The 72,089-nt window shown below is 43.9% G+C and overlaps 1 protein-coding gene across 1 annotated transcript; it reads left to right on the top strand.

Annotated features, from left to right (window-relative positions):
• Window positions 1-44,313: 44,313 nt before the first annotated feature.
• Window positions 44,314-67,302, top strand: POU2AF1 (POU class 2 homeobox associating factor 1). The gene is made up of 5 exons (XM_037504252.2): window positions 44,314-44,421; window positions 62,860-62,990; window positions 63,456-63,498; window positions 63,582-63,847; window positions 66,462-67,302. The coding sequence occupies exons 1-5, from the start codon at window positions 44,406-44,408 to the stop codon at window positions 66,774-66,776; spliced, it is 771 nt and encodes a 256-aa protein (XP_037360149.1). The 5' UTR covers window positions 44,314-44,405; the 3' UTR covers window positions 66,777-67,302.
• Window positions 67,303-72,089: the final 4,787 nt, after the last annotated feature.

Below are 72,089 nucleotides of genomic sequence, written 5' to 3'. Positions count from 1 at the left end.
ATCTCCCAGATAAAGCTGCTCTGATTTGGGAGAAGTAGATTGAGGGGAGCTGGAATGCATTTTGGGAACAGAGGGCAAGAGGTATCCCACAAGTTCTCCCGGTTGTGTTGCCACAGCGAGCTGTCAGCAGGGGGAGCTCTGTCACTGTGGTGCCCCCTCTTGCTGCATCTGTGGTGAGGGTCTCTCCAGGGGCCTGAGGCATGGCCTCTCTTCTGTAGGCCTGTGCTGAAGAATAGTCAGGTCAAGTGTCACAAACTATAGGATCTTCAGTGGGAAAAGCCATGGGAATCTACAATGCCTGGTGCCCAAGTTAGAAGGATGCTCAGCTTAAGCATACAAAGAAAACTTGTCAATATTTTGACCTGGGGTGTCTTAAGGGAGATAGGAGGGAGGGGTGTGGCCCAGTACCTACTGAAATTGTCTTCCCTTACTCCCTCATGCAGAGCTGCCCATGGGGACTGGCAGCAGCCACAGCCCAGCACGGATCCTGGCGTTGCTGTGTGTCCGGTGTGGCAGCCTCGCATCCATGGTCAGTGTTCACTGAGAGGCCCACAGGAAGGTGTCCTGCCCTATCCCTGACCTATCAGCTATACCCAAAGGCAGAAAGTTTCTAGGAGAGAGGGCTTCTGAGTGGTGACAGGTCCTTCTTGCTTGTTGTCCCATGCACCTGCCCCAAGTCTCAGACTGGGAAGAGATGAGTTTCGGATAAAGGGAGGCATCCTTCTGTGCATGTGAGCGTGTAGGGGCACAGGTGCGTGTGTGCACGAGTCTCCTGGCCTCTCCAGGTGGTGGGGTGGGGTGAGCAGAAGGAGCATTCATTTCCTGCCCAAGTTCTTAGGTTCAGATGGGACTTGCCATCTGAGTCAGAATCACTTCCCCTCTATCTCTGTTTCACAGAAGATGAGCCCATTGGGAAGCCTGAGGACAAGGCATTAGATTTGTAGTTGGTGAATATGTGCGAGACCAGACCATGTTGTAAGATCAGGCTTTGGAGCTGGAGGGGCCTGGTTCAGGGGCCATTTCTCCTAGGCAGTTGGGGCAGGGCCAGCAGAAGTGGGCGGCACAGCATGTTTAGGACCACGTTCCCTTGGCTGGTGACTTCTGAGACAAAACTTTGTGCACATTAAGAATGATATTGACATTGGGGTACTGGGGAGAGCGGGTGGCTCAGAGGTTGGGGAGGGATTTGCTGGAGTCTTTTCTGAACATCTCTGCCTCTAGAAGGACCATCCCTGCTCCCTTATTCCTTAGGGTTGGAGACGACCCTGTTTGGTATGGAGTGGTTTCGGGGAAGTCTCCCGTCTGGGGGGTTTAGAGATTGCCTTTGGGTGAATGGAGACGGGACTGCCTGTTTGTTTTGTGATGAAATTTACGGTCAGCCACATAGTTTCAGAGGCTGACTCCCCGCTCCCTCTCCCCACCTCAGTTCTTTGTAAAACCCACAGGCTTAGTCTCAGTGGTCCCCTGAGACATTGCTGTAGCCAGTTACTCCTCTCTGTAGGCTGCAGTGTGTGGTGTTGCTGGTGACACCATCCTCTGTTCCGCAAGCCGATGGCTGTGTCTTCTGCGGTTTTGACTCCATTTACTGTATGGCGCCCACGGGGATGGCCTGTCCTAGCCCTTTTGCACACACACTGCAAACCTAAACTTCATCGTTGCACATTGGTTGGCTAACTTTGCTCACTAGAAGCAATGCAACCCTCCTGAATCATCCATTTTAGGGATTTCAGTGCAGACACAGGTCAAGTCTCCTTTGTGCATCTGGGCAACATTTGGTAAGCGGGAAGGCCTGAGAGCTCCACCACCAACTTCCTTCTCCTCTGAGCCTGTCTGACTCTCACTGCCCCGTAGGTCAGAACATGTCAGAAAGTCCACGGGCCCAGTGTCATGTGCCCTCCTGGAGAAGGATGCTTTTCAGGTACATCTCACATCACTCTCTGGATTCTGGCTCATCAGATCTCTTTCAATTTCTTTATTCTGTTGTGCTCTTTATAACCACAAGGTCTTTGCCTATGTTGCTCTTTTATCCTGGAATGCTCCCCTTTAACCCTGCCCCTCACCATTTTATTTAGTAATTTCTACTCATCCTTCAAAGTCTAGCCTAGATGTCACTTCAAGGAAGCCTTCTTAGCCCTCCCAGGCTGGGTCCTATCATACACTCAAAGTCCTGGTAGCATCTGCCACAGAACACTTGGAGTTATGTAATTGATTGTTTTCTCTTCCCTCTGCTAGAATGTACACTTTACAAGGGGGAGGGCCCATGAGTTTATCTTGTTTACCACCCAGCATGGTGCCTGGCACAAATTAGAATTAAAAACTGAGGAATGATGAATGAATAGGGTTACCAGGTCATCAGTGGACTTCCACCCCTTCTACTAGGCAGCCTCCTGTCCAGGATTGTGTGGGTGCTATTTTATGTTCTTATCCACTGAAGGGGGATCCACAGGTATATATCATTCTGCATGTAGCGCCTGTGATTTTGGAGACTTAGCTCTTTGCCATGGCCTTGAGTCTTGTCTTCTGCTTTATCTCCCTCGGAGAGTCTTTGCTAAGGTCAGGTCAGGTCCATTCCCCGACCATGGCCTCTGCCTTCTTTCTTCCGGTCCTCAGCCTTCTGATCTTGTGTGAAAAATGTGACTTACTTGAGGTGAAGCATAGAATGCTACCTGGTCCAGGGAAGTGTGTTGATTGTCATCTCCTGAGTTACAGCTCCAGAGTTAGGTTTCTGAGCTTGGTCTGCCCTGCCGTATATGCAGATCGGGATGAGATGAGGTCATCGGAAGAAGGTTTCATATCTCCTGGAGAAGTTGGCAGCTGGTTTCTGCAAGTTCTCCAGGACACTACACCTCAGACCTGGCTCAAGGTCAGCTGAGACACTTGCCTGTGACCTTCCCTTGTTCTACAGAGCTGGACTGCAGCTTGCTGGCTGGGCTTTTGCCATTTCTAGGCCTCTCCTGTTGTCTGTAGTGGGCATGCTCCACCCCTGGTCACACCCTCACATGCCTGTCCTTGGGCTCCCTGTGATGAGTCAGCAGTATTCCCCCCTGCTGTCCTGGCATTGTACAGCCATGCTAAGCCAAGTCTACTTACAATGAGTTGGTTTATCTGGAAGCTCACATCCTGTGCTCTTTCTTAATATGACGTTTAGCCAACTGGCACCCAACAGTGAGGAACAATGCTGGGAACTGGGCTGCTGGGAACTCATGACTCTGCACAAGCCAGCGGCCAGGGCCATGTCAAGGGCAAGGCTGTCCTGCTGCCAGTACTCTCTGCTCCATCTTGGTGGCTGTCTGGAGGCGCATGGCTCTGGCTGGCAGTCAGCAATCCACTGCTGGTGCTTGTTGGTGGCTTGGCTCTCCTCCATCTAGCCAGGGCATTTGGACCTTTTTTCTATGTTCTGCTTATGAGCTTGGGAAGCAAGCCAGTAGTTGTCCTTGGAAATTGCCTCCATCAATGTCATTTTCCGTCCTGGTCCCAAGGGAGACATGTTTCTTAATTTCTTCTCTGTTGACACCTTCTCTTGCCCTTGACTTAAATACAAAAACCTCTGTAGTATTGACAGTGTGGGGAGCAGAAGGCATAAGGGGGCACACACAGGAGAATGGGGGTGGCAAAATAGAGGGTGTGTTTGGTCACGAGCATTTGATGAAGCTTTGAATCTGCACTGTTGTATGTTGGCCAAGAAGGGAGGTAGTCTCAAACCTTTTTCTTGGTTCCTGGATTGATTGGCTGTGGCTTTTACCAGGAGCTCCTTGGTGCTTCACTTTGTTTTTTTTCTTTTGAAGAGATAATAGCAAGTTTTAAATTATACTTAACACATGCTTCGAAACTTGTAACTTCAAGAAACCATGGAAATAATCTTCACTCTCTCTCCCCACACCACAATCTTTATCTCAGATAAAGAAACTTAGGCAGAGATGTTGAATAATCCACATAAACTGACCATACCGGTCAACCAAAGCTCAAATTCCTAGACCTCGCCCTTGACCTCATGTTAGTGATTTTTAAAATTTTTATTTACTTACTTTTTTTTTTTTTTTTTTTTTTTTACCAAGGGGATTTAAAAACAAAACCAAACCCGTTATGGGCTAAGCTATCTCAGGCCCTCTGGGATTTGCATTTTCCCCCTTCCAACACCCCCTTCCTTTGTATCCCGTTGTCCTTTTTCCTCCTCCCTCTTCACCTCAGAGCCCTCAGGTTTTTGAAAGTGTTTTACATTATTAGGTTGTCTGCCATGTAAATGCCCAGCATTTGTTGTTACCTTTCTGTCTGGTGCTTCTTTGAACACCATGTTGACCTCTGTTATGGGCTTATTTCCCTCCACATCTCCAGTTCATTTGTTGAAGTCCTAACCTGCAATATCTCAGGCTATGACTGTATTTGGAGGGAGAGTCTTCAAAATGGTCACCAAGGTGAGGTCGGATAGGTGGATCCTAATCCAGTATGACCAGTGTCCACGCATACATGAAGAGGAGTTAGAACATGGACAGGCATGGAGAAAAGACCACGTGAAGACACAGGGGAGAGAGGCCATCTGCCAGCCAGGGACAGAGGCCCTACTGACACCTTGGTCCTAGACTTCTAGCCTCCAGAATATAAGAGAATAAATGTCTGCCCTTTAAACCACCCAATCTGTGGTACTTGGTTATGGCAGCCCCAGAAAATGAATACAACCTCTCCTGAATGAGAAGATTTGCAGAAGGACCCACGAGATCAGCAGAATAGATGACCCTAGTTGATCAGCTTCTTGTGTTCTCAACATCAGTGATATCCCTCTGACTTCTCTAGTTCTTTCTTCTTCACCAAATTCATCCTGCTTGAGTGTTTACCCAACAAACCATCGCTATTGGTTGCTAATAAATACAACATTTCTCCTTTTATCGTATTTCCCCTTTTCAAAAGCCTTATAATAAAAGCTGAAGAATCTCAGTGTTGCTCAGCTTGGCTCTGGAAGTTCACATTCTATGGGGAAGAAAGATATGAATATCCATTCACTGCTGCATGATTGGCGCCACATGATGTCAGTGATGGGAGATAGACCACAAGGAGGACAGCCTGAGACTGCCTGAGGAGGTCATGGAAGCCTCCATGGAGGTGATGGTAGAACCAGAAGTTTGTTGCGTCTACAAAGGCAGGAACTCGGTGTTGCTCACTTTCCTTCACCCATGAATCATCCTAAGTGCTCATCTATTTGCTGAGTGAATGGCTCTTGAAATTCCTCCCTGCTTTATGAGTCCTTGAGTCTGTGACCTGGAGGCCCCCAGCAGTCAGATGGTAGAAGGTGCTACTGGCAGGTGGCGTGGAGAACAGATATGGGGCTTTGTAGTATGCAAAGTCATTTGTGAGCAATCAATCTCCAAGTGAGGGAGGAGACATAATGAGCTGCCTTTGCGTTTCTGGGAGAATCCTCAGGCATAACAACAGGAACCCAGCCAGTGCACCTGCCTCACGTGCATGATCAGAGGCGACGTCTCACTCTCCACACAGCATAGGTTGGTCAAGCTCCTCACAGCTGTTTCCCGCAGAGAGGAAAGCCCCTAAGTTCCCAGGCAGTGTAAACTGACCGTGTGTTTATAAAATACGCCCCGCAGCTCAAGAACACGAAAAGGCTTCAGATGCAAGGACTGGCAGCAGGTGCAGCAGGGCTTCAAGATGCTTGGGAGCAGGGAGGGGTGCGTGGGAGAGGAAATGCTTGAATGCCAAATCAGCGTGGCTCTCCTCTGGAGAACACCCAAACGGATCTAAAACTGAAGTTCAAAAAATAACAAACATGCAGATGTCTTTGAGAGTTGAGTGGTCAACCGCCAGACGGTGCTATCAGGGAGTGGGCACAGACCACCCAGCACCCAAAGAATTTGGGGCAGCTTATGCTCCAAGAGCATAAATTCAAACCTTCTTGCCAGGCTTTTGCAAGGTGGAATTGAAAGAGCCGGCTTATGAGAAGACAGGAGGCTAAGGAGGGCTTCAGATGAGCTGTTTTGTTTCACGCTGAGCTGAGCTCACCTGGGCAATGAACTTGTGACAAGAATACCAAGCAGAGTCCAGATCAGCAAAGAGAGGACAGGAAGGGGAAGAGGAAGAGAAGCAGAGGCAGCCATGTGAAGCAGTGACTGGCAGAAACCTAGTCAGAATGGCTGGTTAATGATCATTTTTAAACCTTCAATCTGAGTCAATACTCTAACAAGGGCAAGCCCTTGTAGTTAATCCTCAGTCTATAGAAGAACTTGATTCAGACCCAGGGGCCTGAGGCAGAGTTGTCTGAGTCACCAGGCTCTGTCCAAAATATAGGCCCGCCCTTGGGCCACTGTGGGATCTGAGCCCCTCCAGGCCCCAGTAACTTGGCAGGTGGACTGTGTACTGCCCACTGAAAGTGCCACCTGGGACTTGGGAAATGTGGGGCTGGCTGCTCAAAATTCTACTCTGAGATTCCACTGCAGCCCAGTGAGGCTGCCCATTTGGGAGAAAACAATGGTAACAGTAATGAAAAAAATAAGAGGACTATTATTTACTGATCTACTTAAGTGCCATGGTAGACACAGACATGATCTCATTTTGTCCTTTCAAGGACAATTATTAGCCTGTTTCTGCATAGGAGAAAATGAGGTTCAGAGAAATGTCAAATGGCTTTCTCCAGGTCACAAGGTACATGGTGGAGTCAGGATATAAACACAGGGACTCTGCTCCCCAAGCCTGTGCTCTTGATGGTCATGCTGCCACCCTGGACAGATACCTTCTCTGCCTGCTGGGGCTTGTATGCCACAAGGAAGGAGGCATGGCCATTGAACTGGGACTGAGGCATGCTCTGGATCTACTTGAAGTACCCCAGATCCGTTAGGTGACTCATGGCTTCTCAAATTTGTTCTTCTGCCCTGACCTCAGGAAGCCAGAGTCCCATGAGGTCTGGGGTCTGCCTGCCTGGGGAATGCAAGGGATATATTGAATGTAGTAATATGACCAAGGAGAAGTCAGAGAAAGAGATTCAATTGTTTATATCGAGGGCCTAGGAGAAGAACTGATGTAGTATCTATAGATTGTCCCCCAGGTCCAGGCTGTATCATTAGCAGTACCCCAGCTTTCACTTCCCCATGGCCTCTAAGCCTGTCTCTAAGCCTGACTAATAGCTAGATACCCTAGCTTGTTTAAAGTAGAAACAATATCTGGGCCTCTGTCTCCTATGGCCCCCCAGCACTGTCACATCCCCCTCTTGTATCTCTGTTACCAGGTGGACTTCCAATCTGGGGCCAGATGTTCTGACTTGATTAATGTCTTGGGGGGCTGTAGGGCTAATTGTACATAGACATGACATGGGGCCACAGACTATATTTGTGCACCTTCCACCATTTTTCATAATAGTACACACATTAGGCATCTCACTCCCCGCTTCTCTCATGTGTTTGCCTACACTCAGTCACCCCCACCTCACTGCCTGCCTGATTTCTGGGACCCAAAGTTAGGAAGCCTTGACCCTTTTTCAATAGAAGGAGAAATCCTTCATTCTTTAACCATCTCTTCTCTTAAGCCCTCTATACAACCTTCCTATACTTACTCTCTGGCTTTTCAGTAAATGTCAGCATCAGTGTGATTGGTATTACCAGATGCCAGTTTATAAAACAAGGGATTCAAAAGAAGAGTGAAGAGAAACCTTGGAGGAAGAAGGAGTGGTCAAAATTAGGTTTCTTTTTCTCATACTGGCAGACCGTGCTGGTAAACCTGCACACCAGTGCTCATTCTGCACAGAATAGGCAGGTGTTGACCACCGATGCTTCAATCTGGGAGTCAGTCCCAGACTGGGGAGTGTGTCCCTACCTTAGAACATCCTGCTACTGGAATCCCATCTGGCAGCTGGGTGGCAGGCAGGATTTGTGAGCATGTTCATTCCTTCTAGCTGTTTTTCCTTCTGACTTTCCAGAGCAGTCTGCTCCCCTTGCTCAGGGCCCCCCAAAGACTCCCACACTTAGTTCTCTTAAGTACTCATCACCCCTACCTTTGTGAGCACCATCAGCAACCTCAGACCTGCCCTCTGTGAGGCACAGCCTGGGCAGCCCATGCAAATGAGTTTTGCCGGAGAACTTCTGAGAAGAAAGGGAAGCTCAGAGGCATTGATCTCACCTTGTGTTCTGGCAGCGTTTTTTCTCCTTCACTGCTGCTTTCAAGTGACCCGGATCTCAGTACAGATATTGAAATGGGGCCTGATTCTGAAGAGGCCCCTGAGAATAGGAACTTGACTGGCTTGTTGCCTTTGGGGGCTGGTGGGGGAGAACCACAAAGCTGTCCAGATCTTATCTCCTCAGGAAAGAGCAGGAAAACAACACAGCAAAACAGCTGCCAGCCCGAGAACACCACCTAGTGTCTTCACACCACACACCCACGTGTGGTGAAGGTGCCATTTCCCATGAAGATGAAAGTGGAGGGTGAGGGATGCAGGGATTCCCTGAGCCCTGATAACTGTCACGGTGGCCTCAATGGACCCACTTAGCAACTGCAACTTGTCTCCTCCCCAGCTGCTCTTCCTGGAGGGAACTCCAGGTATTTGGGGAGAGGCTGGGTTGCTTTCCCTCTCTAGCGGAGACTCTCTCCAGCACTGACATTAAATACACACACTGCGTGGCCGTCTTGGGCTCTGGGGAAGCCAGTTCAATACATGAGAGTTCTGGCCTGCATGGAACTTGACAAAATCAAATGGCGAGGCCAACCACAAATAAAGGAAAGGTCAAATCACATAACACACACATATACACACATAACTCACACACAAGCGCGGTTATAAGTGGTACATGACTAATTGGACATAAAAAGTCACGTTCACTCTTGGTTTGCTCCCACGCTGACATTTCATTGGGCTGGGGGAGGGAAGGAATGGGGATTCTCAGAGTAGGGCAGTAGGTACCTCCTTAGAAGGTTGGAAGGACTTACTTTTGAGATGGATCCAAGGCCAGCTTGGCCTCAAAAGGCCCTGGCTGCCTCCCTGGTGGCGCAGCGGGTTGAGCGCAGCGCTGTGAAGCTGTCCGCAGCCTCTGAAGTGTGGGTTTGATTCCTGGCCCGCCAGGGAGATACCCATATGGTGAGGCAGACCTCTCCTGCCTTGCCTGCTGCAACCATCAGCAGTGTCTTAGGTCCATCTGCCTGTTCTGTTCCCCACTGTGTCTCTGGTGAATCCTCTCACCCTCCCACACCTCTGGCCTGTACCCCAGTTCTTGTATAAATAAAAATAAATCTTTTTTTTTTAAAAAAGGCCCTGGCTGTATTTCCTACAGGGCATTGATCACATCCACTCACATTGGTCTTCTTTCTTTTCATCCCAAGTGCCCTTGTCCTCTCTCTGGTCCTTCCTTTGTTCCCTCTCTGCTTTTAGCCTTCAGACTGGATGCCAGCTGCAAGCTTCTCTGCTGCCATCTTGCTAAGGATCCTTAGGATGGATTCCCACTAAATTGTCAATGAAAATGCATCACACTTGAAGCAAATTGGTTTGGAGCAAATCCCAGCGCTGCTACTCATTAGGTGTGGGGCTGTGGCACATGGCCTCAATTTCCTCATCTGTGCAGTGGGTATAAAATGATAGCTTAATATTATGATTGTCCTGAGGATCAAATGGGACCGAAATGTGTAGTGTGTGTGTCTGGAGTGTCTGGTGTGTCTGGAGTCCATCGCTATGTGGAAATTCACCAGTCTGTGCGAAAGCTGTATTTCTCATACCTGCATGTCCAGCCACATCACCTGAGGATCTCCTTAAACATGTAGATTCTGATTCAGTAGAACTGGGTGGGGCCCGGAGTTCTTTATTCCTAGCAAGTTCTTAGTTGATGCAGATGCTGTTGGCCCAAGGACCAACAGCGAAGAAGCAGAGGACTTTATGATGAGAATCCTGCATTTTCATGATTTTCTACCTTCTTTTTACTACTTGTGCTGACTCTTCTCTGTGTTTGGGACCTCAGGCCTCATCCTTGTAGTCTCTATTTTGCCCCAACCCTGTTGCTGACCTTTTTGACATCTCAGTTTACTTTCACCTCTGTCCTCTGACTCTACACCTTCTCTGACTCAACCCTCTTGAGTAGCATTGCCCACACTGACAACCCTCTTTACAGTTTCAGGCTTAGTCTCACAAGGTTATTTTATAATTTGCCAGGGGACATCTTGACTAAAAACTATACCATTTTCCTTTTCCCCGGGTTTCTAGGAAGCTTACAGTTAAGTTTTGTGGGAAGTTTTTCTAGTACTGTCTTCTCAGCTTTTCTTTTTTTTTTTAAAGATTTATTTATTTATTTATACAAGTACTGGGTACAGCGCGGGAGGGTGAGAGAATTCACCAGAGCCAGAGCGGGGAGCAGAGCAGGCAGAAGGACCGAAGTACACTGCTGAGGGGAGCAGCGGGCAGCAGGAGAGGTCTGCGCGCCATGTGGGACCCTCCTGCAGTGGCCAGGGAGCAGCCAGGGATCGAACCGGCACTGCAGAGGCTGCAGGCAGCTTCGCAACCCAGCGCTCAGCCGCTGCGCCACCCGGGAGGCCTTGTCTTCTCAGCTTTTCTAATCAAGTTAGTTTCTTCCCATTTGGCATCCTTCTCTCTGAATTGGTTCTTAAAAATATTACTTTTCATTTTACTGTAATTGTTATAATTTTATAAAGTGCCTCATATCCTTTTGAAAGGTGTAGTGTGCATCATTATCATCACTATCAATCACCATCCTTAGTAGAAAATCCACACTGACATTAAGGTAATATGCAGAATATCATAAAATTATATCTACTGAAATATTTGAATTATGGGGCACCTTTTAGGCTGGAAAGAAATCAATTTAGGAAAATGAAATAAAATTCAATGGAGAGTAAACTTTAGAGTCATATTTCTTATACTCCAAAATCAGGTGTTTCTTTTTCTTTTTTTTTTTAGATTTTTATTTATACAAGAACTGAGGTACAGGCCAGAGGCATGGGAGGGTGAGAGGATTCACCAGAAACAGAGTGGGGAGCAGAACAGGCAGACAACTGAAAACACTGCTGAGGGGAGCAGCGGGTGAGGAGAGGTCTGCCGTGCCATGTGGGTATCTCCCTGGCCAGCTGGGAATTGAGCCTGCGCAGCAGAGGCTGCAGACAGCTTCTCAGCACTGCGCTCAACCTGCTGCACCACCAGGGAGGCCCTAAAATCAGGTGTTTCTAAGATGGGTTGATATGAAATAGATTTTGTCTTTCTCAACTTTTTGCCTTTGAGCCAGAGCCTTCTACTTATGTTCTCTGTAATTTCCACACCATAAAGTAATGTGCTTTGTGCATTGCAGTCATAGCCAAGGAAATTTTCTTGGACCAGCTCCCTTCCTTTTTGCCCTTGCTTTAGATTTCTGGTTCACTCCAACACCTTACTCTTGGAGTTTCTTAAACCACCAGATTCATTACAGTAAGAACTATGTAAGCTGATTAGATGCAGCTGAACTTATTTGACCTTGTGGCTTCTTAGCTTATAATCTCTCTGCCTCAGGAAACCATCCATTAGATTCTGCTCCATCCCCTAGGACCTTGTGAGATGGCTTTTGGGGGTTCTTGCTTGTCTGCCTCTTAGCCTCATGATTCCTTATTCACTCACTCTCTGAAATTTATTTTTATTTTTAAAAGATTTATTTATTTATGCATACAGGAACTGGGGTAGAGGCCAGAGGTGAGGGGGGTGAGAGGATTCACCACAGACAGAGTGGGGAAAAGAACAGGCAGATTGAATGAAATACACTGTGAAGGGGAGCAGTGGGCAAGTCAGGAGAGGTCTGCTATGCCATGTGGGTCACCTCCCTGGCCAGGGATCAAGCTTTTGCTGCAGTGGCTGTGGATAGCTTCATATTGTTGCGTCTTAACCCCTTGCACCACCAGGGAGGCCCCTCTGAAATTTATTTTATGTCTATCTGTGCTAATCACTGAGACAAATGCTAGGAAATATAGAAGCAAACAAAACAAAGCCCAGGCCCTCAGGGAGCTTATATTTTACTTGGAGGGAGACAGACAATAAACAAATGAATACTTGTCACGAATGTGCATTCTTGCTACTCAAAGTATAATCCATGAGGCAGTAATACGTTAAGTTGGAAATGTTTGCTAGAACATCAAGTAGATACATAGAGAAGGCGTTTGCTTACATGAGATAAGGTTTACAGGAGACATTTAAAGTAGGATGGACTTGAATGATCATCTATTCCAACCACCTCATTTCACATTTGAATGAACGGAGTCTGTGTGAGGTGAAGTGCCCATGACAAAGATCATATGGTTGTAGAGCTTATTTTTGGTCTTTTCTCCTCATTGCACACCATCTTTCATTGCATAGATTCTAGGTCGGTGAGTTATTAAGATCAATTTATTCTCTTAGGGGGATTCCCAAACCTTATATGGTTGTGGAAATGTGGAAAGGAACCATCTCTGATATTTCCGGCAAAGCCTCATTTCCAGATTAGCAGGCTCTATATGTGGCTGTTACGAGAAGACTCTTAATAGCCTCGGCTCTCATTGCATCTGCTCTAAACAAGGTGCACTTGAGGGTGAGGGATAGTAGTTGTCAAGTTTCCACCTTCCATTTTTTTTTTTTTGATGTAGTGGTAATCCAATACAGATTTTATTAAAAGATTAGGAAATGTGTTATCTCATAAAGCAAGAAATCCAGAGTGTTTTTCATGGTTGACTAGTTCAGTGGTTCATTGATGTCAGCCAGGACTTAGTTCTCAGGATTCTGCTCTGCCCCCTTCAGTTTGTGGACTTTCATAACCATAGTAGTTCCAGATCTCATGTCAGGAAAAACAGTGTTCAGGAGGAAACGAAGGAGGCCATCTTTTCCTAGTACCTCTTTTTCTCATTGTAAATGTTACTGAAGTTATATATGCTCATAGTTTAAAGAATCAAATAGTTTGGCATTTGTTATATAAATAACAGTGACCACATCCCCACCTCTGTCCCCCTCCCTTAAAACTGCCATGCTCTGGTCTCTTAGTTGATTATTATTTTATCAAGTTCCTTTCCAAGGCACTCAGAGAGAGGCAGCGAGAGAGTGCTGAGATTAAGAAAGGATTTTGGGGAAACTTGAAGATTCACATTACAAAGGAGGAAATTGAGGCCTAGAGAAGTCAAAGGGACTGATTCATGACCCCCACTACAGGTAGTAGCTGACCTGTCTCCTGAGTCACAGTACAAAATTTAGGATCTGGAGTTGAAACAGCTATGTTTTCCACTAGCCAAGCCCCTCACCTTCATTTGGCCTGCATTGCGGCAGATGTGTCATACAACCAAGTCACGTGTTCCCCTTACAGTTCCGCTTCTTCATTTGTAAAATGAGGTGGATCAAGTGAAGTAGTTCACATAAAATCGTTTTATGAATTTCTATTTTCCTACCATACATAACACGGAGAACCATCCAAAAGAGAGGAACTAATCAGAATCTACATCCCGCTTGAGGGAGAGGACACTGACGTGGGAGGACAGCATGCACTTTGGTGACTTAAGCTAATCTCCTTCCCACTCCCTTCATCTTTGACGATTGTGCTCTTTAAACCCTTCTTTCTTCCAGCACTCTCAGAGAAAATAGTGGCTGCTGGATGGGAATGTCTTCAATTCCTTGTAACCACAACTATCAAGTATCTGCTTTAACCCCCATTTCTACCTTATCCTTCTGAAATGGTGTTACCTCAGTTCTTCTCAATCCCCACCTACTCTTCACAACCCAACTCAGAGGTCTGACTGGGAGGCCCTCTTCTGTTCTGTCATAGCACCCGCGTCTCCTCTATCAAGTATGAATCCCGTTGTCTTCCATATATGCTTACTCAAAAGCCTCCTTAGATATGATGTAGAAATTTTATTTCTCAGCATCTACCTATAGTATATTCTCACTAAATGTTTTCTTGATAAATGAATGCCTTCATGATGCTTACTTGGGTTGTCCCGAGACGACTTCATTAGCTTCGGTTTTATTATCTCTCAGAGCTCTGAATTTCCTGGTGAGGGAGGTGTCTTCTGTTGCCAGGCTCTCTCTCTTTGAACCTCTCAGCCTCAGACAGAAAGGAATGAAAGCAGAAGTGCTCTGTTTTGACTAGGCCTCAATTATGCACCCATCCCATTTGTCTGGAAGCTTCTCTTGGATGGTAGAGGGAGGAGGGTTGCAATGGCTTCCTGAGTAGGCAGGTGTTGTCTGTCCAATAATGAGGCACTCCTGTTTCTCTCAGCAGGGAGCCCACTGTTGGGAACCCTCTCTGAGGTGCTGTGCTGGCAGCTTCTGCCCTCAAAGAATCGCTCCCCAGGGTCAGTGAGTCAGACTCATGGGACTCTGAGCAGGTGATGGTAATTGGTATCTCACCAACCAAGAGACAAAAGGAAGTAGGAGGATGTAAGAGAGAAAGATGAGAAGAAGGGGCATGGTTTCCTGCCTCCTCCCACCCCATCAATTGAGAGTGGCCCCAGCTCCTGTGACTGCATAACCACTTCTGTCCTTAGGGATGACTTCCATCTAGTCCACAACAGGAACTTGGAGGCTATGGGTGGGGAAACCTAAATCTTATCTGAGCCTGGTGCCAATCTATGAGGATACCACACCTCCCTGTCTCTCAACACAGTAGGACCTGACAGTCACCTCAACCTTACTATCTGCACCTTCATCAAAGGGCATGACTGGTGTCATGAAATTAGCATTGCCTTCTTAGCAAATTGCTTATGGCTTCTGATCTTCATTTTCTCTTATCTAAAGTGAGGATAATAATATTTGTCTCATGGGCTTGTTGTGAGAAAGTGAAGCATCCTACATTGTGAAGAGTGGTAAAATTATCCTATATATATGCAGAATGCTTTAATAATAATAACAAAGTTTTAATAATAGTAACAATAACATTGAATATATAGACAACTTGTGATATACTAGGAACTCCTAAGTACTTTGTATATATTTTATCCCTACAGTTGTCTTATGAGATAAGTTGCATTATTATATCCAATGTGCAGATTAAAAACTGATGCCCAGAGAGGTTAAATTAATTGTCTAAAGTCACACAGCTACTAAGTAGCACAGCCAGGAGTCAAGTGTAGGTGATCTGGTTCCCAGTCTGTGCTCTTACCCACTGTGTAGTTTAAAATGAGTGTGAGCCTATGGTCTTATAAAGCATAGCAGTATCCATCATCTCAGGTTATCCTTCCTGTGCCCTGAACAGGGTAACTTCTTGCCACAGGGAACCGGGCTGTTCTTCACATTGAGCTGAATCTACCTCTTGAAGAAATGTCTTAAATATGCTGCAGACCCCAAATCTTGGCAAAGCATGCCCCGTGATACACGCAGAAAAATATCAAGAGGGTCATCTTTGTTCTTGTATAATAACAACCTCTTTGTTCTTGGAGATAGTTTCTCCAAACTCTCTGCATTCTCACTGTTAGGAAATCTCAGTATGCATCAGAGCAGCTGACCCTGACTGCAGTGGAGGTGCTTCCATAAATCAGACTACAGATCCTCACTGGGCACCTACCCCATTCCCAGTGCAGTACAGGGGCAAGGGACATGAAGGACCATAAGAGAGGATTGTGGTCTCCATCCACAAACTGTCAGCAGTCTAGTTGGAAAGATCAAATGGATGAACCAATAGATTAAGATAACACCATAAGGTAATAATGTGATAACACATGAAACATTTTCAAACTACAACATCTTTGGCCCAGAGCGGAGCCTCAATAAACTAGGAGCAAGGTGTTAGCCCTCAGCTGAGGCTAGTGGGACTGGGGAAGCAGGGAAGTGGCTGTTATGGGGTGGGATGGGGTGGGTGAGATGAAACAGTCTCTCAGTCGCAGGAGGCCAAACAAAGGAACTGATAAGAAAAGAATCCTGAGAAGCAAATGGTCTATGCTTCCTATGCTTCCGAGGACTCAGGTCTAGGCTTCTGAGGACTCACCTTGCAACCTCAGCAAAGTAGTGCCTCTCTTTCCTTGTCTGTGAACAGAAGTGACTGATCTAAATGATTTTCAGTGTCTGACCCAGGCTCCAATGCTTTGTGATTCTGTGGGGATGTGAGTCACTTACCTTAAAATACAAAAAGAAGTCGCTAAAATTGTATGAACTTTTAAAAAGTATTTATTTCATCTGTAGTACTAGGTAACGAGAACTTCGGAACCCTCCAATGAAAACACCCCATCCTCTTTCTCTCACTGATCAAAGTTCATGTTAAATGATGGGTGTTCTAAACAAGGTGCAGTACAAACAGATTGGAGGCATCAATTATAACATGGCTTTAACATCACTTAAAGTAGAAATAATACTAATGTCCCTAAAACCCTTAATGCCGAAGACAGGACATATAAGTGAGGAGAACTCAAAATGGAAGGAAGCCACTTTCCAGGGCATAGAGTTTAATTTCCCTCCCCTTGAATGAGCACTTAAGGACTGACTTCTAAAATACAGAGTATTATAAAGGAAAAATATATAGAGAAGCCTGGCAGATGCCAACCTGGTGATGCCATCTTAACCATGTGACCAAGATCAACAAGACCTGTGAGAAGCCATGTTGACATCCTGCGTCCCAGAGAGGACACTATGAGAAAGGCATTTTACTTCCATGATATTTTCCCCCAAAATCAATTATACCAGTCTGATCATGAGAAAGCGGCATCAGGTCTAAATTCTGGAACATTCTACAGAATAGCTTACTGGTACACTCTGAAATGGTCAAAGTCATAAAAACAAGGCAAGATGTAGAAATTTTGTCACAGATTGGAAGAGACTAAGGAGACATCATGACTTGCAATGGGGTATACTGGATTAGATTCTGGAACAGAAGCCATTAATGGAAGTTAATAGTATTATACCAATGTTAATTTCTGAGTTTTGATAAATGTCACAGTTATATAAGATCTTAACATTAGGGGAAACTGTGTTAAGGATATCCATTCTTTTATTTTAATTGTTTTAAAATTTGATTTGTTTTTATTTTTTTACATCATTGATCATTTTTATTTTATTTTTTTAAAAGATCTATTTATTTATTTATACAAGCACTGAGTACAGTCAGAAACGCGGGAGGGTGAGAGGATTCACCAGAGCCAGAGCGGGGAGCAGAGCAGGCAGAAGGACCGAAGTACACTGCTGAGGGGAGCAGCGGGTGGCAGGAGAGGTCTGCGCGCCATGTGGGACCCTCCTCTGGTGGCCGGGGAGCAGCCGGGGATCGAACCGGCGCTGCAGAGGCTGCGGGCAGCTTCGCAACCCAGTGCTCAACCGCTGTGCCACCGGGGAGGCCCCATTGTTCATTTTTAAACAATATTTGCTTCCCCCCACCCCCTCAGGTATAGTCCCCATAGAATTTCCTTCACCAATGCACCTGTGCACCTTCACCTCAGTCCCCTGTGCTCCTCCCTCCCTCCCTCTGATCTCTCTCCCTCCTCCTCCCCTGCAGGATGTCTCTGGTTTATAGTTGTCTGTTTTTGCCTTGTTGTGTTTTGTACTGTTATTATTTTTTTACACTGATGTCTTATTTGGTTCCCCTATATTCCTGCTATAAGTGAAACCATCCGATGTTTTTCTTATTCCTTCTGGCTTATTTCACTGAGCATAATTCCTTCTAGCTCCAAGGGATAGCCATTCTTTTTGCAACTCTTCAAAACAAAATATTCAAAAAAAGCCCAAAATATTAAAAAAAAGACAACCAAAATGTACATAAGGTGGGCAAGATAATTAATCCTGAAAATGTGTCAGCTAGCACTGCATATAAACATGTCATTACTCCTTAGATGTAAGATATATCTTTTCAGATGTAAGATACAAAATTTGTACATCACTAAATGAATTAAATGTCAAAAAATCATAACATCACTATCTTTGTTTTCATATTTACTAAATTCCATATTTACTAAATTCCACTAAGTGAGAAATTTTCTTTTTCATCAGTGTACCCCATCCCCATCACCTGACTCAAAGTAAACCCTCAGAAAGTATGTGTTGAATGAATGAAAGAGTTAATGAACAATTGAATGAATGATGTTATTTGGACTATGTACAAAAAAGATTGGATAAACAAAACTGAATTCTTGGGACATAACATCTAAGAAGATATATGTTTTAATCTTATAAATATATTTTTGTTATATATAAATCTAAGAAACCTAAGGTTAACATATAAAATATGTATGTGAAATATATGTATGTATTGCATACATAAAATCAAAGAGAGCATTATAACAATATTAAATCAACCTGGGGAAAAGTAAATTTATGTCAATAGACGTTTTTGTCTCTTTTTGTTCACTCCTGCATCCTCTGCATCTAAAATAGGTCTGTCATTAGCTGACACTCAATAAATATTTGTTGAACGGATGAATGGACCAAACCTCATGTACAAGCCAAAGGAACAGCTTCCAGTAATTTCAGGAGAGTGTGAAGGAAGAGTGGGCATGAGGCAGAGAAGCCCTCAGTCTCAGCCCTGAGGCAAGTTGGCATGTGCTGTGTTTATGCTAAATGTTCCCCAGAGATGCTTTAGAGATCCTCCCACTCTGCCTCCCGTAGCCTTTTGGAATCTACATTGTGCACAAAGGTCTGACTGTGCTTTTATCCAAAGGCAAAAATAGAAATACCACATCGGAAATGTCTCCACACACTCATTTCCACATCGCAGTTTGTGTTATCTTGGTGAAGAAATTCGGCAGAACAGAATACCATTTTAGAGTGGAACTTTACAGAGGAGGCCCCAAGCAAAAATTTCAGAATGAGTCCCTTTACCCTTCTGAATCACCACAGTGCACAGCCCTTCAGAGAGGGCTTCTCTTTTGGGGGACTCATGGTGCAGGGCTGCCAACGTAGTCTTTGTGCCCACCTTCCTATGAGCTCTTAATTAGGGCATGACTCTGGACACAGCATAGGTAATTTGTCTACTCCAGAAACCCTCAAAGTATAGCTGTAGGTTATAAAGATGAAACACAATTGTGTACATAGAAATCTATCGGTGAAGCCAAAAGTAATTAACTCTGCTTTTTATGCTTCAGAATTGCAACCTCAAACATTTCTGTTTTCCTCCAGGCACTCCCATTACAAGAGACTAAAATGGAAGGAAACATCTTCTTTTTACCTAAACACTATAGTTACGGGGGAAAATGGAATGACTTTAGGGGCAAAGGTCTCCTGTACTTGCATTATTACCATTGTTATTCATGGGAGTATGGAGAGAAATCAGTGAAAGAATTTATCCCTGGGAAAGACCTTATAGCTGTAGAGGAGGCAGTTTGAGGAAATGTAAATGTCCACCCAACCAAAACTAACTTCCTTTTTCCCACCAGAGTAACTACAATTAATTTTCAGCATCAGTCTCTTGTCTCTGAAAACTGAAAACTCTGAATGAAGATATTAACTGAGTGAGATGACAAATTAAGCCATTGTCACACCAGAAGAGCTTGGTATTACCTGCAAGCTAGTCATCTAAAAATGTCCTAAGGGGACATTAGGATATTGGGATGTACAGGTTAGAGGAGGATGATGATGATGATGGTATTGATGATGGGGTTGATGGTGATGGTAGTGATGATAGTGTTCATAGTTGTGGTGATGATGATGGTGGTGATGCTATTGCTAATTAGGACGGTGATCATGATGGTGATAATGGAGGTGGTGATGATGGTGGAGGTGATGATGATGGTAGTGATGATATTGCTAATCGGTCATCATGGTGGTGATGATGTTGTTAATGTCATGATGGTAGTGATGATGGTTTTGAAAATGGTGGTGGTGATGATGATATGAAAGCAGTGATGATTATGAGGGTAATGATGTTGATGATGATGGTGGTGGAGTTGATACTAACAGAAAAATACCATGTTTGTAGAATGTATTATGTACTGGTTGTGATGATAATCACTACTATCTATTTCATATTGCCCTCACATTTACTGTTATGCAACCATGTGATACATGAGAAAAACTGAAGCTGAAAAGATTAAGCAACTTCCCTCAAATCACCCAGCTAGAAAAGGGCTGATTTAAGATGGTACCCTACTTGAATTATCCTAAGTTTCCATTGTTAGGAAGCAGTTTCAGCTCCCTAGGAAGGTAAGTACACAAAGGACATAGAGAGCATGGCATCTTCTCACCTAACCCTTGGCCTCAAATTCCTTCTGCGGATGTCACCATAACACTTATTTCCTAGGGGTAACAGCCCTCAAACTGTCTTCTCTACCAGCTCTGATGAAGATATGCAGGGAAGGACAAAGACATAGCTTGGTGAACATGGCAGAAACTGAATTCTGAAGTTCAGTTCAGATCTGAAGTTCATGGCTGATCAAAAAGGTTCTTTAAGATGGAATTTTTTCCCTAGGAAGGACAGGTCACCCACACTGGATGCAGTGTCCCTAAGAAAACTTAGAACTTTGAGAGAAAGCTCTATTAAATTTGGAGTTTATTCTTAGAGTCTACTGCTTGAGAAGTAGTAAACGTGTCTCTTGGAAGACTGAGCCAATTTACAACTATGTTGGGACTCAGCTAATAAGTCTTTCCTTCTCAAGAGCAGTGAGAACTCAAGATTGCATTAAGGAAAAGAAAAATGTTGTCTCCTTCCTCCCACCATCTACTTCAACTAGAGTTTGAAACACAATGAGATAAACATATGACTGAATATGCTCAGCAAGAGATAATGTCATTTCTTCTGGTAAAAGGACCGAAGTCTTCAATCCTACTCAACTCTGAGTAAGAGGAGTACCAGTGATCAAATGCATGTGGAACTGCTCTCCATTATATCCTGGACCATGAAGTACACAGGAGGTCAGTGCTGTCTTATCACCAGAGACCAAGTGGCATACATTTCACAGAATATCTGACCAACTGGGTTCTCACCTTGCCCAGCCTGACAGTCCTCACAGCCGTCAGTGTGGCCAAGAAGCAGGACCAAAGAGAGTGAGAATGTCCAAGGAAGTGGCTATGGCTGTGGTGTCAAGGGCTTCTCATGCCAAGGACTTTCACTGACTGGATGACCCTCTTGGTGAAGTGAGTAGAGGTGTTTTTGGTTGTCTCAGCTTTCCTCCCTTGGTCTGACTCATCCATATACCCTCTTCAGTCTAGGGTCTTCAGTATTCATTTCCTTTCCTCTGTACCCTTTCCTTTCCATTCTCAGGAGAACTCAGGAGCTCATTCACACTGGCATGCCAATCACTGATTCCACAGGGTTAGCCTTTTAGAAGAACCATTGCCATTCATTAGGGAGAAATTCATGTGGTTCTCAGTCTGGGTCATGAATCAGCACCACTTGTGATATATTTAAATCAGAGATTTAGGTGCCACTCAAACTCTGTGGAGTTGGAAAGCTCCATAGGTAACTCTCATGCATAACCAGGGCTGCAAAACATTCCCAGGTTAAGCGACAGGCTCCTGATGTGTGTTCTCAGAGGAGCAGCATCAGCATGGCCTGGGAACTTCAGAATGCAAATTATCAGGCCTGAATCAGACCCTCTGGGGAAGGGGCCCAGCCATCTGTGTTTTATGAAGTCTTCCAGATGATTCGGATACATGCTGAAGTTTGCACTGCGTGGAAGGACCAAGCTCTAACTGGGACATTTTGGTCAGAAGTGAGGGAAATGTGGGTAGAGGGCAGGGTTCCCTCTGAATCACACTCCACAAATACTTGGCTGGTCTGTGTGCATGTAAAGCCACCTCTGGTTACTTGTTGATTGACTGAGCCTTTTGGAGTCACAGATCATCAGCAGCTAGAAGCTTTTCTTCCAGGAGGAAGGATAGTTTTAGCTAACATGACAACAATATATCGGGTAGTAGCAGTAATTGGTGGTGGCTGTGTTGGTGCTGACAACTACGTTGCTTCTTCTTTCTTGTGCCTCATAAGCCACAGACCACAAGTAGGGCTGGTGGACAGGACAGAGGCAAAGAATAAAGTTGTGGTGGGGGAAGTAAGACAATTTGATTTGTTGAACTAAGTTAGATTGAGCAAGAGGAACTCTTCTGCATAGCATTTCTATAATTGGATATTTAATCTCCAAGACAGTGAGCACTCACTTGAAGGGTAATATCTTCATGACTTAAATATGAAGTCTTAAATATGTGCTGTAAAGTGGAGAAATTTCAATCCTATGCAGTCAACAGTGGGGATACTTTCATAAATGAGGAACACTGACCCCAAACTCAGGACCTAGGAAGCAAACAGATGAGCAGATTACTATTTAAGAGGAGGCTTAGGAGGGATACTGGCTGGGCACTTGGAAGTTTGATCTTAGTTCTGGGGCAGATAAGTCCTCTCTGGGTAAGTGATGTTTCATTATCCAGGTGAAGGGATGAGAGGGGCAAGCAAAGCACGAGTTGGGGGAAGTAAAGAGTGGGGAGAAGAATATTCTAGACAGAGGAAGAACCTGTGTGAGGGCTGGTATGGAAGTTTTAAGAACTGCAAGCCGACAGTGCAAGATCCTGGAGAGCAAGGAGAACATAATAGAAGATAAGGTTAGCGAGGCAGCAAGTTCGGATCCCTGAGGGCCGAGGAAGTTACATGAAGGATTTGGACTAGGGCCAAAGGGCACTTGGAAGCCTCTGAGGGTTTAAAGCAGTGAGAGAAGATGACAGATTTGCATGAAAAAATAAATCTCTTGGCTGCATTTTGGAAAGTGGATTGGAGGGAGAAGAGTGGGTATTGAATGGGAGACAATTAGGAGATGTCTGTTCTACAGATTAAATTCATGAATGTTTGCTTAGGAAAAATATGAAATGAAGTAAGACATTATGAGATGAAAATGTGTATTTCCTCTTATGCTCTTTTTCAGCCTTACTTTTGTTTTTTGGAAGAAATAGATCTCTGGCAGCTATCTTCAAAGACTGTACCTGTATCCAACATATGGAGTAACTCACCAGGGGCATAAGTAAGTCAACAAAAACTAATTGAACACTAACCATTTGTAAACACTAAATAAAATATGGTGCTGGACAGCCAAGAGGAATTCCAGGAAGACCTGGTCTTTGCCCAGAAAACATTAACACTTGAGTCATGGAGATAAACACTTAAATGTTCATTGTGATTAATTATCAAAAAGTGAGGATGGGCTCATTAACACTAGAAAGAGGATTAGAAGTCATCTCATGGAAGATGTAGGTCTTGGGTAAAGCTTTGAAGGATCCGGGGAAGTGGGTGCACCGACAAGCATGGGGAGCTCATTGCAGCTGACAGGCCAGGGGTGGGGGTGTGTGAGCAGTGGGCATTGTGTTTGTAGCCTTGTTGGTGGTTTCAACTTGTTTTGATTTTCAGGGAATATTGGCTGAACCTCAGACACAATAGAAGAGCACTTTAGCTTTGGCAAAGAATAAGGGAACAGTAAACGTTCCATCTTAATTAGCGGCTACTTTTCTGCCATGCCTGCTTGAGCTGTAGCAGAAAAGGGGAATGTGGGTGGACTTGGCTGGAAAGACACTTGGTTTTGACTCACAAGAGGCCTGGGAAGGGAGGAGGGAGCTCAGGCTCTGCCACCGGGGAGCAGAGTGGACCTTCCAAAACCAGGTGGCCGCCCCAGACATCAGCGTGCTCTGGTTCTTGGAACATGAACCTTAAAGTCCTGTAACACTGGGACAATCTGCTCCTATTCAGGAATTCAACTGCCCCAAAGGATGAATTTGTCTCTAAACTGCACTCAAGTCTCAGGTACAGGTTGTCCCTGATGGCCAGCTGCCACCATCCTGGCAGGTACTGGGGAGAGCTCTGAAGGACAGAGAAACTAAAACTGGACCTTGAGATGGCAGAGTCGAGTTTGGGCCAGGCTTGAGAGGGAAGACAGGCATAGTCTGGTCAGAAGGCTTTAGTCTAAGGTGAGTTCAAAGGGACCGTCACCATGTGACCTTCCAACCACATGTGTTCTCTGGAGGTGCTTGTGGGGCTGCCTGGACTAAGCTGAGGAGGGTGGACCCCAAAGACAGCCTATCGATACTCCTATTTTCGCTGGAGGGGGTCCTCTCTGACTTTGTATGTTTGGGATCTGCTTAATATTTCATTTAGGAAAAAAAAAAAGAATGCTGATGGTAGAAATCAGTTGAAAATCTTCACCAGTCAAATGGCCTTTCCATAGCCTGCCAATTTGGTCTCTGCTATCAGATTTGAAGCAGTCTCCCCAGCGAAGGTACTGGTTGAACATCCCGACTCTGCTATGCCCACCAGGGTGGCAGTGCTGAGTGTCAGCACCTGCTCTGCAGGGCTCTGCTGGGGGATGGGGCCAGGGTCGGGGAGCAGGAGCCAGAGAGCTGCCAGAGGAAGAGGAACAATGGACCAGTGTAAGTGCTGCCCCAGGGCTCGGCGGAGGTGACAGTCCACCGGGGCTGCGGAGGCGTGTTTGTCCAGGCAAGAAGCCACAGAGGACCTCAGCCAGCCTCCTCTGGCACACCTCCTGACCGCACCTGCAGCGGAGCCCCTGGGCACCTCGGGATGGCAGGAACTGTGTTGGGAAGCTGCCCCAGTCCTCCTGGCCAGGCGAATAGCTTCCTTAATTTCTGGTTGTGCCCCACACTGTCCTGCCCTTCCAGGAAGAGTTCTCCACTGTGTTTGGGCTATTCAGCTCTTTCCCTGAGCCACCATAGTCTCAATCTCTAAGGTGGGGGGTGGGGACTAAGATCTAATGAAACAGCTACTGAGGGACACAGGGCACCTTGTGGGTGCTCATGGGTAGATGTGGAACAAATGTGTCTAGGAATTTGCCAGGCTCCCCCTCTCTGCTGAGTTTCTTGGGCCCACTCAGGTTAATCTGATCTTGGTGCGTGGGAGTAATTGTATCTCAAGGTGATGTCATCATGATCCTGGTCTCAGTCACTTGGGGGTGGGAGGGAAGTTGCCTTAGACCAGACACAGTGTTGGGCACAAGCGTCTGTGGAAAGACTCAGAGTGGCCTCCGTGGGGATTAGCAGTCGACACGAGGAGGCAGTGGTAGCAGGTACACATTGGCAAAGTTTGAATAGCATGTGTCAAAAGGTGGTGCCTTTAAGCCATCAGAATGAGCTGGTTACAGCAAGTTCTGAAAGCTGAACTCTGTGGTCTTGGCTTCTTCCCTGGGCCTGGGGTTCTTGGGGCCTCATATCCAGTATAGCCTCTCCCTCAGCACTCAGTAATTTCATGCCCACATTTTAATATTGCCGGTGTAGTGCTGCTCCTTTTTGTGCATAGGATTTGATCTTTGTAATCTCCTGGTGAGGAATTATTATGTGTATTTTACACCCGGGGAAATTGAGGCATAGAACATGAAGTGACCTGAATATGGGAACACAGTTCTGAGTGGTAGAGCCAGGGTTTGAACCGGATCACTCTCAGATGTCAAATTCTTAACCTTTGCTGTGGAGTCTTTTAGAAACTCTCAGCCTGTCTTGACTGAGTTGGATTACTGAAGGCATGTTTGGGGTTAAGCATGGAGGAAGCTGTTCAAGGTGTGGCAGAACTTCCTGGAAGACAATGTGTCCTGTGAGGGGTAACTGTGGCCAGTCATCCTCGCTTCTCTGTTGCTTCCTTCCCACCTTGGCTTGAGGCACTCTCTGTCTTTAGTGTCTCCCACTTTAGTCATGTGGGAGCCATCCTTCATGACTCTGTGCCATGACCTCTGTCAAGCTGTCCCTGAAACACGGGCATGGTGAATGGGGAAATTCTCCTTGTAGTCTGATGGTGCATCTGAAATTCAAACCACGTAGGACTCTAAATTCACAGTTCTTTGTGTAGTCTTCATCTCAGGTACCCACACTCAGCTACCACCTGGCTTCGGCTTGTAACTGTCGGGTAGTCACAGGAACTAAGAGCCATAGGCTACTGCTGATGCCACAGGAGGGCACTTAGAGAGCTGGACAGAAACAGCTTTTCAAAGGTTTGATGTGTGTCCTTTGCTCTGGTTATCTCACCAGTTCAAGGTGGCATTACAGCCTCTGACTTAGATTATGGGACTCATCTTGTATAAACTGTGATTGAGTGACCTGGTTCCTGGCCTCAGAGAACAGGAGAGCTACTGATAACAGTGGGCTTGGAGGAGGCTGCAGGAGATCTAGAAAGCATCAGCCTGCAGTGATCTCTTCATTCTAGCCCTCTTTGTATATGTGCATTTTATGTTTATGAATCTAGGTGACCATATCATAGACTCTGTCATCTCTCTGTCACATGTTATATATCTCTCTATGGTCCAGGATGTGCTACTGTAGGACTTCCTTTGGGGTCCAGGCTCCAACCCATCCACAGTATTGTAATAGTAATGTTCTCCCTTTTTGTGCTTACTGTGTGCCAGACACTGTTGTCTGTGTTTTACTATATATTAACTAACCTAATCCTTACAGAATTTTTATAATATATGTGCCCAGAGGAGATAAGTCACTTGCCTTAGATTGACGGAGGCAGGATCAAACCCAGGTATTTGGCTTGTGAGTCTGGACTTTCAGCCCCTAAGCTATATACCACCATTGCAGGGGCTGGAATGCTTATTCTCCCCAAAGCTCCGAGCCAAGCAATGAGAGATGAAAGAGCCAGGGAAGGTTGTTTTCTGAAAAAGACACCTAAGTGTTATAGAGGGAAAACTAGATAAGGTGGGGTTCTCAAATGTGATCCTTGGACCGGTAAAAACAAAAATATCCAACCCCATTCCATACCCAGCACAACAGAAGCTCTGGGAGTCATGTTCTGATGTATAATAAAGGTTGAAAATCATTGCCATAGCGCATCAGGAGGCTGGGTTCAAGACTCAACTCTGCTGTTGCCTAGCGAGATGATCTTGGGTAGCTAATTTCATCTCTCTGATCCTGGTTTCTTTATCTCCATTCACTTTTCACTAATCCAACAGACACTTCCAGAATGCCTGCCTTGTGTCGGATCTGAGAATTCAGATGCTCTACCTTCAAAATGGAGCTCAGGGATAGCCAGGCTACTTAGGATCACTGGTAGCCACTCTAGTTAATTCTTGCAAGAACAAGTGTAGAAAGGACCTCTACCTCTGCTTTCTTTACACTGTTGCCAAAGCCGCTGAGCCTATTGCTCCTCAGTTAAAAACCTCCAATCTCTCCTTTGTGCTTTCCAAATAGGAAAGCAGAGGTTCTAAGTTCTAGAAAACATAAATCACATAACTGAAAGAAGAAAGAAAAGGATAAGATTCTCAAGCAACATTTGTCAAAACTCTACTCTTCCTTAGGGTTCATGTGCCATTTCCCCAGACCAGCCTGGTTACATTTCCTGGCTGCATTTTAAAACCTACCTAGTGTTCAAAGTAACATAAGGGGATGTGTTGGCCCAAGACCACGGACACTCAATAGTGTGAGCTTGAGTCTGTGGTGGCAACTTGAGCCATTGTGCTCATCAGTCTGCATGCTGATAAGGCTCTGGGCCAGAGTGAATGCAGTTCACCTTGAGAGACTGGGGGGATTTACTCTCCAAGCTCAGGGGCAGCCCCTGATGTCTATCTATGTGGTTGTCTCACTCTCTGAAAAAGGGTAAAGGACCAGTGATCCATGGGTCCATGAAAACTTAGTGAGCACATTCTCTAAAACGGCATTTACAAAGGATACAAAAGAAAACTGAGATGCTTCCCTTAGGAACTCTTACTTCTTCCACCAGAAGAGGCGGTCTGCCAAGGTTTCTACATGGCACAGCTTGGTATCATCTATACATTGGGTGATCCAAGGTCAAGCAGGGGTCTGCTTAGCAATCTGTGTAGAACACTGCTCTGGGGTCTGTGCATCTGTCCATGAAGGCCACCTCACTGGTGCAAATCGTCACCTGGTTTTAGAGATAAGTGGTCTGAGTCACAGTCTGGGCTGTGCATGAGGCCACGCGTCTCAGAGGGAAACTGAGAACATTCAGGGCCTATTAGACTCTTAGCTTTTGGTTCAGGATGTGTTGGTAAAACTCACCTAAGTGTCTGGCAGAGTGGAAAGCTCACAGGAGCCTTGGCCCCACTTCCTATGTGCTGACTTCATGTGGGCCTCCATGAGCTCAGTCTCTGCTTTACCACTGGAAGGACAGTGTCTGGTACCGAGAAGATGTTAAATTTGTGGCTGTAGAATATCTGAGTTTAATGCTTTGCTATTAATTTTTTTGATCTGTGTCCCTTTGCTGGGTTTTTAGAAATGCTTTTCTGAATGGAATCTGAAGGAAATACAAGGCTGGAGGCTCAAGATGTTTTTTGGAGATGGTCAGAGACGTGCTTTCTGATCCACTGCTTTCCTTATTCTGGTGGGAAGATCCCTGTGGTGGCTGTCTGTTCTCCACTTCCTGCCAACTCCCACTAGACCCTAAGCTCTTTTTTTATTTTATTGTAATAACTTTTTATTTTTATTTTTTTTTAAATAATAGATTTTATTTTTATATTCCCCATACAATTGCAACCCCCACATTTTGACCCCAATCCCTCCCCTCCCACCCCCCAAAAAGTGTCTCTGGCTCATAGTTTTTTTAGACCCTAAGCTCTTTGAAGTCAGGGATCTTACTTTCCTGGTTCACTGCTATATCTTCAGTATCGAACACAGACCAGATGACTGCAGAATGATTGTGAACAGATATTTGCTAAGAGAATGGATAGATGAATGAATGAATGAGTGGAAGCATGAATGTTTGATTGTCTGGGACTTAGCTCTCCTGTGGGGAGGTAGTGTTAATTGTAATTAAGAATGTGGAATCAGGAGGGGGGCGGAGCAACATGGCGGCGAGGAGACGCTGCGAGTAAGATCTCCCATTAAAAAAAGTTAATAGGGAGGAAAAGTGGCAGGTCCCAGTGAGAAGTGGGACACGGAAGATAAACGGGTGACGCCAGCGAACTGCGCAAAGAAGAAAGTGGCCATAAAAGAGGACTAGAAGGGAGGGAAGCGCAGAACCCTGCTCCCCTCCCCCGCCCACAGAGGCAGCACTCTCCGACCGGCAGAGAGGAGGAAACAACACACCAAAACGGCCCACAAGAACAAAGGACGCAGCAAGCGGGACTGTGAGTGGAAAGGAACTATTGCAGCCACCACACCCCGGGAACGGGAGCTGAGGCGAACCCTGCAGGATCCGCCGCGGCGGTGAGCGAACGGCTCCTGGCGCCATTAGAGAAGAACAAAGACCCCGGGAGACCCGCACACAGCCCGGGCTGCCGGTAAGCTGGCGCGGAAACGTGGCGCGCTAGGGGAGCTTGAAAAGCAAGTGCAGACCGGGATCGCAGCTGCCCAGGTCCCCGCGCCTGCGACCTAGGCTTGCGGGGAGACGCACGGAGGTCCTCACTGAGGTGAAGGTCCCTCCCTGAGTGAGCAGGAACCAGGCGCCCAGGCACGGGAGCTGTGCAAAAGGCGCCATTCCCGCGCCACTGAACTGGGCTACAGCCCTCGTCCTGGAACTGAGGGCTTTGAACTGAGACCCGGGGCACGAAAATTCGGGGCGTGGTTTCTCCACGACGGTGGGGCACAAGGCAGACACAGCACCCCAAAGCTGTTGAGGTGTACCCTACCATTCCCGCTCTGTTCTCTGTCCCACGGGGTGGGGGGAGGCGAAAAACAGCCCCCCAAGGACAATAGGAGAGATCTCTGGCGCCACCTAGCGACCAGGAAAAAAAAAAGTCACTAACACCCTATAAAACAGGACATTTCTTAAGACTGCTTGAAAAGGGCAGAAGGTTTCTGGAGGACCCAGTGGCCAGCCGGGAAGTTATTCCACGCCAGGCCCCTTCCGACCAGCAGTCTGAGCCTACAGAGGGAGCAGGCACCCACGTCCGGGGCAGACCGGGTGCGCAGAAGAGTGTGCCTGAAACCGGAGGCGCAGGGACTGCATCCCGCTTCGCCATTTGAGAACAGGGACATTTCTTCAGTAAAAACTGCCTAAAACCAGCAGAAAGCTCCCCCAGAAGACAGAGATGGCTCCTGGAAGAGCCAGAGGGGAGCGGAGAAGTTCACCCAAGATGTCAGTCAGTCCGAGCAACACAGTGTCCCAACGCATACGACAAATTAGAAAACAGACAGTAGGGAGTAGAAGAACCACACGCAACCTAAAAACTCCTCAGGAAAGAAGCACACCACAAAAAGAAAACCACTCCCCAGATTGCAACGACAGCAACTTGGAAGAACTTCTGAGCCTTCCAGAAAGAGAATTTAAAATTGCCATGATTAAAAAAGTGATAGATCAGAAGAAGGAAATTGAGTCCCTAAAGAGGGAAGTAAGAGAAATGCAGGAGATCAAAGAATTAATGGAGGAACTAAAGAACTCTGGGAAAAGCAATGAAAGCAGAATAGATGAAATGGAAGAACGAATAAGTAATCTTGAAGACACAGAAATAAAAAGAACCAAAACAGAAAAGGAAAGAGAAGTACGAAGGAAAAAGAATGAAGAAAGACTTCGGGAACTATCTGACTCCATGAGGAAAGGAAATATAAGAGTTATAGGAATTCCAGAAGGAGAGGAGAGAGATGTAGGAACAGAGAAAATATTCATGGATATAATTGAAGAGAACTTCCCAAATGAGAAGAAGGAGCTGAAAATTGATATACAAGAAGCAAGAAGAACACCAAACTTCCACGACGAAAGGAAAAACACAGCAAGACACATAATAGTAAAGCTCCCAAGAATCCAGGACAAGGAAAAAATAATGAAGCTGACAAGAGGGAAGAAACAGATAACATTCAAAGGAAAACCAATCAGGCTGACATCAGACTTCTCTGAAGAAACACTACGGGCAAGGAGAGAGTGGAGGGACATAGTCAACAGACTCCAAGAAAACAGATGCCAACCAAGAATACTCTATCCCGCAAAGCTCTCTTTCCTCCATGAAGAAAGAATATGGACCTTCCCAGACAAAGAGAAACTCCGGAATTTCATTGCGACTAAACCCCCACTCCAAAAAATACTACAAGGAATCCTAAAGCCAGAACCTCAGAGGGACAAATAACAACGAAAGAAGACCAAAAAAAAAAAAAAGTTATTAAAAGAATAAATAAATAAAATCAAAGGAAAGACAAACATAATGGCAAATACAGATGCTAACATATCAATATTAACTCTAAATGTAAATGGACTAAACTCTTCAATAAAAAGACACAGAGTTGCAGCCTGGATTAAGAAACAAAACCCAACCTTTTGCTGTCTCCAGGAAACACATTTAGCTACAAAAGATAAAAATAGGCTCAAAGTCAAAGGATGGAAAACAATCCTACAAGCAAATGGGCCAAAAAAGAAAGCAGGAACAGCTATACTTATATCAGATAAAACAGACTTCAAACTCAAAAAAATAAAAAGAGACCCCAATGGTCACTACATTATGATTAAGGGGACAATACTTCAAGAAGAAATAACACTCATTAACATATACTCACCAAACGAAAGAGCACCAAAATATATCAGACAACTGTTGTCCTCTCTGAAAACAGACATCAGAGAAAACACATATGTAGTGGGAGACTTCAACACACCACTATCAACAATGGATAGATCAACAAGACAAAAAATAAGTAAAGAAACTAAAGCTCTAAATAAGGACCTAGAGCATTTGGGCTTAACAGACATCTATAGAACACTAAACCCCAAAAAAACGGAGTACACATTTTTCTCAAGCGCACACGGATCATTCTCCAGGATCGATCACATACTGGGGCACAAGACAAACATCAACAGATACACCAAGATTGAAATCATACCAACCATCTTTTCTGACCACGAAGGCATCAAACTAGAAATAAATCATAAAAAGAAGGCAAGGAACTATCCTACCTCATGGAGATTAAAAGCCACACTACTGGAAGACCACTGGACTAACGAGGAGATCAAAGAAGAAATTAAAAAATTCTTTGAATTGAATGACAAGGAGGACACCAATATCCTAAATGTATGGGATGCAGCAAAAGCAGTAATAAGAGGAAAATATATAGCAATAGAAGCTCACATCAAAAAACAAGAAAGAACTCAAAGAAACAACCTAATCTCGAAGCTCAAAGATCTAGAAAAAGAACAACAAAAAAACCCCAGAACCAGTAGAAGAAAAGAAATAATAAAAACCAAAGCAGAAATAAATGAAATTGAAACTAAAAAAACAATCCAAAAGATCAATGAAACCAAGAGCTGGTTCTTTGAAAAAATAAATAAAATAGACAAACCCCTAGCCAGGCTCACAAAGGAAAAAAGGGAGAAAGCACAAATACACAGAATCATAAATGAAAGAGGAGAAATCACAACGGACACAGCAGAAATCAAAAGAATAATCAGTAACTACTATGAACAGTTATATGGAAACAAGTTCAACAATCTAGAGGAGATGGACAAATTCCTACAACTCTACAATCACCCAAAGCTAGATAAAGAAGAAATAGAACACCTAAACAGACCAATTACAAGCAGCGAAATTGAAATGGTAATTAAAAACCTCCCCAAAAACAAAAGCCCAGGACCTGATGGATTTACAAATGAATTCTACCAAACATTCAGAGACGAATTAGTGCCTATCCTTCACAAACTCTTCCAAAAAATTGAGAAGGAAGGGACAATACCAAACACGTTCTATGAAGCCAATATTACACTAATACCAAAACCGAATAAGGACAACACAAAAAAGGAAAACTATAGGCCAATCTCCCTAATGAACACTGATGCAAAAATCCTCAATAAAATTTTAGCTATCAGAATCCAACAATGTATCCATAAGATAATTCACCACGACCAAGTTGGATTCATTCCAGGGGCACAAGGATGGTTTAACATCCGAAAATCAATCAACGTTATCCAACACATCAACAAAAAGAAATATAAAAACCATATGATAATATCAATAGATGCTGAGAAAGCTTTCGACAAAGTGCAACACCCATTCATGATAAAAGCCCTTGAAATTCTTGGGATACAAGGAACATACCTCAACATCATAAAGGCCATCTATGACAAGCCAACAGCCAGTATCATTCTCAATGGTGAAAAGCTGAAAGCAATTCCATTAAGATCTGGAACAAGACAAGGATGTCCACTCTCACCACTGCTTTTCAATATAATACTGGAAGTCCTAGCCAGAGCAATAAGACAAGAGAAAGACATCCAAGGAATCCAAATAGGAAAAGAAGAAGTCAAACTATCACTATTTGCAGATGATATGATAATATACATAGAGAACCCCAAAATCTCCACAGAAAAACTAATTCAACTCATCAATCAATTCAGTAAAGTGGCAGGATACAAAATCAACACGCAAAAGTCAGTAGCCTTCCTATACACAAACAATAAATCTGAAGAAGAAGAAATCAAAAAAACCACCCCTTTTATTATCGAAACAAAAAAAATCAAATATTTGGGAATAAATCTAACAAAAGAGGTAAAGGACCTATACAAAGAAAACTATAAAACACTGTTAAAAGAAATAGAAGAAGACACAAAGAAATGGAAAGACATCCCCTGCTCATGGATTGGAAGAATAAACATTATTAAAATGGCCATCCTACCAAAAGCAATATACAGATTCAATGCTATTCCAATCAAAATCTCAATGGCATTCTTCAAAGAAATAGAACAATTATTGATGAAATTCATATGGAATCACCAAAAACCCCGAATAGCCAAAGCTCTACTGAAAAAAAAAGAAGGAAATGGAGGCATCACACTCCCAGACTTCAAACTCTACTACAAAGCCATAATCATCAAAACTGCATGGTATTGGAACAAGAACAGACATACAGACCAATGGAATCGAATAGAAAATCCAGAAATAAACCCACAGATTTATGGTCAACTAATCTTTGACAAAGGAGCAAAGACTATGCATTGGAGCAAAGAAAGTTTGTTCAATAAATGGTGCTGGGAAAACTGGGTCGCTACATGCAAAAGAATGAAGCTTGACCACTACCTCACACCATACACAAAAATCAACTCAAAATGGATTAAAGAACTAGACATAAGACCTGAAACCATAAAATACATAGAAGGAAATATAGGCGAAACACTACGGGATTTGCACATCAAAGACATCTTTACAGACACATCACCCAAAGCAGTGATAGTGAAGAGAAAGATAAACAGCTGGGACTACATCAAATTAAAGAGCTTCTGCACAGCAAAAGAGACAATAACAAAAACAAAGAGAAACCCCACCAACTGGGAGAACATTTTTGCACCCAACACTAATGATAAAGGACTGATCACAAAAATCTGCAAAGAGCTGATGAGACTCAGCAACAACAAAGAAAATAATCCAGTCAAAAAATGGGCAGAAGAGCTAAAAAGAAACTTCTCTGAAGAGGAAATGCAAATGGCCAACAGACATATGAAAAAATGTTCAACATCACTTGTCATCAGGGAAATGCAAATCAAAACTACCATGAGATACCATCTCACACCAGTGAGAATGGCACATATTAAAAAAACTAGCAACAACAAATGTTGGCGAGGATGTGGAGAAAAAGGAACTCTTGTGCACTGTTGGTGGGAGTGCAAACTGGTCCAACCACTATGGAGAGCTGTGTGGAGATTTCTGGACCTACTAAACATAGAGCTTCCATATGATCCAGCAATTCCACTCCTAGGTATTTACCCAAAGGACACAGAAACATCAATTCCAAAGAGCACCTGCACTCCTATGTTTATAGCAGCACTGTTTACAATAGCTAAGCTTTGGAAACAACCCAAATGCCCAAAAATAGATGACTGGATCAAGAAGATGTGGTACATATATACCATGGAATATTACTCAGCATTCAAAAAAGATAAACACATGCAATTTGCAGCAACATGGATGGCACTGGAAGGGATCATGCTCAGCGAAATAAGCCAAAAAGAAAAAGATAAATACCGGATGGTCTCACTCATAGCAGGAATCTAGAAAACTTAAATAAGGGACCAGGAAAATGAATATAAGAAAGTGAAAATCAAAATCAACAAAAAACTATGAACCAGAGACACTTTTTGGGGGGTGGGGGGCGGGAGGGGAAGGATTGGGGTCAGAATGGGGCGTTTGCAATTGTATGGGGGAATATAAAAATAAAATTTAATATTTAAAAAAAAAAAAAAAAAAAAAAAGAATGTGGAATCAGATTGCTGAGCATCTGACAAGTTGTATGTTTTAGCCAAGTTTTTAATCTCATTCTGTCGATTTTTTCATTTGTAAAGTGAAGCTAATAGTTCAAAGCACTGTTATGAGGATTAAGTGAAATGATATGTGCAAAGTATATAGAACAGTTCCTGGCATATCGTAACTGTCCAGAAATCTTGGTTGTCACTGGCTTTGCAAACTGAAACATACATGTTGTTTGGTTTCTGTTCTCCCTGCCCCCACTTTTTTTTCCATGGTGCGACTGCCTACTTGTGGTATATATTAACTAAGGCAGATTTGTTTCTTAGAAGAATGTGCTCATATCAATCAATTCACATTTGCTGGTTACATGTCTTACCCTGTTCTTGTTTTTTGAATTTGTTCCCAGAGGTGATGGTAGAAACTTCAAATTCAAATCAAAGCTTTCATACTCATTTTTAATAACAATGCTTACAACAACAATATTGGCTGCTACTTATAGAATATTTACTATGTCTTGTATACTTTGGATCTTGTGTATTTGGGGGCTAAATACTCACTGGATCAGGGGTCATGGATACTCAGGTATTGGTTCACTGTCTTATTTGACTTTTTCTCTGGGTTCACTGAGGCCAAGCTTAGGTGACTTGGTTTACTAGTCTCTCTGGTGTTTCTGTGGCCACACATCTGACATAGCTACTGCTTGATTGAATTAATTGCTCCGTGTGGGAGGTGAATGTTTTTTTCCTTTGAACCTTTGAGATGTCTGAAATGTTGAGTCGTCTTTCTCCTTTTCTTACCTTTTTCCTTTTCCTTTCCTTACATTTCTATTCCAATCTCCTTTCATCTTCTACACCTCTCATTCATTCATTTATTTACGTTGCTCTCCTACCAATTTAGAGAAGTGCTAGTTCAAAAACAGCAGTAACAGATGCCCGCCCAGAAGCTCCACCCGTGACCGAAAGTGGCCTGGGAGCATGGCTTGCATGCAAATAGACTTGTCTTGACATGCTGGAGTCTTCCTTTTTGTAGTAAACTAAACCTTTGATTCACAGGGAAATGAACTTTAACTTCATTGTAATTCCTATTTTCATAGTGTTTGGGCACAAATCATGACCTACACCTGTGAAAATCCTGAGTCACTGGAGGGCTTGGTGTTTCAGGAAGAGGAAGAGGAGGTTCTTTGTTGTGTTTTTAGAAGGAAGGGTGATTGACAAGCATCAACTCGTCACTTTACTCTGTTTAGCTTGCCCTTCAAAGGGGACAAGGGCCAACAGCATCCCTGATGTCTGTTGTTTTAGGGGCTCTGATCACTTGAGCGCCCTTTTACTACACAAGAAGCAGTGAGTCTGAGTCGTGGGTATCCAGAGGGGTGCCAGGTCACAGAGTCACCTGGTTACTGTTCCCTGGTGGGCCAAGGGTGGAGAACCACAGGAAAGGGATTGTCTCTGGGTGCAGAGCATTCGAGGTGCCAAGCGCCCTCCTGTGTGTGGGAAATGGCGATTATGTGCTTAGCTAGACAAAGGATCTTGTACGCTATGCTGACGCTGGAGATGACTGTTTTTCTTTACAAGCAGGGCTTTTTAGGGACATTCCGATGAATAAGAGCTGATAGAGTATAGACAGGAAAAGGGATCTGGAGAAAAAAGGAAGGACTAGTTTTTGATTGTCTAGGTTAGTGCTTCCTAAATCCCAAAGAATGTCACCAGAAGTTTTTTTATAAAATGTAACTAACCAACCAATGGAGTCACAGACCTTTCCAAACCTACTGAGTCAGGTTTTCTGAGGGTGGAGCCCAGGAGTATCTTTTTATAATAATTACACCATGTAATTTGGATGGGAAACACTCTCTAGGAATGCTTGTGAGACTTTCCAGTGAGGCTGCTTGAGCACAGGGATACGTCTTCCTCTATACTAGGGATATTAGATATCCTTAATATCTAGCATAATTCCCAGTCCAGAGTTAGTGCTCAATATATTTGCAGAAGTATCATGGAAGATACTTCTTGAAAGTTGCCATTAAGTGTGTACTGTGGAGGCCGTTGACTGTTTATAATATGAAGGTAAAATAAAATTAAACCTGAAGCTTGGTATGTGGTGCCAAATAGTGGTAAAGCAAAAAAACAAAATCTACCTCCCTTCTCCCCGCCCAAGAAAAAACCCATAAAACAAAACCCTTATTATTGGAAGGACCACATGGTGAGTAGAATAGCCTGGAGACTCTTTTGCAAAGGCTGTTTTCCAAAGCTCCATGGCAACAAAGGTATCAAAGGGAATAATCACCAGGTTTTCTTAAGTCTCTTTCAGGAATATTTATGACAGTATTGGGTCACATATAATAATTAAAAGCCACTTGGACCTTGGTTTTCCCATCTGCAAAATGGGGGCATGGGCACTTGCCAGCTGCCTGTATTGAAGAGTTTGTTGGTATAAGTGGAGGCCATCTGTCTAGCGTCAGAGGGCATTCGAGCCATAAAGAAGTTGGGCATCCTCCAGCCTGCCATGGAGGCCAGATTGTTACATACAATAAAGCCTTGGAGTCTGCACTCTGGCACCCATTCAGGTCACTCTGTCTTGGGTCTAAGCATTCTCTGTTTGATCAGAATGAATGTGATTTTCTTTTTGATTCTTCCTAGTTGTAATATATAATTATTTAAGGTACAATAAAGCTGGAAATATCAACCATCAAAGCCATTCCTGGATAAGGACCAGCCATACAGCTGTCAGCTATATTGTAGATGGTGGCTGGGAACTGGGGATGATGAGATATCATCTTGATCGCACCACTTCTTTTGGCAGTTGTTGCAGGACCAGCTCTTTCTTGGAAAAGCACAAATTGCTGACTCTTGAAGGTTTTCTAATGCACATAAGTTTTGAGACCAATAATGTGAAGGGGAATTCAGCTATGTAGCCCCTTGATAAGAATGAAACAATAAAAATTAATATATATAGAGGACTAGGCCACTGCACCTAATCATTGCAGAAATTATTGTTATTATTATTACTTTTGTTTTGTTTTTTATTTGGAAGAAGTGGAAACTTATTAGGAGAGTTTATCTTACATAACTTACCCAAGGCCAAACTGCTAGCTGTGCAGCAGTTTCCAAGCCAGGCTTTCTGACTCTAAGTTAATCTTACACTGTATCCTGCTGCCTTGCCCAGAAGCAAATTCTGTGAAAGAATGAAATGAGGCTCATTTGTAGAACTAAGAAGTAGGTTTAGTTGACTCAGTGTGTAAAGGAAACTTACAAGATTGATGATAGGCAACAGTGGAATTTGATATTTAACCCAGGGATTACCTATCACTTGAGATCCATTATTGTTCTAGCTGAATTTAGGCAGTTTATCATTCATATATTTAAAAATTTCATTTTTTTTTCCTTGAAAAGAAACAGTTGTTCTTAACCTTAGAATTCTCATGATTCTATGGAGTAGCTCCCAAGGAAACTATATATTTTCTCACAGGATTCATGGCTCTTTAAAATTACCCATGCTTTTGCCTCCCTGCCTCCCCTTACCTCAAGGTCAATAAATCTTTCTTTAGAAATGTGACTTTGCAAATCTCTCTGTCACAAACACTTTTTATAGCCTAGGGATTGCTCAACCTGTAGGCCATCAATTTTCTATGCTGTAATCTGTCCATATCTGCATTGATGATGAATAAGCCATTGAAAGCTCATATGGATTTTTGGCTATATGAAGCAAACAATTTCTGTCTTGTTCATTGTGTTCCTGAAGCCTAGAAGGTAACATGGCACAATTACATCATGTAATCTGCATTTTATTTTTTTTTTATTTTCCGTATGTTTCTAGAAACTGTTGTGTGTAAAAATTGTAGGAAATTAATAGCATACATGCAATAGTACGATTTATTCTTAAGAGGAATTTATCTACAATATCTCCATTATATACATCAGTGCAGGATTTTGGTATATAAACATTACCAAGCTGAGGAAATTATTTGTTATTACACCATTGATTTCCATAAAACAACATTTTGAATCTATATTCAAAATGGAGCTTTGAATCTATATTCACAAATTAAATGGGCTCATAATTATTTCTTGAGTTGACTGTATCTAGTTTTAAAATGAATTACATCCATCATTTATATGCAAGTTACCTAAAATTTTTTTCTTTTCACTGTATCTAAGAGACAATGTAATATTGGATCTTTCTAAAAAAAATTCAATTCAAGAATCTGTATTTAAATTGGTGAGTTTAATCTTCTTATATTTGTTATAGTTACTATACTATTATAGTACTACAGTACTGTAATTATAACTATACTATACAGTACTATAGTTCCTCAAACTACTAAAAATGGAGCTTCCATATGATCCAGCAATTCCACTCATAGGAATCTACCCAAAGGATACAAAATGTTAATTCAAAAGGATACCTGCACCCCTATGTTTATTTATTGCAGCACTATTTACAATAAGTAAGATATGGAAACAACCCAAATGCCCAAAAACAGATGACTGGATCAAGAAGATGTGGTACATATACACCATGGAATATTACTCAGCAATCAAAAAAGATAAACTCATGCAATTTGCAGCAACATGGATGGAGCTGGAAGGGATTATGCTCAGTGAAATAAGCCAGAAGGAAAAAGAAAAATATTGGATGGTTTCACTTATAGGAGGAATGTAGGGGAACCAAATAAGGGATCAGGAAAAAAAATAATTATAATAAATTAAAAAAACAAAATTAACAGGAAATTTTTAATCAGAGACCCTCTGTAGAGGAGGGGGAGGGATAGGGATCAAAACAGGGGACTGAAGAGCACAAGGGACTATTGATGGTGCATGGGTGAATTGATGGTGGGAGTTTTACAGGGACTATACATGAGAGAAGAAAGCATGCACTGTACAAAAAGGAAGAATGGTGTAAAATATAAATAAAATTAAAAAAGAAAGGTTCAGTTTTCTGCAGCTGGTTTAAGAACTAAATATTCTATTTCTGTTCTTACAGTAAGAACCAAAGTGACAGTTGCATCTTCCTTCAGATTGGTACTAATGTTTACTTTCCCTAATCAAAATTTTAAACTTATCCAAAGCTGTATTTTCCCACTTATAAGTTGAGGCATTAACACATTTTAATTTCCCATTGAGCCCCTCCAGGAGATCACACATTATATGCCCCTACAAGTTAAATGGAGTCTAATATGAATGGTGTTCCCAGGACTTGTACAATCATGATATTTTCTAGATATTTTGTTCTGGGTTGGTATAGATGTGTTTTTTTCTCCCCCCCCCGCCTTTTTTTTTTTTTAAAAAAAAGATTTTATTTATTTGTGTTTGCATAGAAGAACTGGGGTATAGGCCAGAGCTGGGGGTGGTGAGAGGATGCCTCAGAGACAGAGTGGTGAGCAGAACAGGTGGATCTACTGAAACACACTGCTGAGGGGAGCAGTGGGCAAGACAGGAGAGGTCTGCAGCTCCCTGGCAGGGGATCGAACTCATGCTGCAGTGGCTCACGACCACTTGATGGCACTGACATTTAACTCCTAGGCCTCTGGGGATGCCTTGTATTTTACCTTCTTTCCAGCTTAGAGAAAATTTCTGTAAAAAACTTTCCCTTGGTTTTCTCTCAGGTTGCCTTTTTTATTTCAATGCTTCATCCAAGAGCAAATTTAATGTGAAGACTTATATGGCTGAGGATGTTTTTGCTATGCTACAATATTTAAATGATAGTTTTCTGGATGTAAAATTTAGATTACATGTTCTTTAAATACGTTAAACATATCTCTTCATTGTCTGCATCTGGTTTAGCCATTGAGAAGTACACTGTAAATATGATCTTTTTCCTTGGTTAATATATTCTTTTTCTCAGTAGCTTTTTAGAATTTCCTCTTTGTATTAGTTGTTTTTAAATTGTGTTATAGATGTTCCTTTTTCCTTACCTCTATTGTTCTGCTGTCCATGAACCCTTTCATTCTGAGATCTTTTATCATTTTTCCTTAACTTTAGAAATTTGTCTTTATCATATCTCCCAGACCTAGACCAGACAAGAATAACCATTAGAGCCATTGCTGTTTATCATAGTACTGGCTAATACTGGGAGAAAAGGAAAGAAATAAAGGTGTAAGGATTGGAAGGAAAGATAAAACTGCTGTTATTTTTAGAGGAAATAATTATCTACCTAAAAAGACCAACAGAATCAACAAACTATTAGCAGTAATAAGAGAGTAAAGCAAGATTGCTAGAAATAAGTCAAACTCAAATATTATAATTTTCTGTAACATTAGTAACCAATTAGAAAATATAAAAGAAAGTAAAAAGCCATTCACAGTATCAGTGGAAACTATAAAACAAATAAAAATTAACATTAAGGATACCTTAGATTTTTCATGGAGAAAATTTTAAAATATAATAAAGAAAATGGAATATTAGCCCAAAGTGGGAGAGCTATTCCATGCTTAGCTAGGGTAAATTAGTCTTAATGATATCAATCATCCTTTTAAAGAAATCCACTAATTTAATGAACAACCGATAAAAATTTCAGTTGGATATTTTGGAGAAACTTGATAATTTTTTCATAAATGTTAAGATTTACTATAACAAATAGTAATGAAAACTGTAAAGTGTCAATACAAGAATGGACAATGAGATCAATGAAATACAGTTCCAAGACAGACCCTTGTATATAATTACTTGTGTTCAAAATAGGACACCAGAGATAAAATCAACAAATGACAGATTAGAAGACATTTGTTGTGAATAAAACTCATATTATCTAGTATTATACATGTAGAATATATGAACTCCTGCTAATTAACAAGAAACAGTAACCCCAGTAGAGAACTGGCAAAGAAATTGTTATTTTAGAGAAGAAAAAAATCTAAAAGGTTAAGCATATGAAGAGATGCTTACATTTATTACTATTGGTAAAATAAAATAATTATAAACTATACTACATCTATTATGTTGGCAAAGATTTAGAAGCTGGATGATGCCAAGCTCTGTAGTGAAGTGGAAATGTGTGAAACTTTATGAACTGCTGTTGAAAGTTCTGGAGAGTTCTCTGGTTGCCTGTAGTCAACTTATATATGCATATTCTTTGACCTAGTAATTCTACATCTGGGCATATAACCCCAAGGAATTTTCAGATGCCTCTGTAAGAGTTGTACATCAGAATCTTCATATATTTCTTGTCTGTGGAGACAATCTGGTTATGTAAAATGCTGTGCTTTTGTTTCATGGATGGGATATGTTCAAGTCATTAGAAGGGAATAGCAATCTGAATGGACCTTATAGTATAGTGCTGAATTTAAAGATAAGGGATGGCATGAACTCTATACTGCAACACTACTTAGATGAACTAAAAATCCATGCGTGCAAAACAGTATGCATTCTACAAGCAAGAATAGGTACAAATATCTAAAATTAGAGGATTGACTTTACCCTGTTGCTTTGACTGGAATGGTGGGTGTATAATAGAGGTGGAAAGGCAGGAAGAAGAAAAGGCATGGAAGATGGAGAGGAAAGTGAATGGATGAATGAATTAATGAACAAATATATGAATGAATAAGTTAATAAGAGAGTGGCCATTCATGGAACAATGATAAAGTGCCAAGCTTGAAGAGGATGATTAAAGCCCAGATGAAAAGGGCCTGGTAGGGGGTGATGGCAAATAAGGAGCACTTATCACGTGCTTATTGAATGAAAGAAGAGATGTCTGTGGTGGATCCTTTTTGCAAAGTTAAGAGTTCTTTTTCAAATTGGAAGAGTGTCTTTTACTGAATTATTTTAGGAGATTTCATTTTGGTTTATCAAATTTTTCAAAAATGTGAGCACACCTATTTTTGGAGATATTCTTTTCCTTCTTGAAATAGTGAAATTTTTAATAAAGACACCTTTTCTTCTTTTGAACTCTGCCAGGTAGTCTGACTTTTGATTTTGAGTCACAGAAAATACTTTCTCAGCAAGTGGTTGACATTTTGAGAGACAAAGATAAAACCTCCTTGAGGAGCCTCTACAACCATGCAACAACTTACTGTCAAGGCATAAATAGACAAAGTGTTTCAGGAGCTGAAAAAGAAGGAGCTAGTATTTCCCTGGCAAAGAAGCTTCATGGGTCAGGACACTTTTCACCTAAAAATGTACTACTAAAGCTGGATCTTGAGAAATGAGGGGGTGATTTTCAGGTGAGGGATTGGGAAAGAACCCAGCAGGAGAGGACAGCAAGGTCAATGGCAGGAAATTGCATAGATGTGCAGAGTGGTGCTTAGAAGGCCCTGAGGATCTGGTATGGTTTGGGGTGGCAGGTGATGAGGCTGCAAAGGTAAACAAGAGTGAGCTGGTGAGGGCCTTATATGCTTCTACCTTATATGGGTGAGGGGAGCAAGAAAGACCTTTTAAGCTGGAGAATGACATGATTTGAACTAGGCTGTGTAAGATGACTCTGAGGGCAGAGCTGTAAGGTCCCAGACTTGGCCTAAGGGGGCCTTGAACCCAAATTGGTTGGGTAACTGGGGCTTGAATGTGTGGACATCAGATTCACAGTGATAGAAGACTTTCAAATTGGGGAGGAGACTGTGGTCTGACACCCGTGTATACTATCAGGTGGGAACCCCATTACATTTCCTTTGAGAAGGCTCATATTAACAGGTGGGTGGGCACTAGGAGAGAGACCCTGTTCATCTCATGCTGCATGTCCCCTTTAAGTGATCATTTCTAGCTGAAGAGCAGTGTCCTTCCCTCTCTGAATGAGTTGGCCTCCTTCTCTGTGGGCATATGGACCACCAGAACTAGTGCTCCCATATTTAAACATGATTAAGCGTTGTCATTTTGGTGGTTACTTTGTTATTTTGGGGGGGGACAAGGGGAGGGGCTATTGTGTTTCAAAATGGAATAAACAGAAAAGCAATATTATAAGAACAAGGAGGTGGCTTAGTGAAGCTTGAAGAGACTACACAGGTGTTTCCTTCTGTGTTGAGAACCAGTGACCCATGGGAATTGCATTTCCCGTTGAGGGGGGCCCATGGTGACTGAGTCCTGCTAACGTCCTGGCAGTGAAGGAGCCTGAATGGGCACCATAGAAAACCCAGAGTTTTCCAGGAGTCTTTTGGGCTCATCATTGGCAGCGGGCAGGTACACGGCTTGACACACATACGCACACAGTTCACACTCATACACACTGTCCTACTCACCACACATCACACCACACACCCTGTGAGTGCTACAGCCTCCTGTGCTGAGGTGTTTGGATCCAGCTGGTTGGCTCTGTGAGCGAAGTGTCTGCAGCTGGTGGGCCTCTGAGGGTGCACACAGTGGGGTGTCAGGCAGCTTTGCTGAAGAAAAAGTGCACCAGTGCCTGAGGTGGGAGGATGTGATGACGCTATGCCCCCGCGCAGCGGGAACTTGGGGCTTTAAAAAGCTGAGGAAACAACCTTTGTTCAAGCAGTGGCTCCCCTGGAGGAAAGCGCACCCAGGTCTCACATTAAAGAAGCCAAACTGTCTGCTTCAAAGAGAAAAGGCAACATCCTGTCACAGGCCATGCTTTGGCAAAAACGTAAGTGGTTCGACCGTGGCTTTCAGCGTCATGTAAGCCCGGGAGTTCATCAGTGAGTGTTTGACTGGAGACGAGTGGTGGTGGTGGGGTTCACAGGAGATTGGGCTCCCAGGCAGGGGTGTGGGGAGGGACAAGGTGGGCGAGAAGGAGCCTGGTGGAGAAACCAACCTGTCAGAGCTGATGCTGATTTTCCAGGCTGGAGGGAACGAACTAGTGTTCCAAGGTGGGACAGCTCATCGTGTCTCTGCTGTGGGCATGAATCACTGGGTGGAGAAAGGGCAGTGTATGATTCACAAAACAAAAAGCCAAGCACTCTACTGGTTTGGGGCCAGCAAGGGGAAAGCCATGGACTTCTTTATACGAGTGGCTTTATTTTTACAAGCCTGCCTTCAGCCTGTGGTCCTGTTCGTGGTCTGTTTCTCCCTGCATTCGTTACTTAACTTTCTGCCAGAGGGGTGATTGTTTCTGTGAGTGTGTTGGAATAACACAGTAACTTGGCTTTGTCAAGGAGGTCTTCACTCGCTTCAGTGCCTCATCTCTTGTCATTATCTTCCCATTTGGAGCTAAAGCTTCTGGGTGCAAGGGGGCAGGAGGTTTGTTTGTAAGCCTAGTGTTCATTCCTGAAGTTGGATGGAACACCAGAGAACGTTATTTTCCATTATGTCAACTGAACAAACTCATGTTATTAATAATCCTACAACATTCCTTGCTTGACATAACAAAGTCAACTCAACAGCCTCATGAGAGTCAAACCTTATTGAGGCTCAGCTCTGTACTTCCTCAAGGAAGAAGTATTACCAAAAATTTGTCCTATCTTCTTTAAAGTGCTTTTTAATGAGTTGAGTTACTTTAAGCAAACTTATGACAAGAAAATCTACACTTACCAAAAAAAAAAAAAAAAAAAAAAAAAAACTAAACAAGAGAAGGTTTATTTATCTTACAAGAAGATATTTTATTGGAGCCCTCAAAGTTGTGAAAATATATCTTCATTGATTAGAACACAACTTAGAGTTACTCTATCACCATTTCAGTGTTTCCTTTATTTCTTGTGTAAATTTTCCAAAATTGAGCTTGTTAATGTGGAAAGCAGAGGAGTGATTTCACAGTTTCTCAGATTATGAAGTCTCATCATGGTTTGATTGTGGAAAAATGCAATTTCTTCTTTTAGTCAAAACAAATGAACTTTAATTTGAACTTGAGAGTTGCACAGTCCTTCCAAGATAATTAAAGAGATTCTAGTGTGGGTGACTTGCACTGCTTCCTGAAGGATAGAGCAAGACGCTAAATCACAGGGGGACAGTGCCAGCCCTCAAGGAGCAAGATTGGCAGGAAGGTATTGACTTCTGTGGAGATCTGAGGGCCTGTACACTTAGAGCTGAGTCAGGGGGTCTTGTGAGCTTCCAGAGGAACTTCTGCTTTGGTCCCTACCTACTCAGAGCAAGTCATGGCCTCCTCCCTGCCTTTTAATCCTTAGGTTTCTCTTATGTAAAATGAAGTAAAAATGATCCCTGTTTTGTAGAGGTACCTTTAGTAGCTAAGATGCCACCGAAGTGATGTTGATTGCTCTGTTTTTGCTCAGGGCTTGAGAGGGAGGTTACTGCCCTGCATGCATGAGCTGTTATAGTCTCTCTTCTTGGTCATGCACTACATTTTTTTCTTCTTTAATTCCTCCTAAGAGACTAGCCATTTTTCAAAAAGGGGATGTGAGAGGCATGTTTCTAGCTCACATCCTGGATCTCAGTCAGGAGCAGTAAAACTCCACCATTAGGGAGAACAACTCTATGCTCTACGTGTGCAGACAAATCCAGATTCTCTTGAATTGTCCTTTGGCATCTTAAGGGAAATTAGGGAAAGACTCTGCACTGGTCCTATCCCCTTACCCCAGATCAAACTGTGCCACTAAGGGCACCTGGGTGACTAAACTCTGTGGGAAAATAAGTAAAAACTGTGCAGCATATTCAGCCCACTTAGAATCGCCCGATGGAAGGGCAGGGTTTGAAATAAGACACCAAGAGTGCTGAACAGGCACTTTCTTTTTTCAGAAAACACCCTTGAGGTATGAGCTGAAATGACTGTACTCTGAAGTTCTGGAAAGGGTTAAGAAAACATTCACTTTGTACATGTTGCCTCCTCCCTAACTGGCCCATGACCCCTGCTTGAGGGATAATTGTGAATATGGGGTTCGGTTAAGATGAGCTTAGAGCTGTGGGCACACAGAAGTGGAAATCTTCATGCCCCAGCCACAAATTCGAGATTTGCTTGACTGGTCAATTAGATAAAGAAGTCACTGCACCTGCTGACTCCTGCCCTGGGTTTTGCAGTTGGTCCTGGGGTCCTGTGCAGAGGTGCAAAACTAACAGTTACCCTAACAAGAAGCTGTGTTTAAGGCAAACTAGTAGCTTCACAGTAGAAAGAGCAGGAGTGATGGACTGAAACAGATCTGGTTTGGAAATTTGGCTCCATAAGTGAATTAACCTCACATTCTTAAAAAAAAAAATCCAGAAAATGGGGGGGTTCTAGTGTCTGCCTTGCAAGATTTTGGTCAACATTAAAGTAGCAAATGTAGGGAAAGTGTTATCAGGTCTTGTGATAAGTAATGATAGTAGTAAGAGGACACCATCCCTCTGGCGACATCTCCATGGATAATCAGGGTTACCCCCCAGTTCCTTCAGATATATCCTTTCCTACACTTTGACTATAATGTTACAAAGACACAGGTATGATATTCTTGCTTGATAGGCTCTTACAGTTTTCTAAGTGTCTCAATCAGGGGTCTGCAAACTATGGCCTGCGCACCAAATCAGTCCTGCCACCTGTTTTTGTAAATAAGCTTTTATTGGCACACAGCCACGTCCATTCGTTTACATATTGTCTGGGGCTGATTTTGCTGTAACGGAAAAATTGAGTTGGTGCCACAGAGACCATATGGTTTGCAAAGCCTAAAATATTTACTATCTGGCCCTTCCTAGGAAGAGTTTGCCATCCTTGGTCTAATGCAATTTGGGTAGTTCTTTAGTTATTCATTTCCTTAGGTTACTCAGTATCCTGGTGTGCACATTGGGAGATAAAGCTTGACTTTAAGTGATTCAGTGATTTGCAAAATGCTGACATTTGACTTGGCTGACTTCTTCCTTATAAACTCAACACTGCATGTTAGAAAAAGAATAAATCAAATGACAACTTTTTATTGTTCTTTGTGTTAACAGGCTTGACTGATGTGTTTTGAATCGATTGGTTGTCTTGATGTGCCATAGACTTGACCTCCATGTTTCTTTGCTATAGTACCCAAGCAGGCATCTTAGAGAAAGGAACTAGTATTTAACAAATCATTAGGGCAAGGATTTGCCTTGCTTTCAGATGTCTTGAACAGAGCAGCAGTTTACCAGACTGATAAATTAGGGCTTCAGAATTCTCTCTTTTTTTTTTTTTAATAATAGATTTTATTTTTATATTCCCCATACAATTGCAACCCCCCCATTTTGACCCCAATCCCTCCCCTCCCGCCCCCCACCCCCCAAAAAGTGTCTCTGGTTCATAGTTTTTTGTTGATTTTGATTTTTACTTTCTTATAGTTATTCATTTTCCTGGTCCCTTATTTAAGTTTTCTAGATTCCTGCTATGAGTGAGACCATCCGGTACTTTTTCTTTTTGGCTTATTTCGCTGAGCATGATCTCTTCCAGCACCATCCATGTTGCTGCAAATTGCATGTGTTTATCCTTTTTGAATGCTGAGTAATATTCCATGGTGTATATGTACCACATCTTCTTGATCCAGTCATCTATTTTTGGGCATTTGGGCTGTTTCCAAAGCTTAGCTATCAGAATTCTCTTTAACCTAGAACTCTGGATTTACTCCAGGCTTCTACTGAGTAGCCAACTTTTTTTTTTTTAATTGAAATACCGTTATTTTACATACTTCATTCCCCACCCCCCCATATAAAGAATTTCTCCCCTCAGTTGTGGTCACCATGGTTTTCCCACTGCCAAATCACCCATAGTACTCCACTGTAGTCCATTGAATTCACCCTTCCCCCTTCTTTCTCTCTCTCTTCTTCCTCCGTTCCTCCTGGATGCTTCAGATCTATGGTCCGCTTTCAAGGGTTGGTTTTAAACTATGTCTTTGTTTGATCCCTTGTTTGTTTTCTCTATATTCCACATATAAGTAAAACCACTAGTATTTATCTTTCTCCGCCTGAGTAGTCATTTTTTTTAGGGCAGTTAAAAATGCAGTTAAAATAAGGAAAACCTGTAAATACACACACAGTTTTTGAAACTCTCCTCTGTAAATTCAGAGAAATTTTTAACAAGAAGTAGTTTAGGTCTGTGGGCTGTTTCTAATACATCTCTTCTGTGTCACAACCTTTGCTTGCTTAATAAACCTAGTAAGCACCTTTACTTCTTACCAAGTTTATCTATTGATTCAGTGGTTCTTTCTGATAAGGACAAGTAGGACCCAAAAGAAAGACATGAATTCACATGCACAGAAGTAGGGAAAGTATATGTCATACATCTTCTAGGCACACAGATTAGTGGGAAAGAGCAGACCATCTTGCAAATGGATACTTTACTTCTGTCTCTCTATATTTACTAGAGAAATATGTCAATTTTGTCCCATTCCACACTCCAAATGTTCCTGAGTCAGAGGCTTTGAAGCTGTCCTCCAGTTCATACCTGTACATCTGTGCTGTTGTGAAGAACAAAAAAAGGACCAAGGTTGTCTACATTTCTTAGCTAAATATCTAGGCATTTAATTAACCCAGAACTCCAATAGATTTCTGTTTGTTAAGCTTTCCCATTACAAAGTTAAAGACATTAAATTTTGCTTTTTCCTCTGGCTTCTTTTTTTTTTTTTTAAAGATTTATTTATTTATGCATACAAAAGCTGGGGTACAGGCCAGAGATGCGATGCATACAAGAGCTAGAGTACAGGCCAGAGATGCGGTGGTGAGAGGATTCACCAGAGACAGAGTGGGGAACAGAACAGGTAGACTGACCAAAGACACTGCTGAGGGGAGCAGTGGGCGAGACAGGAGAGGTCTGCTTCCCCATATGGGTTGCTTCCTGGCCAGCCAGGGATCGAACTTGTGCTGCAGAGGCTGCAGATTGCTTCATGATGTGGTGCTTAACCCCTTGCACCACCAGGGAGGCCCCTTCCTTTGGCTTCTTTTAAAGTAGTTTATGTCCCTGCTAAATGAAGATATCCACAAGTTTCTCACTTTGAGTCAACCAAAGTTGGTTAATTAATTTGAATTAACATAATTTCCATTTATCTGAATTAATTAGCAACATTCTAGTTTTCTAGAATGTTTTGTACAACTGCTTGATGAGAATCAGCCTGCCTGGCATAGAGAGACCTTCTCTGAAACACTCTTGTCCTGGTTGTGTAATGCTATGGACAAAGTGTTGTTCCTTCAGGCAGGAGGTCTGAATTCTTGTTTCCAATCTATGGGTCATTTGGTGTGGGGCAAACCACCTAGCCACTCTGGTTCTCAAATGTTCCAGTGTGAAGTGGGACTTGACTTTTCCTGGCTAAGGGCAAGGAAACTGAACTTGACTAAAGTCCTTTCCCACCTCTAATTGTTGAGCTTCCATGAGCACTTATCAAAAAGAAATACAAGTTTTCACACATGAGTCCTTCATTTAAAGGAAGGAACTCTAGAATCTGCTTAGAGTGGTGCTTTCAACCTCGGCTGCACATTGGAATGTTCTAGGAGATTTGAGAAATATGGTACCTATGCCCCAGTCTAGAAGTTCTCATTAAATTGCCCTGGACAGTGGGATTTTCAAATGCTTCCCAGGTGATTCTAAGGTACAGTCAAGGTGACCACTGCTGACCTGGAGGTTGAAATTGCTGGCTTCTGATGTACCTTTGGACATCACACAACTGTAAGCAGACTATGTTCAATCCTCTCCATAGAGCTAAACATGAACTATAGGGTACTGAGTTCATCTTTGGTGCCTGTAGTATACAAAACATTCTGTTGGATCTGTTGGATCAATTTGGTGCTAGTAAAGAGACCTAAAGCAACATAGATTCAAATAAGATGGTGGTATACTTTTTTTCCACAAAAGAAAAAGAAGTCCATTATCGGCTATGTAGGACTGTGTAGAGCCTCTGGAGTGCTATGTCTTTCTGGTCTGCTGTCCTTGGCGTGTGACTTTTGTCCTTACAGTTGCTTGATAGTCACCGTTGTAGCTCTGGCCATCACATCTGTGCTTTGGACAAGAAAGAAGAAAGGCAGGAAGATCATACTTCTCAATCACTGGCCTCTCCCCAACATACAACGCCTGTCAGTGAGGGAGAATAGTGTGATTATTTGGCTGGGCACATTGCCACCCCCCAGAATGTAGGTGTTGTTAGTAAAGAAGGAGAGGGCAGATGTTGGGTGTGGCAACTGCCAGTCTTTGTCACATTATGAATTTATTATCTCATTCAGTCCTCATAAAAACTCCATGAGTTGGGGTCTAAGTTCCATTTCATAGATGAGAAAACTTCAGCTTAAAGATTAAGTTAGTAACTAACCATTGAAGCAGCTCCAACTCTTTTCTTTCTTTAAAGATTTATTTATTAATTTACAAAGAACTGGGGCACAGGCCAGATGCGCGGGAGGGTGAGAGGATTCACCAGAGACAGAGTGGGGAACAGAACAGGCAGACTGACGAAACACACTGCTGAGGGGAGCAGCGGGCGCGACAGGAGAGGTCTGCTGTGCCATGTGGGACCCTTGCCAGTTGGCCGGGATCGAACCAGTACTGCAGAGGCTGCGGACAGCCTCACAGCGCGGCTCTCAACAGCCTGCGCCACCAAGGGAGGCCCTCCAACTCTTTTCTTGCTGAGCGCCCCTGTGCCCCTGCCACTGTGCCTGTCTCACTCACAGGGCTCAGGAGGTGGCTCCTGGTAAAAGCCCATTCCTTTCAGGTTAGATGAAGGACCAGTGGCAAAGTCAAGTGTGCTAGCTGGCAGATACTGCTGTCACCTTGAGTGCTCATTTTTGGTGCATGTGTTTCAGCTTACCTATTGAAGGAGACAAGATTTTTGCTTTGCTGCTCTGCCTCCTCCATTGGACCCTGCAGATATTTTAACTGCAATGGTGGGCTCAGGAAAAGGAAGCTTGCATCTCCCCCAAATAACCTAGCCCATCTGTTTTCTGGTGTCACAAAGTGTATGGAGAGCTGTGGCTTCTGCCCACTTGGTACTTTCTTCATCCTAAACTCTGTAGATTTCGGGAGAGTCAGGCTATCCCTCTGTGTGTGCACGCATATGTGCATTTGTGTGTGCATTCATGTGTGTGTGTATCTGTGTATGGTTGTTGGTATATGTGGGTGTGTAGGGAAGAGTACTGAAAGCAAGGCAGAGTAGGGGTTTATTTTGAACTGTAGAGTGATATCTCTGCCCTCTCTTTGTCTTCTGTGGCTTGAAGCTTAGCCTCTGGGGCTGGCAGTTCTGAATTTGAATCCTAGATTTATGCCTCATTGGTTCTAAGATGCTGGAAGTCCCCTTACCCCACTTTGCTCTGCCTTTTCCATAGGAATACAGTTCTACTTCATAGGGCTAGTATTTAGTGCTATGCCTATTATTAAGTCAGCACTCAGGGCACATGGTTACCTTTATTATATTCTCTCTCTCTCCCTCTAAGGACTAAGGTTGTGCTAGATTACACTTTGGATGAGCTCTGCATTCTTCATTTCTTGTGAAATAGCAGGATACCTATTTCTGTCTTGTAATTCATACTGGTGTAGTGATCAGGGCTAATGCTGATGGTTCAGCTGCTCAATCTGTGAACAGACTGGGAACTAAGACCATAGTTTCTTACCAGCCTTGCTGGTGGGATGTCAGCAGCCTTCTACCGTCTGACAACACGTGTTTGCTTTTTTTTTTTTATTGACAAGATTGGACTGAAGTGTTTATAAGCTAGCTGTGAGGCGGATGACACTTGAATATGCAATAAATAGCACAAGTGATACTGAAAACTGAAAGAGCAATGTGCTCCTTTTCTTAGTAATGGTTTCATAGTATCACTTTCTGGGAAGAGCAGGTAGCCAAAGAATTACAAACCAGAGTCATTCTCAGACCAGGTGTTGTTACTAAAGACAATTGACCAGACTGAAGAAAAGCTTAATAGCTTTTTTTTTTTTTAAAGATTTATTTATTTATTTATATATACAAGCACTGGGTACAGTCAGAAGCATGGGAGGGTGAGAGGATTCACCAGAGCTAGAGCCGGGAGCAGAACAGGCAGACTGACGAAGTACACTGCTGAGGGGAGCAGGAGGCGCGGCAGGAGAGGTCTGTGTGCCATGTGGGGCCCTCGCTGGTGGCCGGGGATCAAACCGGAGCTGCAGAGGCTGCAGGCAGCTTTGCAGCCCAGCACTCAACTGCTGTGCCACCAGGGGAGGTCCTTAATTGCTTTTTAATCCTATAAAAGAACCATCAATTTAATTGGAAGAGAGAGGAAGAGGACAAAAAATGTTTTAACTTTCCCAGGCTGAGAAATGCTAGGAAGAGAGAAAAGAAAGGAAACAACAAAGGCAAAAGAGGGGAGCAGAGGACCCAGTTTTAATGCTGCATAGATTAAAGTAATACCATTTAGGAGAGAAAGGCATAGATGGAAAGCCAGTCAACCATTTATCAGCCATGTGTGCGTGTCACCAACCAACAGTGGAATTTTCTCCATCTAAGGAAATCAGCCAGTGAAATCGATTCTGTTGAGGGAGAGGAAGATGGAATTAAGGGAAAATGTCACAGAGCATCTAACATTACCTGTGGATCCTCAAGAACAAATAATACAGTGATACATATTTGAAACATGTAATACGAGAAGACAATGTTATTTCAATTTAAAAAACATGCACACAAAGAACATGTGATAGATTTCTTGCTTTGCTCTTAGGGGATAAGGATGTGTCTTAGGACACATAATATATTAGCATAGGGAAGATTATCCAAGGTTGTCTAGGTTGGTGGGTTGCTATCTACATTTTTGTTACAAACCCCATATTCAAATTAAATCTATTGTAGAACTCTGATACAAAAAATAAAAATGGAACAGGGCCTCCCCTGGTGGCGCAGCAGTTGAGCGCTGGGCTGCAAAGCTGCCCGCAGCCTCTGCAGCGCCGGTTCGTTCCCTGGCTGCCGGTGAGGGTCCCACAAAAAAAAAAAAAAAAAGGAACAGCTTTGTATGAGGGGAAATATCAGAACTCTGATTGTTCATTTGCCTCCAGACTCCCCAACTTCCTTTGATTGGCAACTGCAGGCTTCTATGCTGTCTTCTGAGCTTCTTTAGATCACACATTGACAACCCTGACATGGACTGATCCTCCACTCCAGTGAGATCTCTGACAGCTGGTCACTGGTCCTTCAAGGGTAAAGACCTCATTCCTAGGGGAAAGTGAGTCACTGTGAAGCATGTGGTGTTGGTCTCCATGAAACAGTGAAGCTGTGACAGTTTTCAGTCCACTTGGTATCTTGGAACTAAAGAAGAGTATCTTCTCTTCGAAGATTGACCCAGTCACTTCTTTCCCAGGCTTGATATGCTGCAGACTTCCCAGCATCCTTTACCAGGGACTGCCCCATATCACAAGGCCATGGGTTAGTAAACCAGAGACAGCAAAAATGTTCACCTTGACCAGCAGTTCTAACGCACATCATGAGTCAGTTATCCGCTACTTTCAACCATGTGGGTTGTGCTGCAGGCCACCATGAGCCTTGGGTCTTGGGTAGTTAGGTGTTACCCCAAAAGTAGAGCTGATGCTGATTGTGAAGAGTCCTTCCTCCAAGAAAATGGTACATACCTCAGGGGCTCAGGAAAAGTTTCTTTTATGGACTCTCTTTGTTCTTGAAAATCCTAAACTAGATGTTGCTTAAAGAACAAACAATGGGACTTCCTCTCCTTAGCTGCCTAACCATAGATTTTTCCTGTTCTAGATCAGACAAGTAATTCTAGATTCAGGCTGAGTTTTGATCCCATAAGGAAAAAGATGTGTCCTTCTCTCCTGCTCCACCTCCTCACTCAGACACTATAGGATTTGGGTGGGAAGCTTAGACGCCCATTCTGACCACCAAAGGGCCCTGCTTTGTACACTCTATGTCTCCATATGTGATATGTGGGCCTGATTTTCCAGCCCTTTAAAGATCTGCCCATGACTAGACCTCAGTCTTAAACACATCCTTGTTCTTTTGGAGATACAGGAAGGTTCCTGGAGAGGCCACATCGGGGGTCAGGACAAGGATATGCTCTCTTACTCTGTCTGCTACTCAAAAACCCCCAAGGTGCTCCTTCCTGGAGTCATCCCTTGCAATCTCAAATCTTCCAAAAATCTAATCCTCTGGTGACTTCTGAAGAAAGAAGTTTTTCTGTTCTGGACTTGTAAAGTACTTTACAAGTACTTTGCTTCCTATCCAGGCTTGTTCTGTTTGCAAATAAGGACTTTGACCAGTCTCTCTGAGCAAATCTTTCTCCTAAACAAGGCTCTCCTGCTACTTCTGGACACCAGGCCCAGGTAGCCGAGGGATGACTTCCAGGAGCATAATGAAGACAGGTTGACAAAGGCCTTGCAAGAAGCAGAAGGCCCTGGGCAGTGGCTTAAATATTAAAATGAAGCAGAATGGAAGCCTTGTACAAGGGCTACTTGTATGATGAGAGATGGTCCACAGATGGTTGGTTGAGATCAAAGGAGAAATACCCATTTGTTAGGCACCTATTGTGTATTAAGCTTAACTGTGTTAATTTCACATACTCTTTTTTTGAAAAAAGATTTATTTTTATTTTTTTGTGCATACAAGAGCTGCGGTGCAGGCCAGAAGTGGGGGAGTGAGAAGATTCACCAGAGACAGAGTGGGGAGCAGAACAGGTGGATTGACTGAGATACACTGCTGAGGGGCGCAGCGGGCGAGGCTGGAGAGGTCTGCTGTGCCATGTGGGTCAACTCCCTGGCCAAGGATCGAACTCTTGCGGCAGTGGCTGCCTATAGCTTCAAAGTACTGAGACTTAACTCCTTGTACCACTAGGGAGGCCCCCTAATTTCACATACTCTTAATGATAATCCCATGAGATGGGTATTATAATTCTCATTTTTCAAATGAGAATACTGAGGCAATGCAGGTTAAATGATTTTCCAGGGACCATCCAGTAAGCTATGTATTGTAGTAGGCTTTCGAACTAAGTCTGCTTGAGTCCTAAACTACAGCACACTGCTGATCTGAGATTAAGTATACAATCTCTGAAGTTAGCCAATTTCCATTTAGAATCTGAGTTCCCAGGATGAATCTTCTCTTAGTGGGGTAATCTGCCAAAATACCAGCTGGTAAAACATCTTTGGACTTCATCTAGGTTCCATTGAACATCTACTTTGAACATCTGGGGCTATTTTGTATGTCCTTGAGCAAGGCTTACATGATGATGTAGATGGAGCCAGGCCCTACATCATTCTCCTTGCTCTGAAAACAGAACCCCTCTCATAGCCCCTAACGACTGGGGCCCCAGTTACTGCTCATTTAAACCCAGCTGAATCAAGTGGAGGTGGAAACCAGCCAAGCAAGTCAGAACACTTCAGCTATGAGGCAGATGCAGCTCTGTCACAGTTTGTAATTCTAATTTTGCTTATGCAGTTACCCGGAGGATGTCTGTGCCCCCGCCCCACCACTAGACTGGACTAGTAAGCCCCATGATGGCAGGCACTTGGCTTACTCTGCTCAGCAAGTACTTGTTCAGTGACTACTCAAGGCTAGTGGTCTCCTAATCCTGTCTCCTGCTCTGGGACATAGAGTACCTGTGATGGGAGCCCTTTCTGCTCTGGTGACCCCAGTTTCTGTAAAAGGCGGGCAGATGCAGCTGGTTTCTCAGGTGGACCTGTCCGTTCTCATTTCAGTCGAAAAATGCCAAAAATAGAACTGTGTGGGGAATTGTTTGAGTCTCTCAGTTCTCGTCACTCCTCATGTGAGCAGACTGCTGGTAAACTTCTCATGGACTTCTCTCCTTTCTCAGCTGGGAAACACCATTTCTTGGAAAAACTGGCAATCAAGGGAGACTAGATCAGGGTGGTCCAAGCCCAGACTCCAACTGGAAGAGAGTTTAGAAATGGGCCAGGGATCCTTTAGTGACCTCCAGTATTACCAAGAGCAATACAGGGTGGGTAGAGAAGAGGCAGCCAGGCAGAAGTGGTCAGTGCTTGCAGTCAGAGGTCCTGGTTTTTTTTTTTTTTTTTTTTGATGACACCGTGTCCACAGTATAGTCCTCAGGCAAGTCCCTGGGCATATCTGAGCTGCCAGTGCAGCAGCCTTACAAGGAACATTAAGCTTTAATGCAGTTGAGGTCCTGCTTTTCTTATCTGCTGCATACCTCCTTTAAGGTCACCATTTTTGCCCCTCTAGCTTTTACTGCCTCTGCCCAAGGTGTTATGCAGATGGCTAGAATATGAGTGACAGTGATATCTCCTGACTGCAGGATCCTCTTGGTTCACAAATTAGTGAATAGGAAGCCCACATTTACATACATATGAAATCTCTTTGTTGGCTTACATTAAAAAAAGAAAAAGTAAACTACAATCTAGTGTAAATTGGGCGGGAAAGCCTTTCTATAGCGTGTCAAGTCCGTACTTTGGCCAAAGCCCAGGTTCTTTCTTCCTGTTTGGAAAAAATTCAGCCATTGTCCATGAATGGAAAGAACAAATTTGAAAACTTTGACTCAGACCTTCATCCTAAGAAGAACACTCAGGTTAGTGTTTCAGAAGGATGTGAATGTGACCTGAGCGCTGCTTCCCTGGGTGTCCGCAGCTCTCTCAGGCTGAGAACACAAACAAGCTGCTTTATATTAACGTCAGAAGTGCCAACAACTTTTGTCACTTTGCTTTCGGTTAGAAACTGTGGCACCTTTCTCAGCCTTAGGCTTGAATTCCTATTGTTCAGTCATTTGTTTTTGGTTGTGCTACAAGTAAAGAAAAAATTATTTGTATTTCTCCTTAGTGGATCTTTTTTAATTTTTTAAAATAATATTGAAGATTCAGCTGCAAAAAGGACAATATTTACCGTGGTTACTTGGAGCAGTACATAGCACGGCCAGTATGTCTGGGCTGGGAGAGGGTTGTCTTTCAACATGGCTTTGTGTGACTTCAGCCTGGTGTTGCAGCCCGTTGCTTATAAATAGAAAATACTTTCAGTGGTCTGTATTGGCAAGGCAGATGGGCTGACTTCCTCTTCCTGGGTCCCTGGTGATGGGAATATGGGGTCATCCTGGATCCTACCTCGCCACTGGAACAACTCTTCTAATTGGTGTCAACTTACTGCGTGGCCCTGATGACCCATGGGAAATTTAACAGGGCATGAGCTGCAAGAAGAGTTTTCTTTCCAGCACATTTTGGGAATGTGCTGGAAATGTGTTCTAGGTACTGTGTGTTTGAACACGGCACCCAGAGGAGAAATTGCAGTAAGCAATGTCTGGATGTCAGCTCTGCTACTTGGCCAAGGACTTAGGTCCGTCCTAGGAGCCATTAGGAGGACTTACCTCCTTAGCCAAGTAGCTTCATCACTGTGGCGTCAATGTGGTTTCCATGGTGAAGTAAATAGGTGCTGACAATTTTGCATATTTTCTCAGTGAAATGTATTATACCTTCATTAAGGAACTGGAGAACCATGTTTATTTAAATCAATAGAACCCAGAGTCTCCCTAAACTTCATTCAAAGCTAGCACAATGCCCTCACGTAGCCAGAGTGCTGCCTGGGGTGACCAGTTGGCTTGAATCTACCATGGTCTGTGCTCTCCAGTGGGACAGCAGCTGCAGGATTCTTATTTTTGTAATGTGGAACACATCCAGGTGGGCAATAGGGGAAACTGAAATGTCCTCTCTGACTTTTTATGCCTTCATATTTTTTTCATTGCTCATTTTGGAAAATTGAGGCACTCACTGAGGCCAATTCATGGTTTTTTCTGTAAATGAGTTATATTTTTATTTTTTATTTTTTTTGGTGGGACCCTCGCCGATGGCTGGGGAATGAACCGGTGCTGCAGAGGCTGTGGGCAGCCCCACAGCTCAGCGCTCAACCGCTGCGCCACCAGGGGAGGCCCGGTAAATGAGTTTTACTTTTTTCCTGAACCCCATTGGTGACTGACTTCCATGGTATGGAAGGTAATATGGCTGAACATCTCATCCTGAAAAAGGAGATTCCCAACGAGGGCCAAGAGGCTCATATGTAGGTGGGAAGACTTTCCCCTGCTATGCACACTTGGATGGCCTCACAAATTTTAAAGGGCCTTCAAACACAGGATAAACGGTGAGAAAACTTCAGTCTTGGAGGGCTTGTTACCTGGCATTGCAATTCAGCAGGGGGTATTAAAATCTCTGGTCATCTCTACTTTGGGAAATTGGGTTTGCATCTTCTCTGCTTTGTGTATTATTATTTCAACTCCTGTTTTATTTTCTTTGGCTATTATTATTATTTAACAATTATTTTAATAATTAAAAAATGTTCTTTTAAATAGGTTAGTATAGTTGCTTTAAAGCTACCTTGATTCAGGGACTCAGAAGTCCCACGGTAAAGCAGTCATGGTTTTCAGACAAACCTCTTTCCTCTTGTAGATTTGTATTCATGGGCTCATTTCTCACCTTGGTGGCAATAGGGACTCCACTTTACTGTCAGAATAGAAATGTGTATCATTGCTTCCCATAGGTTGGCTGGAAAGGCACTCACTGAAAGTTTCTCCCTGGCAAAACCACACAACTGTTGGGCACTACTGGAAATGGCCTGGAGGCATCAGTTTGTGTTCCTTCACCCTCCCTCTTGCCTACTTGGGATCATTTACAAGATTCTTTTGCAGCTGGGGGTAGGGGGAGGAGCTGGGAGATCGGCAGCTCTTTGGGGGTTTTGTGACAGCAGAGGTGGGGATTAGAAACTGCTCTCCATATGGCCATGGTGCCAGGGCACACCTGTTGACATTGTGAGTGCCACGGAAGTCCAGACATCAGAGGGTGATGTCTTCAGCTCACAGCACCTCCCCCAAGTCGGCTTTGTTCCTTGATTCAAAAACAGCAGAAGGGTAGAAGTCCTCCTTTGACAAGATCCTGGAAATGCCCGGCTGGCCCCTTTGCGGCCAAGTGATATATACATTTGTCCACATCCTGGGATGCAGTGGGATTGGGAATACTCTAGATGCAGATCAGAAGGGCACTAGCCATAGAGTTGTCTGACCTGGTCTGAGATGTGTGCATTGAAGTTTGAGCCTTCCTTGTCCCGTACCTGAATTAAGAGTGCGACCACAGCACTCAGACCCTCCAAATAACTCAGTCTCCAGAGTTTCTCCAAGAGCAGACAATGCCTCAGGCTATACTTGGTGCTTAAGGAAAAACTGGAAACTAAGTCGGAAACAACAGGTTCAGTGACATGGGTGTGCATGCAGCTTATGTGGCCTTCGTGACCCTGAGAATGAGAGAGTGTGAAGTGTGGGAGGCCAGGACCCTCTGTTCTCTGCCATGCCAGGCACACCTGGGGTGTGTGATCAGCAGCGGGCAGCACCCATGCTATGGCAAATTGACTTTTGTGCCTGAGTGATGCAGCCAGAAGGAAGGTTCCCAACAGAATTGAGAAGTAGCTGAAGGAATGGATGTTTATATAGACTCTACAAGGGATTGGTATCTGTTGTCAGATGCTGGAAAGATGCTACTGCTAATACCAATGAAAATATTAGCTCAAGTTTATTCTAGGCTCACTCAGTGCAAACTCACTGTAAGCATTTGCTTCTAAGTCTCAAATTGCCCTATGCTGCATGAATCACTTTAATCCTAATTTTATAGACAAGAAATCTGTCAATGGATTATGAATGGTGAGTTTCATTAGAAAGTAGTGCAAGGAAACATGTTGTTACCACGAGGCAGGTCCATTCCTGCTCTTCAGAGGATAGTGGATGCTGGCGGGGGGAGGTGAGGGAAATGCACACTTGGAATGGCTCCTTAGGCTGGGTCTGGCTTTGGGGGCTTCCCATGTGATATTTCAGTCAATCCTCACAACAGCTGTGTGAGACTGAAATAATTATCCTCCTTTTACAGATGAGGAAATGGAGGCCCAGCATGTTCAATAAATCTGAGGAAGTGATAGATGGCAGTTTTGGCTCTCAAGTCAACTGTCACTGCTACTTAGAACAAAGCTGATCCTGAACAGTGTTCCCAGGTCGCAGGTGCCAGGCTGGCTCTCTGCCTCAGTCTCGCTGTTTTCTTCTTTTTTTCGCCCCCCACTAAATTGATGCAAATGTGTCAGGGGCTGCGTCTATCTTGTGCAGCGCTGTAAGCCTCATGCTGAGGGATACTTAGGAGAAACAGAGATGACTGGCAGTGGAGATCCCTGGTTATGAATTAACCTCCTATCGGGATATTATAGGAAGAGTTCTTGCATTAGATCAGGGATGAGTTTTCAGTGGTTCAAATCCTAGCCCAGCTACAGATTTCCCCGAGGGATTTAGGCTTGCATCAAACCCCTAGAATGAGACTCTCCAGGAGCAGAGCCAGGGTATCTGTATTTTGTGTCATCCTCTGGTTGATTTTGCTGCTTGTCCAGGTTAGGAACCCCCCTGCAGATGCTTCTAGTCTAGTGTGCGGTGCTGGGGTTCACTGGCTCACACCATGTATTCCTGGACTCTTGGACATACTTCACACCTCCTGCCACTGCTCTCTGCCGGCCCGGCTTCCACACCAGGTGGGCTGTGCACTGGATCATGAATGAAGGTCTGGTGCTGAATGAGGCCTGGGACCTTATCTGCTGGGTATTTACTGAGCAAAGTTTGGCCACAGAAGGACTGCAGATCTGGAGTTAATAGATATCCAGGCTTCCGGCTTCTGATTCAGTGCCCCAGGGCCTTTATCAGTGAATGATAATGGACTCTCCCTGTGAGTCTTAAGCGCCAGTGCTTCTTGCCACTCTTGACTGACCCAGAGCTGCCCTCCAAGGGTGCAGACCTGAGCCTGTGGGCCATTTGGGGGCTGGCTGTCACTGCCCGGCCATGGATACTTTTGACTTGCTTGCTCTGCTTCAAAAGAGCCCTGTGTTCCAGGTTGGTGTTTGGGTTTCTTGGCTTTGGTGACAAAAGGCAGAGGACACCTCCTCTTAGCAGCAAGCTGGGACACTGCTGGCCCAGGGCTCATGGATCACCACTGGGTCTTTGTCCACAGAGAATGTGGCAGTGACTCACGTCAGCTCTTTCTAAAGGTCCAGGGGAGGTGAAAGGAAGACAAATGGCAACACATTTTAACTATTCATTCAGTTAAGTAATCAACAGATCACTTACTAAATTTGTTATGAATATGACACCAGAGAAGATGTAAGGAAATATGGTACTGTAGCTGACTTGTAGAAGCGTGTAATCTAGTTAGAGGAATCAGAAATGAACACTAAAAAGGGCCTAGGGCCTCCCCTGGTGGCGCAGCGTTTGAGCGCTGGGTTGCGAGGCTGCCCACAACCTCTGTAGCAACAGTTCGATCCCCGGCCGCCAGCAAGAGTCCCACATGGCGCGACAGACCTCTCTTGCTGCCCGCAGCTCCCCTCAGCAGTGTGTTTCATCAGTCTGCCTGCTCTGCTCCCTGCTCTGGCTCTGGTGAATTCTCTCACCCTCCCGTGCTTCTGACTATACCTAGTGCTTGCATAAATAAATAAATAAATCCTTAAAAAATAAATAAATAAAAAGGATAACTAATCACAGCCTTGCAGACTGAAAGTGTGCTGAATACTTACTCTAGATCTGATTTTACACTAAGCCTATACGATGCTTCCCGTTGACTATATCTGTGAGTCCTTGCAACATTTCTCGGATTGAAAAAGAAGTATAGGTGAAGACAGAGACACTTAAATTGTCCAGGGTCACACAGTTAGAATCTGCTGGGGGCAGGATTTGAAGCCCATGCCGTTTAAGTTGAAGTCCCTGCTCTTATGCCATGCTCTACTGCCCCCTGTGATGACACTGAAAGGGACTGAAAGTGTTTTAGCGCTTAAAAGAAGTGAATTCTGTGGACTTCAGGGGTGAGCCAGGAGGGCTGCGCTTGTCTTGGGCCAGGGGGAATCAAGAGGATGAGAAAAGAGTGCTTCCTCACCTCTCAAGTAGAGAGGAGGAGGTGAGACACACAAGGCACATGTAGATAAATCTAGATAGACCTGTGGCAGGAGTCAGGGTTCATGTCATGTCAGCATGCCACGTGGTTGGGAAAATGCATTGAGACCGTGTTATAGAGGGTTTTCAATTCTGGGCTAAAGAGCCAGGTTTCACTTGTTAGTGTGGGGGGCAGCCATGGATGGTTTGGGGCAGGAATAGTAATAGTACTGGCAGGAATATTCCAGAAAATATCTTGTGGCCCTCCATGGTCAGGTGTGATGTGGGTGAGCAGACATCCTTGAGGAGAGGGGGCACTTAAGGGTGGGGGCTTGTCTAAGAAGGGAGATGAACACCGTGACTTTGCTTTTCTCAGCCACAGCTCCAGAACAGGCCCCAGCCCCACCCCGACCGTATCAGGGTGTCCGTGTGAAAGAGCCAGTGAAGGAGCTGCTGAGAAGGAAGCGCGGCCATGCCAGCAGCGGGGCGCCAGTTACACCTACAGCGGTGAGGGGGGCTGCTGTGGGCTGTGTGTGTGTGTATGTGGGGGGTGCCCTTAGGGACCAGGTATGTAGACTTCCTTACTCTACAGATACTCACAAAGGGCATGAAGGCGACAAGTTTCCCTGGGTATGGTTGCTGGAGAAAGGACCCAGGCAAGACAAATTGGAGGTCCCTTAAAATGGGATGAAGGATTGTGGGCTGGATTTGCCCATCGAACAGTTACTGCTAGAGCCCAAGTGAGCATCACCTGTGCATCCTGGTGTGAATTAGGGCTCCCTCTGGAAGAAGAGGCTAGGCCTCTTCCTCTTGCTATGTGGGGTGGATTCTTGCTAAATGGAAACAAATTCCTCCAGAGGGCAGGTGTTTTTTTCTAACAGGAGAGACCCCCCCTCTATACTCCTGCTCAATCTGGGCAGGTTCTCCGCAGAGGGCTAAACCCTGATCCTGGTCTTCTCATCTCCCCTCCAGGTGGTGCTGCCTCATCAGCCCCTGGCGACCTACACCACAGTGGGTAAGAGATCCCCCAGGCCTCAACTCCTCTTGGGCCCGCTTTCAGGCAGCACCTGTAGCCCTGTCATTTCCTTCTTTCCACAGGTCCTTCCTGTCTTGACATGGACGTCTCTGCTTCCACAGTGACGGAGGAGGGGGCCCTGTGTGCTGGCTGGCTCTCCCAGCCTGCCCCGGCCACCCTCCAGCCCCTGGCCCCATGGACACCGTATACCGAGTATGTGTCCCATGAAGCTGTCAGCTGCCCCTACTCAACTGACATGTACGTGCAGCCCGTGTGCCCCAGCTACACCGTGGTGGGGCCCTCCTCAGTGCTGACCTACGCCTCCCAGCCGCTCATCACTAACGTCACGGTATGTCACACAGAGGCAGAGCTGCAACCCTCCTCCCCTTGTCCCAAGACACCCTTTTTTTGAACCTGGGCAGACTTCCTGACCCCTGATCTTCCTTGCTATGGAGTCCCAGGATGATCAGGTCATCTAAGCCTGCTCCATCTTATAGAGGGGTCTGTTCTTATTGCTGTGGACCTGGAATATCTTCCATGAAGAAGGCTATTGTCTCCCTGTCATGCTTTGCCCTCAGGGTTAAGGTCTTCTCCAACCTCGTCCTGAACCCCTTGCTGCCTCGAAATAAGTGCGCCTTGGTTTTCATTCTACATTTTTTAGCAAATGGGGTTCTAGGTGAGGTCTGTGAGGGGGCTAGTCCAGATCCACACTCTCCTTTCCATTCAGATGATGTAGGAGTGATTCACCAGCAGATGGCTAGCTGATCCACAGGTGACATAGCTTTTCAGAAAACTGTTTTGATGTGTCAGATCCACCTGTAGGGTAATTTTTTGAGTTCTGCCTCTAGCATCAGATTGCCTGGATTCCAATCCTTGTCCATTTACTTTCTAATGAAGTTGCCATGGGCTGAGCGACTAAATTTCTCAGAGCCTCATTGTTCTCATCTGTAAAATGGCAATAGTAGCAAGAGGGGCGATGTCAAGATCAAATGAGATGATGCATGTAGAGGGCTTAGTGTAGTTCCCAGCATAGAGAAAGTGTTGAATAAATGCTGTGATTACCTCAAAGCCAGCCAGCATTAAGCAGCCAACAACATCAAGGGCCTAATGGAAAAGGAAGGAGCTGGAGGAAGGAAGCGAAATAGTGTTATGTCACTGGTGCCTGCTTGACCAAAGGAATGGTAATCCCCCAAGTGTTCAGAGGAAAAAAATCCTATGGTTGTAGCTGTATGCAGCTCCAGTCTGAGGGAGACTGGGAGGCGATCTGGGGTCTCAGGAATTGTCACAGAGGCCCCTTCTTGATGGTAGATCTTGCTTTGGTTCCTCAAGGGTGTGTAACCATCATGATGTGACTGCCCTTCAACACCCCTGGCATGGCCTGTGGGAGCCTCTCCTCCTCCTCATGCCCACCCAACTACCTGAAAACCAGTTGTGGGGCTGGGTAGTGGTGGTTATGAAGAGGCTAATTCAATGCCTTTCCCAGGCAACTTATTTCCATATCGGGGGCCTGGAATGGGGATGGGGGATAGTAGACAAAATGGTTCCCACCATTTCAGTAGTTCCCAAGGATTCCTTTTATTATTTATCCTTTCATCATTCCCGTCTCCTGCTTTGAAAGGGTCTGTGTATCAAACAAACTGTATTTATTAAGAAATAATGTGTTTGTTTTGCCAATTTGTAAATCAACTCATCAAAGTTGGTTAGAGCTACCAATTAGGACTGCTGAGCAGTGGGAGTTTGAACTGTCACACCACCCGGCCCATGGGCTTCCACCCCTGAGCCATGCAACCTGCAGTTGACCCCAGCAGGTACATGACTAGAAAATGCATGATTTCCATTTGCATTTAAAAAATGCTTCAGATAAGCCTCAGGGGTGTGGTGGGAATGCCAGAGGTCTCTGAGACTCTTAACTGCTCTATCATTCTGTAGAAAAGCACCCCTAAGCCTTGCTACTGAAACTGTGGTTCCTGAACCAGCCACACTGGTGTCACTGGGTTAGATCACACATGCAGAATCCAGGCCCCACCCTGGACCTTCTGTACCAGAGTTCTCCTGAGAAGATCCCCCAAATTGGAAATAAGCTCTTCCCTAAATGACTCCCAATAGTTGACTTTCCAGTTATGGGGGTTTGGGTAGGGGGACAGAGACTGGAGAGATATGATGGGGGGAGCAGACTTAGGCCTCTCTCACATGGCTCCCTGTAGAGCTTTTCCTCTTCAGAAGAAGAGAGTAAGAATCTCGGCCCTGCCTCTCTCAGGCATGACCTCAGGTCTGCAGGGTGGTCGCTGTGCAGGTGGGAGGTATTGTTTGTAGAGCATCTGGGAGAATGGCCCTGACTTTTGGAGGTCCCTGGGATGGCCATGGGGGACCAGCTCAGGGAGAGGAGGATGAGGACCTGAAAGGCTCCGGGCACTTGACAGGAACGCACTAACAGTGCCCTTCCCAAGCCTCTGTCTAGGTCTGGCCTGGTCTCCCTGTGCTGGTCACCACCAGAGTGGGTGGGAGTGAATGGAGCTGTGTTGGCCCTGGGGAACCTCAGAACCCCAAGCTGTGTGGAGCCAGGACTGCCTTTGTGTCTGGGCAGGTCAGCAGCCACTGTAGGTCAGGCCCCACGCATATGACAGGCTCCTTGTTTAACTTGCAGTATTTTCCTTGACTTTGCCACCCCCTTTTAATGTCTCTGAAATCAGGTGCATTTTATATTCAGTGAAATCTGGAAAATCGTCTCTAATTCACTCAGTCCTGTGACCTTTTTGCAGAAGAGAAAACAGAGGCTGGGGAGAAGAACACATAACTGGTGTGACAGAGTAGGGACACTGCAGTCCTCCTGGGGGTGGGGGTTGCGGGGTGTTGAAGAGGTGGAGATGGAGCCCCTGGAGTAAGGTGGCAGGAAAGGGGCATGGAGATGAAGCCTCGTGAGGGTCTATCTACTAACCATCCATCCTGGGTTTCTTTCACCACAGGCCAGAAGCGCTGCCACACCCACGGTGGGACCCCCGCTGGAGGGCCCGGAGCACCAGGCACCCCTCACCTATTTCCCATGGCCTCAGCCCCTGTCCACACTGCCTACCTCCACCCTACAGTACCAGCCTCCGGCTCCAGCCCTGCCTGGGCCCCAGTTTGTTCAGCTCCCCATCTCTATCCCTGAGCCGGTCCTTCAGGACATGGAAGACCCCAGGAGAACCGTCAGCTCCCTGACCATTGACAAGCTGCTTCTGGAGGAAGAGGATAGCGATGCCTATGCGCTCAACCACACTCTCTCTGTGGAAGGCTTTTAGGGCTGCCCTCACCTGAGAATCCTGTTCCCTGAAACTGGGATTGAAAAATGAGCCTGAGATTGCACCTCAGATTCATCTCTCTCCAGAGTAGCCCTTTCGTAATTACACTTGCTCCCAAAACTAGAATTCTAGTCCCTCCCTCTCCTCCTGCCTCTCTCCCTTCTCATCACTTCTTCTATTTCTATTTCTTTTGGGGCGGGAATTACTCTGTAGAGATATTAGAGATAATACTGATGCCAAGTGTTGCCACATCTGTGACCCAGGCACTTCTACTTCTGCCACAGTTTGTTGCTGGAGGAGGCCCCTTCTCTCCAGTATCCGCTGCTTCCTTCGTTGGTCTCTGGACCAGTACCTTGCCCTCTGTCATTCTGAGATGGATGGGGTGCCCTGCGGGAAGGTGGGCCCTGCCAGCACTTCCAAGGACTGACCCTATGCCAGAGTCCTTGAGCTGTCAGTTCTCACAGCCGCTCCTTTGTTTGCTGTTCTCAACCTCGGCTAAATTTTCTATCCAGGCAGCAGAGTGTGAGCCCTGGGGCTCAGTGAAGTGGTGAGGGGTGGGGGAGAGGAAGGAGCAGCTAGGTGGGTAGGGGCAGGGTGGAGCCACAAAGGAGGTGGGGGGGGTGGAGATTGCTTGTGTTTATCATAGGAGGGGGGTTGGGGCCAGGGTTTTTCAGGAGGAGCAGGAAGATGGAGGGATGGTTTGGCTCTTATTTTTTGGTTTTTAAGAAGGAGAATCAAATTAAGAAAACCAGTGCTTTCCTAGGTGGCTTTGCTGCCCTCCTTGAGGCTCCTTGCAGGGACAGCTGAGCCTTGTAAACAGGATGAGGGATGTGTCTGGCTGCTCCTTCACATCCAGACCCTCTGGTGCTGTATATAGGCTGACACTCACTGAGGGCCCCAGGGGACCAAGCGGCTGCTTAGCGCTGTCACATGTGCTTCCTTAGTCTCTGAAAAGCCTCGGTAAGCTGCCATGATGTGGAACCAGGGTCTCTTACCCCAGCACCCTCCCTCATGGGGGCTTCGAGAGCCTCAGCCAAAAGTGCCATTAAGTTTCGCTGCAATCTTTATTTTTGTGCTGGAGAAGCATCAGCTTCATGTAGGGGCCTGAGCACAGTTGTCTCGGGGGGCTTCACCCCGACAGTAGCTGTGTGCTTTGGGAACTGGTACATCTGTCAGCTAACGACACCACTGTCACTATTAAACAGACACATTCATTGATGGGATCTGTGTAGAAGTAAAAGACTCTTCTGGGAAATGATGGTTTTCTTTGACACATTTTCTTTGCCATTTTAAATAAAAACTCTGGAGAAATTTGCCTTTTTTTGGATTTTTTTTCTACTTTGGGTTCATTTTGACCCCGTATCTCCCCAAAACCCCAATCTAAATATCATGAATTATTTTAATTCAGACCTGAATTTCAGATTTAAGAGTTTGAGAAAGAATATTGGGTAGCAAATTTCTGTCTTTGTTGGAAGTGGTGGCAAGTAGGCAAGGGAGAGGGATTTTTGGATGAAAAGCCCTAGTTTCCTATTGAAAACACTATGTGAGATTTTTCAGCTTACTACTGGAGGATTTGAGAGGATGCAGAAGCAAATCTCCGTAAGGGAGCATATATTGGCAAAATCTAGCAAAGAAATAAAGTACTTTACGAACTTGTGAAGATTTAGTGTCTTTTATTTTCTTCTTTATCTTGAGGTGAAAGATCTTGTTGGCAGTAGTCCCTCTGGGTTTCTTTCTGGGTTTTTCTGTTAAGATGGAAACATTTTCAATAAAGATTTGCTCAGACCCTTCTGTACTGAAGAGTTTTATTTCTTATCAAATGAATCCCCCTTAGCTTGCAGCCTCGTGTCAGGCAGTGTCATTACTGAAGGAGCCGCACTAGTCTTGATTTTGCAACTTGATCTGCTGAAAGAGAAGGTCAAAGGAGCCCCCTGTGCCTGCAGCCGGTTTTTGCAGCAGAACAAGCAAGGTCAGTGATTTGCTCTCCAGGAGACGGGATCTGAGAGAGGAAGAAAACCTTTTTAACTTTACTATGGTTCTTGTATCCATGTTACCTGAACGACTTCTCATGATGCTGGTGTCTAGGATTAGGTTTGACCTTGATTCTTTCCACAGCAGGCTCTCAAAGCCCATCACTCAGGACCCAGGGGCCTGAGATCTGAGGCAGAGTGCTGTGCCCAAGGGAGCCACCTTCTAGGGCCAGAGAGCACAGTGAAATGGAAATACAAGAAACCAGCCAGTTCCCTCTTAGACCCAGCCTTCTAGTGAGTCCCAGTTTGGAGGGGTCTCCATTTCCTGGGGATTTTCCAAGTTATGAAGAGTCTCTGAACCCACTGCCTTCACCACTGGTCTTCACAAAAGTGCAATTGTTCTGTAATGGCTCACCTCATTCTGCCTTATATTTACAGATTTTGGGGGACCATAATAGTTGCAGTTATTAAACTCACTTTAATGATCTCCCCTATTGTTTTTTTGTTTATTCTCCATGTAGATCACAATCCAGAGAAAGACATGGAAGGAAAGGAATTTACGATTTTTTTTCTCCCTCCTTACTGAGGCTCAGCTATAGGGGAAGATCTTTTGAAAATGAATCTGTTGCGACCCTCTTCTGTGATTGAAGTTTGAACTGCTTGACGTGCAAGGTGGAGAGGGTGGCTGGCTTGGTGTAGATTGGTGCTTTTCCACATGCTGATCCACGAGGCTGTCCATTTCCAGCAGGATATAGGGAGTATGGAAAAGATAAGTGTGAGGTAAGATGAAGAAGCTGAAAATAATTTTATTATCGGCCAACTATCTTAAATTCTCCAAACATTATTCTGTATCCAAGTCTAAGTGGAAGTTTGAAGACAAGTTCTTTTATTTTTTTAAGATTTATTTATTTATGCATACAAGAACTGGGGTACAGGCCAGAGGTGCAGGGTTGGGGGCCAGTGAGAGGATTCACCAGAGACGGAGTGGGGAACAGAACAGGTAGATTGACGGAAATACACTGCTGTGGGGAGCAGCAGGCCAGTCAGGAAAGATCTGCTGCACCATGTGGGCAGCTCCTTGGCTGGGGATTGAACAAGCACATCAGTGGCTGCAGATAGCTTCATAGGTTGCGTCTTAAACTCCTTGCACCACCAGGAGGCCTGTCATGTTCTATAGTTAAACATGAATTTCTTGAAAGTAGAAATCATTGGTTCTTTATTTTGCATTAACTCAATTTATGAGTCAAGAATGAGGAGCTCTAATTCCTCGGTGATTTGGGGATAATTTGGGAGATTGTCTATTCCATTCCATTCCATTCCATTCCATTCTGGACATATGGATATGGGTGATTACAATTGATCCTGGAGGCGGCCCTTGTAGTAGACTTGCAGAGACATGATGCTTCTCGGATGCTTTATTCTGAGTGCCTGAGTAGAACCTGTCAGAAGCTGGCCAGCTTAACTATTTTCAGCTCTTCCTTTGCTGTGAGAGGTAGATATATTTTAAATTTAAAAAATTTCCTTGGTAAGAACACTGAACCTGAGAACTACTTTCTTAACATATTATTAAGCATGTGATATAGTATTGTTAGCTATAGGAACAGCATTGTCTAGGAGAGCTCTAGAATTTATTCATCTTACATAACTGAAATTTTATACTCTCTCCTTATTCTCTTCTCAGCTCCTGGCAACCACCATTTTATTCTTTGTTCTATGAGTTTGAGATTTTTAGATAGATACCTCATATTAAGGGGAATCATGCAGTATATGTCTTTATTGTGACTGGCTTATTTCACTTAGCATGATGGATCTAGAACCTGTGGCATATATATATATATATATATATATATATATATATATATATACACACACACACACACACACACACACACAATGAAATACTATTCAGCCTTAAGAAAGGGAATCCTATAATATGTGACAACATTGATCAATCTTGAGGAAGGGGTTCATTTACTCATTTAACTTGTATAACCGAATGCCAACTCTGGGCTATTTAGATTTTTGCTTTCTAATAATCTTCTAGCTCGGTAATCTCTTTTCAGTGTGAATGTCCACTCTTAAATATGTCTGTTTAGTTAGTTATAAATGATATCCCTGAACTACTCTATGAATAGAATATACATTATAAAACAGATATAATAATAGAAAAATTCAAAGATGAAGTAAATATAGGTAATATATTATCTATTTTATTAATAGTACAAAAATCTCTTTATATTAACTATAAATAATATTTAGAAGGAGAAGTGTTATTGAATATGTCAATTGCTTTTAAACATTTTTTTTGTGATATACCAATTTGGAGATTTAGTTCTAAGTTCAGTTGATTTCAGCACTTTGAGTGGATGTCATAGGTGAAAAAGATGCTACACAAAGATATTTGGCTCCAAATAAAATTAACGTGTTGTCGGTTGTGCTAAATAAATGACAAAAATCTTCTCAAAATTCCTTCCATCAATATACAAAGATTTTATTTTTAAATTTGGCTAGTAAATTTTTATCATAGCTATCACCTAGCCTCGCAACTCACTGAAGTGTTCTCTTTATGTGTTTAACACATTGAGCAAAAACAGTCAAACTCTTTTTTTTTTTAAATAATAAATTTTATTTTTATATTCCCCATACAATTGCAACCTCCCCATTCTGACCCCAATCCCTCCCCTCCCACCCCCCACCCCCAAAAAAGTGTCTCTGGTTCATAGTTTTTTGTTGATTTTGATTTTCACTTTCTTATAGTTATTCATTTTCCTGGTTCCTTATTTAAGTTTTCTAGATTCCTGCTATGAGTGAGACCATCCGGTATTTTTCTTTATCTTTCTGGCTTATTTCGCTGAGCATGATCCCTTCCAGCGCCATCCATGTTGCTGCAAATTGCATGTGTTTATCTTTTTTGAATGCTGAGTAATATTCCATCCAAAAAATACTACAAGGAATCCTAAAGCCAGAACCTCAGAGGGACAAATAACATCGAAAGAAGGCCAAAAAAAAAAAAAGTTATTAAAAGAATAAATAAATAGAATCAAAGGAAAGACAAACACAATGGCAAATACAGACACTAACATATCAATATTAACTCAAACTCTTTACTCAGAATATTTTTAAGCAAGCTAAAGATATCTGATTCTACTTCTCCAAAAAGAGTGTAAGAAAATGAGTTTTTATAGGTGACACAAACATCTACATTGTTGTTAGCAAATATATAATGATGGAAACATTCCTGAACATCCACTAAACTTCCACTTTCTAAATGTTCTCCCCATTGCATAAGTTTCTTACAGCATCAATTGCATGTCATCTTTAACTTGATGGGCCCCACTAAATG

Source organism: Talpa occidentalis, unplaced genomic scaffold (genome assembly GCF_014898055.3).
Source record: "Talpa occidentalis isolate TD23 unplaced genomic scaffold, MPIMG_talOcc4v2.1 talOcc4.12, whole genome shotgun sequence".
NCBI classification, from domain to species: Eukaryota; Metazoa; Chordata; class Mammalia; order Eulipotyphla; family Talpidae; genus Talpa; species Talpa occidentalis.
This window is presented reverse-complemented; position numbering and strand designations above follow the sequence as displayed.

Coding starts and splice junctions, on each gene's coding strand:
- POU2AF1 (XM_037504252.2), top strand. Junction 62,991..63,455: donor CGCCAGTTACACCTACAGCG/GTGAGGGGGGCT, acceptor TCTCCCCTCCAG/GTGGTGCTGCCTCATCAGCC. Junction 63,848..66,461: donor CGCTCATCACTAACGTCACG/GTATGTCACACA, acceptor CTTTCACCACAG/GCCAGAAGCGCTGCCACACC.